This window comes from Acartia tonsa, chromosome 4 (genome assembly GCF_053477335.1).
Source record: "Acartia tonsa isolate MP-2025a chromosome 4, ASM5347733v1, whole genome shotgun sequence".
Taxonomy (NCBI): domain Eukaryota; kingdom Metazoa; phylum Arthropoda; class Copepoda; order Calanoida; family Acartiidae; genus Acartia; species Acartia tonsa.
This window is the reverse complement of record NC_137263.1, coordinates 34428439-34500527: the sequence shown is the minus strand read 5'-3', so window position 1 is coordinate 34500527 and position 72089 is coordinate 34428439. Positions and strand designations below refer to the sequence as shown.

General features: G+C 32.6%; 4 protein-coding genes and 1 long non-coding RNA gene across 5 annotated transcripts; 4 read left to right on the top strand and 1 right to left on the bottom strand.

Annotated features, from left to right (window-relative positions):
* Window positions 1-27334: 27334 nt before the first annotated feature.
* LOC145316925 (uncharacterized) lies at window positions 27335-39880 on the bottom strand. The gene is made up of 11 exons (XM_080157753.1): window positions 39120-39880; window positions 36501-36638; window positions 35823-35966; window positions 35171-35266; window positions 34198-34289; window positions 33341-33412; window positions 32560-32619; window positions 31713-31799; window positions 29911-29967; window positions 29175-29240; window positions 27335-28269 (listed from the first exon to the last, which is right to left on the bottom strand). Exons 1-7 carry the CDS (start codon window positions 39147-39149, stop codon window positions 32574-32576), a joined length of 618 nt encoding a protein of 205 aa, XP_080013879.1. The 5' UTR covers window positions 39150-39880; the 3' UTR covers window positions 27335-28269; window positions 29175-29240; window positions 29911-29967; window positions 31713-31799; window positions 32560-32573.
* A 6802-nt stretch (window positions 39881-46682) lies between these two features.
* Window positions 46683-51916, top strand: LOC145315438 (uncharacterized). Its single transcript, XM_080155419.1, has 7 exons — window positions 46683-46693; window positions 46793-46895; window positions 48905-49006; window positions 50413-50646; window positions 50920-51080; window positions 51329-51459; window positions 51774-51916. The coding sequence occupies exons 1-7, from the start codon at window positions 46683-46685 to the stop codon at window positions 51914-51916; spliced, it is 885 nt and encodes a 294-aa protein (XP_080011545.1).
* Window positions 51917-52218: 302 nt separating this feature from the next.
* LOC145318306 (uncharacterized) lies at window positions 52219-63833 on the top strand. Its single transcript, XR_013879302.1, has 4 exons — window positions 52219-52415; window positions 62785-62909; window positions 63281-63355; window positions 63731-63833. It is a non-coding gene; the product is annotated as an uncharacterized LOC145318306 (long non-coding RNA).
* Window positions 63834-63900: 67 nt separating this feature from the next.
* LOC145315437 (uncharacterized) lies at window positions 63901-67940 on the top strand. Its single transcript, XM_080155418.1, has 8 exons — window positions 63901-63908; window positions 64016-64065; window positions 64571-64607; window positions 65202-65316; window positions 65638-65806; window positions 66041-66384; window positions 66702-67274; window positions 67692-67940. The coding sequence occupies exons 1-8, from the start codon at window positions 63901-63903 to the stop codon at window positions 67917-67919; spliced, it is 1524 nt and encodes a 507-aa protein (XP_080011544.1). The 3' UTR covers window positions 67920-67940.
* Window positions 67941-68100: 160 nt separating this feature from the next.
* LOC145315436 (uncharacterized) lies at window positions 68101-69575 on the top strand. The gene is made up of 2 exons (XM_080155417.1): window positions 68101-68304; window positions 68523-69575. The coding sequence occupies exons 1-2, from the start codon at window positions 68101-68103 to the stop codon at window positions 68766-68768; spliced, it is 450 nt and encodes a 149-aa protein (XP_080011543.1). The 3' UTR covers window positions 68769-69575.
* Window positions 69576-72089: the final 2514 nt, after the last annotated feature.

Here is a 72089-nt window from a genome sequence, read left to right as displayed (position 1 = left end):
GATACATATTTCATAAATACCTATTTAATAAATTATATTACAAAATTATTTGTCTGTTGATGACAATTAGTGGTTGAAAAGTTTTGACACTCATCTTAATGAACCAACCAATAAAAAATCAATTAAATTTCCTGAAGTTCTTATGCTAACGAATATAAAAACATTATTATAAAACTTTGAAGTTTGGGGACTAGTGTAATTAACAGTCCCCTCCCTTTCTAAATAAAACTGCTGACTTTAAACATGAATACCCTGTAACTTCATAATTTAAAATCAAAGCATTACCAATAGACAGACAGAAGACTACTTGCTAATTCCAATTTAGAATGATTAAATGAACCTCACGTTATTTGCATATTAACTTTACCTTTCCGCAGTGAGGTAGGGGACATTGGGCTGTTTATAACACTAGTCCCCAAAGTTTTACAGTTGTGTGTTCAAACGTTTTAACTACTAACTTTAATCTACACAAGGGGTAATTTTGTGTATTATCATTGGGGATGTAAAACAATTTATTGACCTTTGTCTTATCCCTTTAGATCCCTGATATTTGTAATAATCTATAGAAACTATTATTTAGTTACATTAAACATCAAACATAAAGAGGTTTAGATTTAGGTTTAGCCCCCCCCCCTCTCCTCTTCATCATTTAGTGCAATAGAACTTGAAAATATTTATTATTAACTTTAATTCTAAGTCAGAATAATTATTTCCCAATATATCTATGTTTTTGTGTCTTTTATTTATTTGAATTATATATTAAGTTTTGACTTTAAAAGCGCATTTAAACGCCTTTTCTTACAAGCTTTTCGTGCACCCACGTTCAGAAAACGGGCTAAAAACCCCTACGGGGGCGCGGGGGGGTAAATGAAACCAGTACTGGCGATTAAAATATGTCTTTGGGTAATCAAATATCGTTTTTTTAGCCGGCGACACCCGGCGAAAACATGTTTCCTCATACTGTCTTCTTAAATGTTGATTAAAAAACAAACAAATAAAAACTAAAATCTTGACTTCAACTAGAATTATTTAGGACTAATTTCTTCAATTTGTGTTTTTTTCTTTTATACTGTCAAAATATATGTAATGCATGACTCATCAGAAGTTATTTTGTCTAATTACGTTAATTCTAGGAGATTTTATAATACTTTTAAAATTGTTGGTGAAACACAAAAAGTATGCCTTTTTCTGTAAGAAAATTTTTGCATTTCTTGACTTCCATGCATTAGAATGCTTACTTAAAAAGCGTATTTTTACGATTCCTTTGAAATCTGATGTACATTGGGTATGATAATACTCATAGAATGTTTAAAACTTGTTTTGGGGGTGGTGAATTGTTGCCCCTTGTTGCCCCTATGTGCAATGGGAAAAATTATTTTGATACTGATATCCCATAAAAGTTTGAAAATTGCATCAAAATAAACAAAGATATAAAAATAAACATATAAAAATAGCCAAAAACCTGAAAAAAAAATTGAAAATCGGACCATAATCACTGAAGATATGGAGAAAAATGTGAAAAATATGAAAATAGCCTAAAACCTGCTAAAAAGGCAGTCTGGCCGTCATGGTTGTTTTATTAAAACGACAAAAAATTTTATTTTTAAATCCTTAACTTAAAAAAATTGGAAAATCGGACCATATACACTGAAGATATGGAAAAAAGTGTTAAATATATAAAAATAGCCTAAAACCTGCCAAAAAGGCAGTCTGGCCATCATGGTTATTTTGTTTAAAAGACGGGAAATTTAATTTTGATATCTATAACTGAAAAATTTTGAAAATCGGACTATAAACACTGAAGATATGGAGAAAAATGTAAAATATATAAAAAACAGCCTAAAACCTGCTAAAAAGGCAGTCTGGCCGTCATGATTGTTTTCTTTAAAAGACGGGAAATTTAATTTTGATATCTATAACTGAAAAAAATTTAAAATCGGACCATAAACACTGAAGATATGGAGAAAAATGTGAAAAATATGAAAATAGCCTAAAACCTGCTAAAAAGGCAGTCTGGCTTTCATGGTTGTTCCTTTAAACGACGGGAAATTTAATTTTGATATCTGTAACTGAAAAAATTTTGAAAATCGGACCATAAACACTGAAGATATGGAGAAAAATTTGAAAAATATAAAAATAGCCTAAAACCTGCTAAAAATCGGTCCGAATGCCAATGATGTTTGATGGTCAATTGTGCTCCTTAATGATGGGAATGTTGTCAAAAAAATTCAGCATTCTATCTTTTATAGGAGCTGAGTAAATCCCATTTCCCCCATAGCGTTACGGACTGACTGGCGGACGGACTGACTGACGGACGGACAAAGTGAATTATAGAGTAGCTTCGCTACTAACAAGGTTTCTTGTTTATTTTACCCATTGAATCTATTCTTGATTTTAATAAATACCAATTAAATCTACTTGTACATATTCCCATCTACGATTTTTTGTGCTTCGCTACTTATGGATGTTGTCATCCTTTTTTAGTAGCGAAGCTACTCTATAATTCACTTTGTCCGTCCGTCCGTCAGTCAGTCAGTCAGTCAGTCAGTCAGTCCGTCAGTCCGTAACGCTATGGGGGAAATGGGATTTACTCAGCTCCTATAAAAGATAGAATGCTGAAATTTTTTGACAACATTCCCATTATTAAGGAGCACAATTGACTATAAAACATCATTTGCGGTCGGACCGATTTTTAGCAGGTTTTAGGCTATTTTTATATTTTTCACATTTTTCTCCATATCTTCAGTGTTTATAATCCGATTTTCAAAATTTTTTCAGTTATAGATATCAAAATTAAATTTCCCGTCTTGTAAAGAAGACAACCATGACGGCCAGACTGCCTTTTCAGCAGGTTTTAGGCTGTTTTTTTTTTTATATTTTTAACATTTTTCTCCATATCTTCAGTGTTTATAGTCCGATTTTCAAAAATTTTTCAGTTGTAGATATCAACATTAAATTTCCCGTCTTTAAAGGAAATAACCATGACAGCCAGACTGCCTTTTTGGCAGGTTTTAGGCTATTTATAAATATATTTAAAACTTTTTTCCATGTCTTCAGTGTATATGGTCCGATTTTCCAAATTTTTAAAGTTTTTAAGAATTTAAAAATTAAATTTTTTGTCGTTTTAAGAAAACAACCATGGCGGCCAGACTGCCTTTTATCAGGTTTTTGGCTATTTTTATATGTTTTACATATTTCCCAAGATCTTTGTTTATTTTGATCCAATTTTCAAACTTTTATGGGATATCAGTATCAAAATAATTTTTCCCATTGTTATGAGCATCTTTGATATAATTTACTTTGACCATCGTCATCATACAAAATAAAACAAGGTTTCATATTTATTTTATCCAATAAGTCTATTCTTGATTTTAGTAAAAACCTTTTAAATCTACCTGTACGTATTCCCATCTACGATTTTTTGTGCTTCGCTACTTATGGATGTTGTCATCCTTGTTTATTTATAAGAGGACAGACAGAGTAATAGAGTTACGTCGTAAACTCAAAGGGAATCTTCACAAAAAAAACATTATTAGGGAGTAAAGGGACATTCCAATTTTACATAAGTAAAATCTTTTTTTTGTTTATTTACAATCAAAAATATTCGAAACTTTCAAAAACTGTTTGGATTTATTAATTAAATTCAATGCCCTGTTAAGCAATAAGATTATAATATAATCCTGAGTATCAAATAAACAAGTCTCAGATACAAACATAAACACGATATAATTGATATTCCTCTAGGAATAAGAGATAAGACAATAGACAATAAATTGATGTACATCACAACAAATTATGATAAGCAAAATTAAAACCTTCTAAAGATGAAAATTAATGGGGGGGGGGGGAATTAAGGACACTGATATTTTGTTTCAACCAATGAAGATTTTTACAAAATTAACCAAAGTTTTTAAAATCTTGGGAACTAGTATGATTTGCAGACTAATGTCCTCTCCATCCCTGTATACTGAACAAGCCCCCCCCCCCCCAAATACAACTCCCTAACATCTTAGGTAATCAGATTAATGTAATTAAATATACATTCCCTAGTCTTATATACACATTTACACAAAGGATGTAGTTGGAGTTGGTTCAGGGGGTGAACTAACCCATAAATAAGTCAAAAATTGTAATGTTCTGACAAATTTTGATAATATATATCGACAATTTTTGCGTTTTATATAAGTAGTCATTGCTGACAAATAATTGGCATATTATTTATTTAATAAATATTAATCTGTAAAAGTTCCATATTTCATTGCATTCATGTAAGGCAAAGAAAATATTAGCTTCTTTTGTAAGGTTTGGCCTATTATTTCTCTCAACTTATGACGTTAAGTCGACTACAACATTAGAGTAAAACACTAGAGGGAGAAAGGGTTAAATAACTGTATCTCCCAATCGCATCAACCTTATGAAAACTTTCTACTGGGTCATTGAAAATCAACCTAAGGTGTCGCTTATATTAACACACCCAAGTAGCAGAAAATAATTTAGAAGTAGACGAAAAAGGTCATTTAAAAAGAAAGGAAGGTAGTTGTCTGTATATACATCTATACTATAGATATGTTACTACAGCAGCTAAATAAAAAAATAATTTACCATTTATTCCCTTTCCTCAAATAGGTTTCTAAATGTGCCCTTATGTTTACCCTTTATTTTTATTAACAAGATTGTAATATAGTATAATAAACAGATTTACAGGATAGGTAGAAATTAATAAATATACATTATTCCCAATATTCTTTCCTCAGGGGAAACAATTAGTTAGTATTCTATGGTTTAAGTCGACTAAATGACATTGAATAAAAGTGGTTAACCACTGACATATTATCGACATGCCTTTATTCAACCTTTTCCCACAAGCTTTGGAAGATAGATGCTAGGGTTGCTACCAACAGAAATACAGAAATACAGCTTGATGCTTTTTTATCCATATGTAAAAAAGTTCCTTATATTTATTCGTAAATCCTATTTTTTTTGAATAATTATGTATCTTATAATAAAAAATAGTAAGTTTTTTTGTCTGAAACTAAGATCGCGAAAATTCCTGGTCCGATTTGGTTGTACTTTTCATGTAAGCCTTTTTACCATTTTTGTATGGTTTTATAGGCTATTTTTCGTTTCTTCCCCACCCTTCCCTAGAGGCTAGAGTCGAAGCAACTAGTATTTGATTGATCAACTTACTTTATCATTATTTTAATGATTTGATAAAAACTATTAAACTCAATTAGGCCAAAGTGTTTTTGTTTATACTTCCGTTAAAACATGAATAAATAATATTCTATTTTATAATTGAATGTTTGTCCTACATATTCGCAGAACAGGTTATTTTAACAAGGATGACAACAACCATAAAAGCGAAGCACTGAAACGGTAAGACAAACGGACATTAACACTTGTATAGTGTCTGAACTGAATAATCAGAATATAAAAGTATAAGAGTCGAAGCAAAATTGTAAGTAAATTTGTTGAAAAACTGCTTGATACAGGATAATGTGTATTGACATACTTACATTTTTAGGACTTGATGATAGATAGAGTTGCTTTGCTTATAATATTGTTCTTTATTGTCCCAGGAATCAATATACTAAAAATCAGATCAAACGGATAATTAAATCACATAAAAATTTGTTGTTAAAAAAGTAGAAAAATTAACATGTTTAAAATGGACGTACGGACATTCTGGTAATGAGTATAGAGTTACTACGCTTTCTAAATCATACCTTACTACTACAGGAATCATCATGCAAAGTTTGAAATCGATAGGACAATTCTAACATGCCTAAATTAACGAATAAAAGCTATCTATCTCGGACGGACGGACGGACGTAGGGACGGACGGACCTACCCTAATTATGGGTATTGTGCTACAAACATCTCAAAATGTGAAATTGTAATAGAATTTTTTTAAAAGCGAAGCTTTTCTATAATTAGGGTCGGTCCGTCCGTACGTCCGTCCGTCCGTCCGTAACGGATAGCTTTTTTCGCTAATTTAGGCATGCTAGAATTGTCCTATTGATTTCAAACTTTGCATGGTGATTCCTGTAGTAGTTAGGTACGATTTATCGGCGCATTTTTAAAATGCGCCGCTGTGATTGGCTGAAATTTCGTGCGGGGTGGTTTAGATCACCATTGAAATGATTTAAAGATCAAGCTCAGAATGTCCGTACGTCCATTTTAAACATGTTGATTTTTTTACTTTTTAAAAGCGAAGCTTTTCTATAATTAGGGTCGGTCCGTCCGTACGTCCGTCCGTCCGAGATAGATAGCTTTTATTCATTAATTTAGGCATGTTATAATTGTCCTATCGATTTCAATGTTAATGTCGTATGGGTGAGTTGCACCTGGACTGAACAGTCAACTTGTCAACTCAAGGCCAGACTCTTGGTCCTTCACCTCATACCCGTGGTACAGTACATTACAGACAACCAACTCTCTGTGATGCACGACCTTTGTCTGAGAAGTCCTAACTGTGCATGGTAACGAGTTGCGCCTGTTTTGGGCCAAGGCATTCCCCCCACTCTAACTATTTACGTCGCGCATCTGACATAGTAGCAGTGAGAACCATTTTTAACGTCTTTAGTTATGACGCGGTGTCGGACCGAGATTCGAACCTAACACCTTCCCGACGACGAGCGGATGCGCTACGTGTTGAGCCACGGTCGCGGGTTTTCCTATCGATTTCAAACTTTGCATGATGATTCCTGTAGTAGTTGGGCACGATTTAGAAAGCGTAGCAACTCTATAATCATTACCAGAATGTCCGTACGTCCATTTTAAAAATGTTGATTTTTCTACTTTTTTAACAACAAATTTTCAAGTGTTCTAATTATCCGTTTGATCTGATTTTTGGTATATTGATTCCTGGGACAACAACGAACAATATTATAAGCGAAGCAACTCTATAATCAAGTCCAAAAATGTAAGTATGTCCATAAACATTATCCTGCTTCAAGCAGTTTTTTCAACAAATCTACTTACAATTTTGCTTCGACTCTAATACTTTTAAATTCTGATTATTCAGTTCAGATACCATACAAGTGTTAATGTCCGTTTGTCCTACCGTTTCAGTGCTTCGCTTTTATGGATGTTGTCATCCTTGTTTAACAACAAATTTTTATGTGATCTAATAATCCGATTGATCTGATTTTTGGTATACTGATTCCTGGGATCAAAGTACAATATTATAAGCAAAGCAACTCTATGATCAAGTCCTAAAAATGTAAGTATGTCCATAAACATTATTCTGTATCAAGCAGTTTTTCAACAATTTTACTTACAATTTTGCTTCGACATTTATACATTTATATTCTGATTATTCAGTTCTGACACTATACAAGTGTTAGTGTCCGTTTGTCCTACCGTTTCAGTGCTTCGCTTTTATGGATGTTGTCATCCTTGTTGATGCTGTGAGTATTGGTGCAAAAAATATGACGTAACAGAAAAAATTAGCCAATGAGAGGCCGTTATTGACCAATGGCGGCAATGGTAGTGGACTCTCATTGGCTAATTTTTTTTATTACGTCATATTTTTTGCACCAATACTCACAGCATCATCCTTGTTTTGTAAGAATTAGCCTAAATATTGTAATCTTTCAGGGAGAGCGGAAAATTTTTGATACCCTTCTGGGAGGCGGAGGACATTGAACTGTAAATTATACTGGCACACAAAATTTCATACGCACAATCTCTAATTCGTGGCCTAAAAACCTTTCATTAAATCTTGATTGGGGGGTAGTGCAAGCTTTTCGACCAACAATTCCAATTCAAAGAAAGGATTATTTGTAATAATTGGTATTGCACAATTAATGAATTTTCCCGTCCATTGTCTTATCCCTTGAGATCCCTTACAAGTCCAATTGGGTGTTATACACCCCCTAACACCTTTTTTATTGAAGTTTTATATTTCATTAAAAATAGTATGAGACCTCATTCTAAGAAAAATTAAATATATTGAAGGTGTTTTATCATTGTGTCAAGATTTTATGCTTTTCTAACAGTTTCATATTACTAAAATCAGCCGTCTTGTTTTATTTTGGATTATGAACTTCAAATATACCGATTTTGATTTCAGACGCTTATCTCTCATATTAGAGGAGTATGATGCAAATAGATTATAATTATTTAGACTGAAAGGCTGACAAACGGAAAGTTATATGTTCATATTGTAGTTTTCTCTAGAAATTTTACAATCATGTTTTTCTTGATTAAAAATAACTTTGCTATTAAAAAACAGGTTTATTTGCTTAAATGAAAGGATACTATATTAATAATTGAGTCCTATTTGTGTATCTATCATGACTCCTGTCAACTTTTAATAATACACTCACACTAAATATATCAAATCAGGGATATATAGGGATAAGACTATAGCCGGTAAATTAATGGACAGCCCCAATTATGATACATGAAATTACCCCCTCTATAGATTTCAATTAGTGGTTAAAACGTTCAACACTGAATTTGATAGACCAATCAATCAAAATTCAAAAATAGTTTCCAAAGTTGTTGAGCCAACGAATAAGAAAACGTTATTGAAAACTTTGGGGACTAGTGTTATAAACAGCTCAATCCCCCCCCCCCCCTCCCTGATATAAAATAATTTCATACACGACTGCTCAAATATTGTCCTAGATTTTTAGCAAGGTCTTACCAGGTTTTAAACTCCGGTCCTTTAATTCATCCATCAAAAATTTATTCCATACCTCCATTGAGGAATTAAAAACACATAAAAAATAAATGTAATTCGTTGGGTTTTTGATTTAGGTTATACTGTTTTAAATAAACAAATAAACATTTCTGACTGAACTAAATGTCAAGAAAAATTTTTTTTTTCATTTACAATCAATAGAAAAATTATATCATGCCAAATTGTAGACAAAAAGGAAAAACGAACACACGCTAGGCGAAAGAAATCAACACCTTTAAAATATGCAGAGAGCTCGAATAGTTATCCTAACTAGGTCATGATACATCAAGCTTAACTCCATACAGTAAATATGGTCTTTATCATTTATAGTGTTTATTAAAGGTCTGATGATTGTTTTTATAAATTGCAATTATTTTAATAATAGGTAGTCAAAAAAATAAATTTTGTCAGTTCATTCAAAAAATCATTGAAAAATTTAAAATCATAATTCTAACTTAGTACCCCTTAAAACTATTGTTAAGAAAAACTGTAAAAAAAAACCTGGGTCCCTTTTATTCAAGGCAAATAATGAGTGTTTGTGTTTATGAAAGTTTAGGGACCACAATAATTTATAGTCCCATATCCCCCACCCTTACTTGTTAAGTAATGTATTGCTTTAAAGTTCAAGCAGCTGTTAAGTAATAGTTCAATAATTATTAAATGGATTTTTCTTTTAATATCTCTATATCAAATCCTTTGCAAATATTATAAAAAGACAGAATCCATTAAAAAAAAACCTTTTGATATTTTTCTTATATTTAAACACAATTGTTAAAAACTAAGGATTTACTGTTTGGTTGACAAAAATAGAAATGATGATATAAATAAATTTCCATCGTGTATTTTTTCAGTTATCAAACACAATTTTGTCATAATATTGCCAGTTTAGACCTAGTTTGATATTTATGAACTCTTTTCCTCACCATTACAAAACTACAGGAGGTATAAAGATTCCTAAGTTTTTTTCTACTGCAACTATGGATATATTATTAGTTGGATATTACACCAGATTTTCATGTGCTCCAATAAAGAGAAACTCGCAGCGGGCTAAAATAACGATCGATACCATTACCCATCCACTCCCTTTACCCCATAACCTCCTACTGGATGAACAAATTGACCAATGATTGGGTTCAATGTTATAATCCATGTTAATACCATGTATTTTCTATATCCCTGTCTGAAACAGACATCCTATTGTATAAAGTAATAAGTTTTTTTTTGTCTGTAGCGAAGGATCTCGATAACCGCTCAACCGATATGGTTCTCCTTTACAATGAAGCTTATTATAGGTACAGGGAAGGTTTTTAACTATTCTGGGGGAGGGTATCTCCACCCTCCCAATAAAAAATGACCGCCCTTTTTTCTTTTTAAAACTCAAATTAAAAAGGGTATGACTTTTCCCCTCCTACCTAGATTCTTCTAGGGGCGTAGCCGTTAGTAGAATATATTACAGATTATATTTCATGAACTGGTTTAGACTGCAAATTTATTTTGCTCTTCTAGCCGACTCCTAACTCTACTTAAAAGATTGGCTATTTGTACCATTTTTAATTTCTTATAAATACTGAATTGTAATTTTAGGTCTACCAGTATCCAATATAACCTAACCTAATTTGACCTAAAGTAATAAGACACAAACGAAAAACTCCCCAACCTTATTTTCAATTTATCTGGTCAGGAAAAGCTTCTTCTTTAGAAAACTTATCCTTTATGTAGTTGGATATTACATTTGTATTTAATTACTGCGGCTAATCAATTTAGGGAATTATGGTTATACTCACAATTAAAACAACCAAAGCTTCTCTATAGTGCCATCCGTTTATATGTCTTCTAGTCTATCTACTTTTCAGTCTTTCTGTTTAACCATCCCTCTGTCTGTTCGTCTGTCTGTCCATTCACCTGTTTATCTGACTTTTGTCCATCCTTCTGTCTGTCTGTCCTTCTGTCTGTCCATTCTTCTTTCTTTCCGTCCTATCTGTTTATTATTCTTTTTGTCTGTATACTCTAATGTCTATCCGTCCTCATGTTCACCTTTCTATTTCTCCATTCTTCTGTCTGTTCACCTTCTGTATGCCTGTCCTCCATCCATCTGTTTGTTTATCATTCTGTTTACCCGTTCTTTTGTCTTCCTATCATTCTATCTGCCTGTCTATCTTCCTTGCTGTTCAGCATATTGTCTGTCTGCCTCCTGTCCATCCATCTGTCTGTTAGTTCTTCTTTCTGTACATTCTTATGTCTCTGTCTATCCTATGCTATCATCAAAAAGTTAGTTGTCTAGTACAATGCAAGCCTTCGCTTCGCTGAATGAAAATTTATTATTTACAACATTGTTAGGACACCTTAATAGTTGAAACATTATTTTATTCTGCGGCAAACTTTTTATCAAAATAAATTTGGTTTACTCAATTTAATGATAAATAAATAAAGAGAGAAACAAATTGACAATTTCTACCTTTTTTAAAGTGAATAATAAAATAGAATTTAATGCAAAAAGCTTGAAATTTCAATAGGTCTTTTTGAATGCTCAATACAGGTAAAGGACTATTGCAGATGATTTAATCTTTTAAAAACTCATTTTTTTGCAAGTTTATCATGTATATCATGGGTTTAGACAATGGAGATAAATTTATATACAATCAAAATTTTTATAAATTGTTAGTAAAATTACTTAAAGTCATGAGATGGTAAGATAAAACGTTGGGTAACAGTTTAATTTACACTCCAATGTCTTCTCCCTCCCTGTTTTTTGTTACTATAAAAATCGCGTTGCTTATATATATAATTAATTAATTTCAAATTAAAATTTATTTTAGATTATTTCTCACTTCATATTTCTTCTTTGTCAAACTTACCAATGTTTTTCTACCATTTTAAATTCAAGAAACTTAATGTTTTTGTGTCTTTGTTTTACTAAAACTGAATTCTAAAAGTTTTCAAAGCAAAAATAGCAATTTACTGTGTAGAAAACCATTAAGTGAAGAGGAACAAGGATGACTAAATGTATGAAAGCGAAGCTAATATATTTGCAAAATAATGATGGTTGGACACACAAACGTTTGTACTACAAGCAGCTCAGGTCTCAAAGGTTCAAAACCTCTGACTAATAGGATAATATAGGTAAGGAAAGTCGGAAAAAGGGTTCAGTAACTAAGGTAGAAGGAATAACCCTGAAGGCTAAGGCAGCCGGGAAGTTGAAGTGTCTTTGGATTAAAAGCCTGACCAAGATAGTAAGTACTAAAACAAAATAAAATGCAAAATATAAAAAATTCCTAAAAACCTTATGATATGGATACTACTAGATTTAAGCTAAACATCTTTGGAAAAAATGAGAAGATAATTAATGATAATAAGACTATATATATAAGTATAATAATCTTATCCAATAAATGAAAAAAAAATGTAAATTTATCAAAGAAAGGTAATGATTTCTGGAGAAAAAATGGAAAACATCGATAACATCATTTATAAATTGCGAAGCTCTTAAATATAAGAACATTCAAACAAATTGAACTAAGGGAACATAACAGGCGTAAATATGGTCATTATTTATCTCTCAAAATTTGAACTTGTTAAAACACAATCTCTAAAAAAAGTTTATGCACTACAGAGTAGTACCAAAAGACGGACAACGTCATTTAAAGAGAAGTTGTGCATTGGTCAGCAAATTTTCACCAAAAATCATCTATTTATCTTAAATAGCATCCGAGTAAATCCAAGAAAATAAATTTTTTTTTCCAGTGAATTTAATGACCGTCAAACTAAAACCAATAAGATTATATACTTGATGCTAAGTGGCATGTGGAATCTTCACCAAAATTTTCTTGTAAAGCAGTCGAAAAAATTAACATTTACCCCTAAACATAGCTTACATACGGATATTCCTTAAACTTTATTCCATACTATACAGCTAGCTATTTAAATTTCTGTCCGCTAATATTAGGATAAAGTATTAGGTGAAAAGACATCCAATAAATGTAGTAAACCATTTCTTCAATTTAAAGAATTTTTCTATTTGTATTTCTAAAGATTTGTTCCTTTCTAAGATTTGTTAGATTGTAACTCACTATGATACAAATTAATTAATTTCTTTTACATTAGTAATTTAGTTCTTATCTGTAATTTTTTATGTAGCAAAGCTTCTCACAATTTGACATGTCCGTTTGTAAGTTAGTCCATTTGTCTAAACTAATGTTTCCTTCAACCGTTCAAATATGTTCGTCTATTATGTACCAAAGAATAGTTATTGCTCGCATCGTATTATAAACAGCTTTCCGCGAATATAAACTGGATATAATAGGCATAATTTGTTCCGTATGGATGAAACCGGATTTTAATCGGTTTCGAATGAATACGAGAAATGCCATTAAAAGTTTCGACAGATTTGTCTGAAGCTTGAAATCCAATAGGGATCTGCTTTTGTCGGATGTGACCTTTATTTATTTCCCTCCCAACCCCCCAAAAAAAGAGGAAAAACCCAGCTGCCAATAAAAGTTTTATATATGATTATCAAATATCTATGCTCAATCCAAATTTTATATTGATAAACCTTCCAAGGAATATTTATATATATTTAGTTGCAATTTGTTTGATATCATTTACAAACAAAGGAATTCTACCATTTGCTATATTCACATCAAAACTAAACTCATGAAAAGCGATTTTACAAATGGCGACATCCAACCCAATTTTATAAAAGAAACACCTATTTGTTTTTTCCTTTAATATTTCGTTTGAATAAATTCGTATTGGTCATTGTTAGGTGTTTTCTTTTTCTTGGAAAGGGGGGGGGGGGCAATGCTTTAGAGACTAGGGCCGGTGTCTAATGATATTCATAATTAGCCAATATTCTGAACGCTTTGTTTGAGAATATTCTATATAGAAAGACATTAAATATTCCAGTTGCGTGACTTACAGTATTGCAAAGCTAAACTCTCCTTCTAGCTTTACATTTCTACAGTTTGGGCAATAACTGACTTTAAAATGAAAAAGACGTAGGATTTTTGTCTATATATGTAAGTCTGTCTGTACCTAAAGATCTTGCTAACTCAACGACAATTTGGATCTGCTCTTTAAGAGATATCATATTGATATAGGTCCAGTTTCTATATCAAAAAAATATCTCAAGTGATATGGGTCTTCTCAGTATATATCAGCTTCCAAAGGACGAATTTCACACTTCAGTATCTACGGATATAATACTTCGATTGCCCATACCTGAGTATATTCTTCAATTTTCCATTTAAACTTTCTCTATGTCATATAATTAATTCTGACACTGCCCAAACTGTTCTCAGTTTCAGCTTTCATTACATTTACTCTTCAAACTAGTAATATATTAGTTATAGAGAGGCAATATATTTTTTCTTTAAAAAATAATTACTAATAGTGAAACTGCACTATAAATCACTTTGTCTGTCTGGCTGTCAATCCGTAACGCTATGGAAGATTTTCTCGGTTGATATTTTATATACACCGCTTGATACCCCTTGTAACTCTGTTTATGCCACTCCAATATTTGATATAATCGTTTTAGATGAAGGTAAACTTATAAAGTAATATAATTAAAAATCAATGAAACTCTATTTCATGTACACTGTTTTAAAGTGTAACTAGCATGGAAGAAATTATGGTTTTGGTCACTCAGAAATATTGCTAGTTTGTTGCATATACTTTTTTTTTTCCGAAAATGCACTTTTATTAGCAAAGCTAACTATATATCATTCTTGTTCAGCGGCCTGAAAGTTTGATTAAGTGTCTTCACTCTAAAATCTTTTGCCGAGTTCACAAATATTTATTAGAGGTCGACCGATTTCTTCTGTAGGTCAACCTTAACAGGTACAACCAAGAAATACCTTTATAAAATTATTCAACCTAAAGCTTCTATGAATCTATAGGTCGACCTAAAACCTCCATATATTACATTTTCCTTTCCTACAATTTTTCTGGTAGGTTATTCGTTTTTTTCCCTAGGTTAATGTTTGTTTTTATTTTCCGTTGCCTAATTTATTTTTCTTGTGAATGTATTATTTGTTGAAAATAAGTAGTTTGCTCTTTTTAATAACACAGCAACTTTAAGTCTAGATTATATCATTTTTCTGTACTACTTTGGTACGTGATTATCCTTGCTTTTAAAATTGCTTCTCGATTATTAGTGCGTCCTCATTCAAATGAAACTAAAATCGGTGTTCAGCCGTTTTAACAAATTCAAATTTTAAAAGAAAAAGAAGAAAAACCTCCTTTTCAATAGCTTTATATAAAATTTAAAATTCAGACATAAAACATCGCAGTCAACTTTTTATTGGTTTGTCATTTAAGCTGTCTATCAGTATCCATTCTTTATTTATAGTTTATCTATCTATTTCATTTATTGTCTGTCCGTCTGTCTATTATTCTTTTTTAATAGTCTTTTTCTTTGTATTTTCTGTCTTATTTTAGACTTTTATAATGTTTATTTGTCATTTTCTTTTTTTCACTTTTTTGGTTCTTTCTATCTTCATTTTAAAATCCTATTCTCTTTAAATTCTCCTATTCCTTTTTTCAATCCAATAATCAGTCGATTTTTTCCTTTATTTTACAGATGTTACGTATATTTTACAGTTTGGCCTCGAAACTGATTAATATCCATTGTAATAGAACCAGTTCTCAGCCATTCTTAAAAATCATGTATAGCAACGTATTATAGACAGTTTTTCACGAATATTAAAATAAAAATCATAAATATAATGCCAGTTTTGTTAGCAGGATTCTTCGGCCCCTCGGAGCTGTCAAGAATGGGTTTAATAATTTTACATTTTAATGTCCACGGAAATCTCTATACAATACGATGCGATAAACAACTATTCTTAACTTTTTTATTTCTTCTGTTTAATATTGTTTGAAAGACGTGTTTGAAAATATGTAGGTTAAATATTTTGCATTTCCTATCCTTAGAATATTTTTGAATCATGACCAACAGATAAAACCCAATCTTTTTCGATCAGATTTGAAGCTTTTAAATCTTTACCAACATTTCTTTTTGAAGCTAAGAGGCATTGCAGCTTTATAATCGTTTGAAGAAGTTTTTAGTATCCAAAATGAACTAAAGAAACGAACCTAGTAATAGTGTCGGACTGATTATGACGTAAAAAAAAATTAGCCAATGAGAGTCCTCTATCAATTTTACCATTGGTCAATAATGTCCTCTCATTGGCTAATATTTTTTTTACGTCATAATCAGTCCGACACTATTACTATGTTCAAAGAAACAGGATAAGTGTCAGCTGTTTATCCGCTGAAATCCTTTAAACGGCCGGCTACACTGTTTTGCAACTTTAAGGGAAGTTTTGCTTTCGCGAAGGTCAAATAAAATTGCCCCCTCTACAAATGAATCTAAAAATCTGAATAATTGTTAAGGGGGTTTGGGGGTAAATCAGAAAAGGATTGATTTTGTCTGTTGTTCTTGATTCCAATTTTATTTATTTCAAGAACAATATCTTTTAATATTGAAAGAAAATTTGTATTTTCTATTTGGAATGCAGAAACAAATACTTGAATGTTCAGACCGTGTTGAACCTAGGGTTAATGTTAGTGCTTACTTACAATTGGAATGTTTCACATCGAACTTTTCCAAACGTCTGTTAAACTTTTGTAGTAGGATGATTTGACCTCCTAATCCCATTTTTTTTAGACAACCAACCATATATGATCTTTTTCTGAAACTATGAATGTAAATCAGGTACACTGCACCTGTTTGTGGGCCAGGGCATGGCACTTATATAAGTATTAATGTCAGGCATCTGACAATCAGCCGAATATAAAATTTTTCATATCTTTGGATTTACTAAAAGACGATGGCCGATTACGAACTCATCACCTAACCAAGAACGTGATGCCTTTTTTTGTAGTTTTAATTAAAGTGGTATAGGTAAAAAAAAATATTCTTTTCCCGATAACAACTTTTCTGCCTCCCCCTATTCTTATGTCTCTTAAATCTTAGACATAATTCAATTACTCCCCCTTTCTTAATATGTTATTTTCTTATATTACATTTTATTTCCTACATTATTTTGTGGCAAATCTACTCTTTAAGTAACAATTCTTTAGCAAGGCTATTCTATAATTAACGATATCTGTCAGTCAGTCCATAATGTGTGGGAAATTATATTTTCTTGGCTTCTATTGAAGATAAACAGCTGAATTTTTCAGTGAAGATTCCTTAACATATGCCTATTTAGTCAATACATTGTTTTGTCCATCTGCCTGTCGGTCATGCTTCAAAAGGTATGTATAAACCTTTCATATTAAAGATTTCATGATTTTATTTAGGTTTTGCTTAATCTCTCTCTTTCTTTTTTTTTTATTCTGACAGCTGAACATATGCTCTATAACTTACTTTCTCCGTTTGTCCCTTCCATGATTTTTTGTGCTTTGCTACTTATGGATGTTGTCAACCATGTTCATCTGTAACTTCATAAGTATTTACTCGGGTGCTTTATTAGAATTGACGATTGAGTTCTATGACTTTTTTTTGTTCGTCCATTCTGTACTTCGCTACTTGTGAACGTTTTTATCCTTGTTTTCTTCTGTATATAAATTTGTTAGTATAAGCAACATTACCATAAATGTGTATACTTTGTATAATAATAATGAGTAATTTTTCCTCCCTAAATATGTAGTTATACCCTCTTTTTCATACTATTTTTTTTTCATATTAGACAAAAACAAATATAGACCAAACATAAAGAATGTGTTAATCAAGGATAACAACATCTACAAGGAGTAAAACACAAATATTAAAGGATAGGTTGACGGACAAGTAAGTTAATGAGTAGTTTTCAATTGGCTTTAAATAAAAAAAGAGAAATAATATGTTATTATCTAATAATAGAAAATCACGAAACCATTTTAAAATGTATTTGTATTTGAAGCATGAGCGAGAATCCTATTAGATTTTATACTTGGTTTACTCTATAGTAAGAGGTATCTTCGCAAAAAATCTTAAATAGCAGACGAGAAAATCACGTTTCCCCACAGCCTTCCGAACGGACAGATGTAGTTAATTATAGAGTAGCTTCATTACCAAAAAAAATACAGTATTCTAGAATTAACGTCAACTCCTTCATTCATTTATAATTTTTATTTAAGGTATTATACCCATACATTCAATCTGCTGTTTCATAGATTTTTTTATACCAACAAAACCACAAAAATATTAACATTTTAGTTACATCTATTGGTAAGAAAAAATAAGAGGAAAATTTGTTGGACATTCTCTCTAATATTTGTATACTCATAATATACCTACACAGAATGGTGGTCATTAATACTGATTAGTTCTCACAACCTTTGTACCAGGGGCGTGCACTGGTGGGGTGGGTGGGGGGGGGGGGTAGCAGGGGCGTGCACTAGGGGTGTGTAGCAGTGGCGGGTAGGAGGAGATCATTTACCTACAGAGAATGGTGGTCATTAATACTGATAAGTTGTAATAACCTTTGTACCAAGGGCGTGCACTAGGTTTGTCTAGCAGGGGCGTGCATTGGGTAAGTGTAACTGGGGCGTGCACAAGAGGGTATAGGAGAGATGTAAAAGAGATATAATTTACCTACAGAGAAAAAGGTGGTTTCTAATACTGATTAGTTTAAACAAACTTTGTACCAGGGGTGTGCACTAGTGATGTGTAACTCGGGCGTGCACAAGGGGGTGTAGGAGAGATGTAATTATACATAATACAATCCATTTTATATAGGTATTAAAAAAGTTGAAGTCTTCTACAAAGGGTTAAGATCTAAGTTGAAACTTAACTGTAGTTATCCATTTGTTCGTCAGGTAGCAAAATAATAAATAAACACAGAAAAAAAACCTCTAAAAATGTTGTTATCGTTATTTCTAAAAAAATAAACATGTAATTAAAAGTTTTTTTTACATTGCTTTTTTAAATCTACATATTTATATCTTTTAAGTTAAGACACTTTCTATGCACTTTTTAAAATTTACAATTAACTTATTGACCTTTCCTATAAACATCCTAGTAAGGAAGAGAATAATATTAGAATAAATGAAAATACTGGAAATGGTGGACTAGTATAGTAAACTATTGAAGTATAGAATAAAGAGAGAACTCTAGCTTTCTTGAGGTACACTCATAGTAATGTACCAATTATGATAAAATATAACTATTGTAGAAATGCCTAATGATGATAGAAAATATTACTTCTTTCGTAAATTAAAATCATCGGTTGAAAAGTTTTGACACAACTAAATTAATTCAGCCAACAAGATTTGATAAAAGCCAGCGAATATGGGAACGAATTTACAAAATTTTGGGTGCCATTGCCAGAATAATTTTATCTGATATCCCCTCCCTTCCCGGTAAAATTGTCTACAAAAATAGTAGGATGCCTTTAAGTATGTTACGTTTTTTTCTTGATGGGTAATTTAGATTTTAATTGGTGCAAAACATGCATATTACACCTTAGGAAAGATCAACACTGACGTGTACGTGAATCTTTTAATCACTCTTTAATGGGTTCATTATAAAGCTTCTTCTAGGATATCATTCTTTTTATTTCTATTAGAGGTCAATCTAAAGGATAGTTTATATAAAAGAATATTAAAATATTAGGCTCTAATGCCCAATTCTTAAATGTTTTGATCAAATTGTTACAGACAGTTCAAAGAATATTTTTTATTTTATAACATAAATTTTAAAATAAATGTATTGTTTTTTAAATTTTTTTTTTATGATGTTTTTTCAACAGAAAAAAAAGAAAAAAAAATGATAAAAATTTTTAACCCCTGTTGAGTAAATTTATAACTAATTTTACTTTTTAGATTAGACAGTGATATTTTTGTACGGGAATTTAACCCTTTGCTTCCGATTTGTAAACATCTCTTTATTATTGATTTATTTATTTCTAATTATTATTACAGCTGTTTAACAAATTTACAAATTAGCAAATATACTCAAAATGTTTAAAGCATATAAGAGGTGTTTGTAAAACTTCAGGGCCAGTAATAGTTACAGTCCCAATGTCCTCTTACTTCAGAATTTTTTCAAATTTTAAACAATATTTTAAATAATGTTTATTCTATATTACTAATTTTAAATATCTTATACGAATGAAATGGTAGGTAAATAGATTAGTTTAAGATAGTGAACACACACACGCACTTACTTAATCAAGTAAAGGGATACTATTGTCTAATAAGAGGTACAGTATAGAGTTAATTATAGAGTGTCTTCTCACCTAAATTTCAATTTTGTTATCAGAGATAATCATTGCTAGAGTTAGTCGGCCATTGTCTTTAAAAAAAAGTTTAGTAGTTATATGATTTCACGTTTTTTGAGATTTTATCATAGCTTAGATTTTTCATTATTATCCCATTAGTACTCAAACCATGCAACTATTGTTGACTTATTGACAACTATCAATTGTAACTAAAACTATAATGATAGCTCTATAAGTAATTTATTTATTGTAAATCTTGGTAGGGGAATCGCATATATGTAGCATATAATAAACCAGGGTATAGGGAAAATGCAATAAAAGATAAATTAATCTTCTTCAAAATTTTTATGCTGTAACGGTAATTTTTAAATATGAAAAGATAAAGCACCTTATCCAATCTTTTATGCTGTTATTCTATCAATTTACAAGTTTAGTCATTATTAAAAGATTGTCCAGAGCTGGATCTTTTAATCATTTCAATGGTGCGCAAAATCGGGGTGCGCCGAATTTCAGCTAATCACAGCGCGGCATTTCGTAAAATGCTGTGCTCTCTTTGGTGGGAAGTTGGCTCACCCCGATTTGGCGCACCATTGAAATGATTTAAAGTTCCAGCTCAGGTTTCTTAATACTAATGCTGACTGTTGGTCATTCTGTCGACGTAAATATTAGGTAAACTCGATCTTGGTGATATTCACCTGAAAACGCATCTAGACGCACAAAGAGAGGGGCAGCTTAATTTATTTTCTATTGTTCCGTCCCTCCCTGATACACATACGAACTTTAATTTTGATAAACCATGAGTTAAGGGAGATTTTATTTTTGTGCCCGCAAAACAACAACAAAATATAAATTTTAAAAAGTTTTAATTCGGCTGAAGAATGTGACTAAATCTGACATAACAATGAAAAAAAGATCAAAATTGACAAAATATGTGTATTTATTACGATAAAACTGTAAAAGGAAAAATCACCTTAAAAAGATTAATTACAATTTATACAAAAGATACCATCCCATTGTAGATAATTGCAATGCCTAAATCCTCTAAAACTTTAAATTGATCCAAATTATTTCTTACATTTATTTGTTTAATAGCTTAAATTTTAAATTTTTGCTATATGGAGATTCTAGCAATTTTTCAAAATTACCGATTTTATGGCTCTTACTTCCATTCTCCCCCCCCCCCCCTCTTGTTCGCGCTAAATCAAAACAACGAAGGGGGAGGGGTTAATAGTTTATTTGAATGAAAGGGGAAAGTGATAAAAACAGTGGTTTACAGTATGTCTATTCTATACTATAATATTCCGAAGGGAACAGTGTTTTTCTAATCTATTTTTTCAAATTTCAATATTGGTAACCAAAGTGTTTACAACACGTTCTCTCATTCGTGACTTAAAAATTTTGAGGACCATTATCAAATCTTAATTGGTTAGTTTAAAGTAGAAATGTCCATATATTTTTCAGACTATGATTTTAACCTATTGATTTGGTAATTTTGTTTTACTTAATTTTGGTATTGATCCACTTCAGAGGTTCATTTTTTATGATTCTCAATAATATGTGTTCGATTCTAGTATATTTTTTTAAATGATCAAAAAATTTTGTTGTAAAAATTAGTTTCTTTGTAGGTGCTCCGAAGGGATTAAAGGAGAATTAACGTTGTGCTTGGCCAGGGGAGCCCAGAGGAGCCCCACACAACCATCCGGGGAAACTTCACTAAATCTCTGTTAAGTTTCTCCCCGGAATATCTATCTATCTATCTTCGGTACGGCGGAGGTCATAGAAAATCCGTCAAACCCCCCTTCCATACCCAACCCATCCCCTTTTTCTCAACCCCATTTACCTCCGATAGAATGGACGTGGGGAAGAAAAATGAATGATAAGGGGAGGGGGAATTTTTTGTAGTCAGGTAGAATTTTACAAAAAAGGAATTAAAGATTTTCAATATTGATGTATTGTTAATAAGACTTTTCTTATATTCTTAATAATCAATTTTAAAATTATCTATAAATTATCGAAATTAAGCATAAATTTCCATATTTTTCTATTATATAAAAGAATATAAAGAATGGAAGATAGGGGGAAGGAGACATAAAAATGGGGAGAGAGGGTGAATGGTTGAATAGTGTAAAAGAATGTAAAAGTGTAACAGTTGATTTCAAGAATAGACACAGTGAAAACGCAGTCATTTTTGTGAATTAAATATTTTATTGGAATTTAAAATTTCTAAAAATTTCGACAGACAATCTTAATTTTTTTTTAATGAATCGTTTTTTTTTCATATTGTTCATTGTCAGTAACAAAGTTACTGGTGATAAATCATACAGTGAAAAAAAGTGATTAAATAAGTTTTTATTGCTTTAATAGCGTTCTCTACATTGAAATATATTCGTAGAAACTATAATAAAGTTGGAAATGAAAATATATAATTCAGTTGGTAGGCAATAATTTTAAGGTTAGCTTCAAAAATTGAATAAAAAGGAAATCTTGGACAGCTCATTTAAGTTTCTTAGATCCATATCACCGAGGGAAACAGAATTAATGTTACGGTTTATTGATGTTTAAGATTTTTAATAGCTATTCTATGATTCGAAATGCCCGTCCTTTTGTTTATATATATTTTAATCTTATATTAAGCTTTGTTTGTCTGATCAATTAAAGTTAGACAAAGCATTTCTATAATTAGAGTCTGTACATACAGAACGGATAGCTCTTATCGTTTATTTAGTCATGGTAGAAATGTCCTATAAATTTCGACATTTGCATGATGATTCTTCTAAATGTTAGAAACAATAACAAATCTATAATCTTTACAAAAAAGTATATCTATTGAAATTATACTGATTTTTAACTTTTTGGCAACATTTTTATGACAAAATTCCTATTGATCTGATTTTTGTTACAAATAAAACAGATTCATAGTTATTCATGGTTATCTTGGCTAAACGGAATTAAGATTTTAGTTATTTATTGCTAAACCAGAAGGGGGGATGTCAACAACATTAAACATTATTAGAAAGAACTGCCTTACTCCTTTTTCACCTGCACAAGGCTTCATACTCCCCTGGTGTATCACTGTGCACGTCTTTATTATGTATTTTTAACTTTTGTATAAATTATAATGCCTAAATAGATATGTTTATTTTTACCATATTAGAAAGTGCAAAGTAGTAAGGTTTTTATCCTAGGCTATTTGAAAGGTTATCTCATAATTGCATCATTTAGATTTGGAAAATTTAATTATAATAACATCTTACTTCTAAGGTATCTTATTACATATTATTATTTTTTTTCTGGATAAGTAATTAATACATTTGCCATTTAATAACAAAAAAATGCAAGTTTGCAATCTTTTTCTAAAGTGATGCTTTTCGATATAAGAGCCGTACGTCCGTCCGTAACTGTTAGATTTTATTGTTATTTTAAAATCATTTAGGAATTGCCCTATCTTTTTCAAACTTTGTATAATAATTCCTATAACAGGAAGGTACGATAAAGAAAGCGTATCAACTCTATAATTATCACTAGAAAGTCCGTATGTTTATCATAACAAAATGAATTTTAGCTTTTTAAAGTGAAATGTTTTATAAATCATATTCCTCTCATTTACTTGATTTTTGGAATAAGGATTCCTAGGAGCAGTAAGCATAAAGTTATGTATAAAAGAAGCTCTTTTAAGTAATTTTCAAATATATTGATACGTAATTTTGATTTTTAATGTTCGTATGTCTTATGGATGTAATCAACCTTGTTTAATAAAAAATATATAACCTATTATATAAAGTAGTAAGGGTTTTTTGTCTGAAGATTAATATTTTAATGACTACTCAACCGATTGGGTTCTCCATTTTAGTATAGCTTTACATAGGTTCTGTGATGGTTTTAGGCTATTTCATTTTTAGATTTAAATCATGGGAATGGTTTTAGCTATTTTTTCTTGTTATGTATATTTACCCTAGATTTTAACTCAAGAGACAAGACTGATTGACTGTAAAAATAAACACAAAAAGATTCACCCTTTCATTATTAGTAGCGAAGCTACTCTATAATTCACTTTGTCCGTCAGTCCGTCCGTCCGTAACGCTATGGGGGAAATGGGATTTACTCAGCTCCTATAAAAGATAGAAATCTGAAATTTTTTGACAACATTCCTATCATTAAGGAGCAAAATTAACTATAAAACATCAATGGCGGTCGGACGGCTTTTTAGCAGGTTTTAGGCTATTTTTTTATTTTCCACATTTTTCCTCATATCTTTGGTGTTTATGGTCCGATTTTCAAATTTTTTTTCAGTTAGATATATCAAAATTAAATTTTCCGTCGTTTGGAGAACCAACAATGACGGTCAGACTGCCTTTTTGTAGGTTTTTGGCTATTTTTATATTTTTTACATTTTCCCCCATATCTTTGGTGTTTATGGTCCGATTTTCAAACTTTTTTTCAGTTAAAGATATCAAAATTAAATTTCCCATCGTCTGAAGAAAACAACAATGACGGTCAGAATGCCTTTTTGCAGGTTTTTGGCTATTTTTATATTTTTTACATTTTCCCCCATATCTTTGGTGTTTATGGACCGATTTTCAATTTTTTTCAGTTAAAGATATCAAAATTAAATTTCCGGTCATTTGAAGAAATCAACAATGACGGTCAGACTGCCTTTTTGCAGGTTTTTGGCTATTTTTATATTCTTTATATTTTCCCCCATATCTTTGGTGTTTATTAATCGATTTTCAAAATTTTTTCAGTTAAAGATATAAAAATTAAATTTCGCGTCGTTTGAAGAAAACAACAATGACAGTCAGTCCAATCCACGAAATTTTGTACTTCGCTACTTATGGATGTTGTCATCCTTGTTTTAAAATCATTTCAAAATAATGGGGATGGAGGGGGGGGGGGGGTAAGGTTTTATTATCCTGATTAGTAAAGTTGTCTTTGTCAAAAAATATCTGCCAAAAAGCATGATAAATGACCACCTTCAAAAAAGATCAAAATCACCAGCCTGTAAAATTGAGGTTAAAATTACTGAATATAAAATTTATTTAAATTCCTAAACTGATTTAAAGTGTTGGATGTTATGCATACAAAATAATATCAAATCTTTTTAAACTCATTATTCAGAAGCCCTACAATAGAATATTTGGAATATTTTAAACTTTTTAAAAACAGATTTAATAATTTTATATTGTATTTTTTCAGTTTAGAATTAAGTTGATATTTTATTTACTAGGGTATATTTCATGTAATTTTGCAATTTTGCCTCCAATCTTTGCTCAATTAAAATGAAGATGAGTATTGAGAATGAATAAGCATGGAAAATACAAAGTTATTGTAAAAAAAGTAATACAGTTTTTGGTTAATTTTGACTGGCGGAAAGGTTAGATCAAACACATTTTTGTGATTTTAAGAAAAAATTGTTAATAAAATAAGCTAATACTTGATTAACATAAATCATAAAAAAAGCTGTTTTATTCTTATTTTCTTTGAAATGTAAAACTCTTTTAAGAACAGCAGTTTATTTTCTAAATAATGCCAAAAATATTGATTTTCTAATACCTAAATCTGTAATTTTGGTAGGCCTTTTAATTACTGAGGGCTTAGCTATAACTGAGCCCTGCGGGGTGCCTTTATAATACAGATTTGATTAATAATACCCTTTTACAACATAATTATTTAAAATATGTTCACATTATTGATTTACTCAAAAATTCAAATTAAATATTAGAAATATAAAAATGTAAATAAAAAATTCATCTGGCATTTTTACTAAACTTAATATCATATTAAATTTTAGTTCTCTACCTTTTTTCGAACGATAAAATATCCCTCAAGTGCCTCTAGAGGCCTTTAGAGCCTTTAGAGCTAGATCTAGGGAGAGGTTAAGAAATCAATTATAGAACTAATCTTAAAAATTAATATAATCTTAAGAACCGCAGTTTTTTTAACACAAGCAAACCTGTTGAACAAAGTGGTAGCATAGAAGAAGGCAATTACCAATCATGACAATTATCATTACTTGCTATATAATCGATAAAACAATATAATTGTATGTCAACATGATTACTCCTTTTAAAAAAGATTTCTAATGATGTTGCTTTTCTGAATGATTGCATAAAAATAATATAAATAATATTGTAAATATTACAATAAAGGAGTGGATATCGGGCTGAAATACCCCAAATTTTTAAAACACATTCTTTTATTCTTTGACATAATGAATTAATTTAATCTTGATTGGGTAGTACAAACTAGCAGTGTTCAATCTTTTCCACCATTGATTTTATTGATCATAATTAGGGTTGTACATCAATTAATCGTTCCTTGTCTCCTCCCTTAAGATCCCTGAAGTTTAGTAAACAAGTAAAGGTGTAATCAATAATGTAAAAGTTTTAATGTAATAATGATAGCACAACTTTTGAATCAACCATTACACTACAACAACAAACTTTATTAAGCATTATAAAACAAATGAAAATAAAAATATAAAAATTTTCCTGCAGCGATTGTATAATAATTATTTTTAATTCCTTAGAAAAAAATATTCAGATATAAATTAAAAATTTTGAATTTTTAAAAGTTAATTAAATAGAAATTTAATTTCAGAATAAATAATACATCTAATCTAATGTAAAGATAATATTTGCTATCTAGATTTAGTTTAAAGGTCAGAAAAGCCAGTGAGAGACTAACATATGAATTTCTGAGGTCATTGGGAGACTTTATGATTTTCAAAGGTGTTAAAGAAATGCTTTAAAATTTACTACTTGGGTTAGAAGGATGCAAAATCATGTAAATTGTTTTATTTAGCTATTAATAATTAAAAGTAATATAAGACTAAGACAAATAGTTGAGCTATGTAAGATACAAGGTTTCTGTCTGAAGCTTAAGATTTCAATTTTCCATTCTATGAAAGCTCCACATAGGTCTCTGGATGATTAAGACAATTTATTTTTTAGGTAAATCTTTGGATGGTTTTAGGCTATTTTCTGCTTTTCCTATCACTTCGAATTAGGATCTTCTAGATGCTAGGTGTGCAGCCGCTAGTCCTATTATATAAAGTAGTAGTTTTTTTTGTCTGAAGCTTAAGATTTTAAGAAATACTAAACTGATTGAGTTCTCCATTTAAGGGAAATTAGCAAAGGTCCCCGGGTAGTTACAGGTTATTTTTTCCTTTGATTAAAGTAGCTAAAGATGTTTTCAAGCTATGTTTTTGCTTTCAGTACCATTCGAATACAGAGCACCTAGATATTAGCGCGCAGCCGCTAGTAAGGTTAGCAAAGTTCAAGTTAAGCAAAAATATAGAAAGTTAAGTTTAATTGATTTTCTCGTATTCATTCGAATCCGGTGGATAGGAACCGGTTCTCATCCATACGAAAAAACTATGTCTAGCATCGTATTATATCCAGCTTTCTACGAATATAGAAATGTACAATCTGTGGTAATCAACACCCAAGTTTATGTATCCCTATCCCTGTTCACATTCCTATACTTCTCTGGCTGAGTCAGACCTCCACTTGTAACCGCCACCATACTCCATCCTGCTGTGTTGAGGGCTAGTTGATTGTTGCAGGCCAAAGAGTGAATACGCTTCCTCCCGTCTGCATTCGGTTAGATACAAGCCTATAAGTCTAGGCTGGCGGTATCTATATTTCCCACGTGTTCAAGTACGTCGTTTCTTACCTAACTAAGAAACAGGACGTCCAAGCCTTTAATAGATATCATATTAAATATATCCTATAATAATAATCCCATTAATCTGCCTATTTCTAACCAGTTTTAATTGTTTAATAAATGTGTATTTTTTAGAAATACTTTGTTAGATTATTGATTATTAAATTGTATCGGAGCTACTCTATACTCGTATTCCAGTCTGTCTGTACATCCCCTCATACGTCATTTTGGCGCAGTCTTGTCTACCACTCATTTTTTGAGGGGGGAAGGTTTAGATAATTAGCGTACAGACAAAATTAAATTGTAAAGTAGCTTCGATTGCAAAGTGAAATTAATATTTTCCTGATAACTAAGTTTATTCACGGAAACGGTTTACAGTAACAATTTGTTACAGAATATTTATAATAATTATTTCGTGGCAAACTGCCAAATAAAGATAAAAAGGAACCCGCCTTTTATTTTCACACTAGTATTTAATTTCACACATTTCCATATTTTCTCCTTAAAACAGGAAGAAAGGGATATTCCCAAGTTCTTAAAAAGTTTCGTGGTAGACAAATCAGTGTTAACGAACACTACACTCCAGCACCATGACCGATAAGAAAGGTGATACTGATAAAACCAAACCGCCGCCTCCGCCGGCTCCGGCCGTCTCTGGTACCTCGCAGCAGCAGCAGCAGCAGCAGGCTGACCCGCTTTCCCCTGAAAAAATCAAAGATCTCATATCGGAAGCGTTAAATGATGAGTTAAACGAATATTCGTCACATTATAGAGATTTAATAAAACAAGAATCCGAGATTATGCAGCTCGAATTAGAAACAAAATGGGCAGGGTTTAAGGACACAGAATCACATCGCAGATTATTAGCCGACACCGACATTTTAGATCTAAAACGCAGAGTATCAAAACTCCCAGCGGACGGAAATCTTGGCCCATTGTTTGCGGAAAAAACGTTAAACGAAAGTCTTAACATGACTCATTTTAACACCATAGGTGATGATTCAATTAATGCCACTTTTTATGACCGTATATCGGTCCAGCAAAAGATAAACGTGGTTGAATGGGTCGCCAAGGATAGGATGACAGCCCCAGGTTGTATGGCCTATTCAATTGTAGGCTTTATAGGTCCGGCGGATAATGACAATTGGATGAATGTAAGAGAAACTTCTCTAACGGAATATGAAAAAACCTTGCTAGAAAGGATTCCCTTTATCCCTGATAGGATTAAGTCGTTAGAACCCCTCCGTAGACCTACAAGGTCTGCACCCAATGTAGCAACAAGACCCTCTACAAGAAATACGCCCAACACAGGCACAGCCGCAACGGCAACAACTAGCGCCGCCGACGATGACTTTATTAAAGAATGCTTTATTAAGGGACAAAAATGGGATTCCGATTTTGCGAGGGATGCCCCTAGGTGGGACGGTAGGGCTGACTTTGATAACTTCTTTTCTAATATGTGGAGGGTTGCAAAGACATACAGAATCTGTGACCCAATTCTTTTTAAGGATATTTTATACCAGCGAATTTATGACTCTAGAGGGGAACGATTAGGAGACTTAATTACGCCTGAAAGAAATCAGGCCTTATCTGCTTTAAGTTATTACCTGATGATTAGGAGGCTGGTCACTCCTTTCTCGGATCCAGAAGTAGCCTCTCAGTACTTCTACAACCTAAAACAGGAGACTAATCAACCCCTTGACACCTATTTTGAAAACAAACTTAGGGTGTTCAAACTCATGAATCCTGGCCTCATACCTAAAAAGAAGTGGAAGGAATTCTATCTTAACGTTAGCAAAAATCTGCTGTATACCAACCTTGCCATGGACATGGCCAATTATGTTGAGAGTATGCAATTTTTGGACGATTATAACGCTTACTTGAATAAACTTATTAATCTTGGACAAAGATACGTTAACTGGGATGGGTCTGGCCATATTAGCAAGGAAAATCTTTCGGCTTGCTATTCTCAAGCCATGGAAATGTTCCTACCTAAAAATTCTGCGGAAACGAAAAAACAACCCATAATCAGCATTATCGAAGATAATATCCCCACTAACACGGCAATGTATAAGGAAAACTTAACCGAAGAACCTGACGAGGTTCCTTCTTGGGTAGATCATGAAGACGATCCTATTGCTTGGGATCAAATCGAGGGCGTTATAGGAGCCTTTAATGGGAAGAGTAAAAATATTAAATGCTGGCATTGTAATATCCCTGGCCATGTAGTGCAAAATTGCAACAAAAAGAAAGCTGGGGAGCCCCCAAATCCGGAGTCCCGCTTTGGTAAAACACGGAGTAAATTCACGCCTAGAAAAGCTCCAAGTAATAGTAATAAAATACCTGAGCAGTATGCGCGTAAAACTATCAACCAAATGGATCAGGAAGCCAGCGAAGAATCTGAAATAGATAAATATGTACAAGCGATTGTTAAAAATCACGTCCACTAAATGTAAAAGTGGATTTATGCGATATTAATTGTCCCTATCCCAGAAAATAAAAATTTGCTGAATGAGTTTCATATTTTGATATGAAAGATAAACAAAATATCCCATGCCAAGCTAAGCTTGCAAATTCCTTAATATCAAATATCCCTTGCCAAGCAATGCTTTGGCGCGAAAAAATAAAACAAATTATTGTTGTTAAGTCTGACTAAGCAACACAAAATAAACTCCTCCCCCTCCTTTCCCTATCCAAATGTAGCTGATACAGGAAATTGGGGGAAATAGGGAAGTAACCTGAGGAGCATTTCACATGCACTTAATATTTCCATTTTTAAAAAATCTAATAGTCTTTATCAAGAAGCTAATAAGTGAATACCTATTTTCTATTTAGTAGTATTTATTTTTAATATCGCATGACCTATCTAAAATGTAAATATCGTATATTTTGAATGTATATATAGTAGAATCTAAAACATTCTAGTTCAATTTTTAACCGCTAGGGGAACTTAAGCGAATTATCTGTATATAAACATATTTTTTTGAGTTGAACCCTCAGTATCAATTTTATCTGAGAGTTGCTCACTCTTAGCCTCTGATTTTTGTAGCTGAAATATCTCAGCAATTATGTATAATAACTTATCCATATGGATAAATATTATTGCATTTTGTACAGTGACAATAATAGAACTATATTTAATTTATTATGTATCCGAAAGATGTCGCCTAGAATGCTACCGCGGTCCGTATAAGTAAATGATAAGATTAAGAAGGGGGGGGGTCTATGGAAAATCTGTATAAATACAAGCAAATTTCCAAATCTAATTCAGTTGTCCTTCAGTTCTTTGTTGTTATCATTTACTCATTTTTGAGCTGCAATCAAGCAGCATTTAAAAATTAAAATCTTTAATCGCTTAAGATGCGATTAATAAAATCTTAAAACATTTTGATTAAATTATTTTCCGCTAGGATTACTAGCAGAATGAAATAAAGTTAGTTCTATTAGCTTCCGCTAGGATTACCAGTGGAATAAAAAGTCTATATAAAAGTGAATGCACATTATTAATCGAGGCCAGTTACTATCAAAGCAGTTACTACAAACCACATCCTATTTTTTTAAGCTGATTTCAGCATTAATTATACTCTAGTAAATATATAAACTTGTTCTACCCCATAGGTGGAAAAATTAAGTATAAATACTAACAATATCAGAATAATAAACCAGTCATCATTGACCCTCTTTATTATATTAGCCATATCTAATAATTTTTAAGCTATAATTTAGCGCTAACCTTAAATTATTTGTATCGTGAATCAGATACTAACTAATGACACTATATTTTGTATAAATACAGACATAAGTCAAAAAATAAGTCAGTCTGTTTTTAATGTCTTGTTAGTTGCAAGCTGAACACTTATTTTTAAGCTACTTTGTAGCCCTTCAATCTTTTAAAACTTTTTAGTTCAGTCTTATTCCGATAGGTTTCTATCATATATCCAAGTATATAAATAAGGACCCGTATTAAAGTTAAGTAGTTTCTTTAGAACTATCAACATTCTCATGCTTATTGAGAAATTTCTGGAGCTGAAAAGCGCTTAATAAAAAACTTAATGAAACCCAGAAAGTTATATAAAATTATTCTAACAATTAACCATATTGTTAAAACATTTCATTATTTGAGAAATTTCGACAGACAACTATACCTGGAACACAGGAAGTCTCTGTGTGAGGATTACCATCGTCTAACCGCTGAGGTGGGGATCTTGGAAAATATGCATCTTAGGCTTCGACTAAAAATATAATTTATTTTATAATGCCTATCTGTGCAAAACTAAAAGTTCTTAATCCCGTGGGGGGGGAATTCCTGCAACACGCTTTAGTGGACACAGGAAACAACTTTAGGTCCCTTATTTCTAAAGAAATCTTAGATGATAACAAAATCACATTCACCCCCGCCAATCTTAGCGCTCTGTCTGTAGATTTAAAACCAGTAAATATCATAGGACACGTGAGTTTAAAATTCAGCTTTGATGGGTCAGATAAAATATTCGAAGAAACGTTTTATATCCCTGAAACGACGTCTAAAATTATAAATCTAGGATATGAATTTCTCAAAGTTAATCGAATTAATTTGTTACTAGATAAGTTCTCCTTTGAGCTCCCCACTGGCGAGCAAATCCCCATAGAAAATTCAACAATTAATATAGTTGAAGAAAGTAAAAACATACCCTTAATTCCTACAAATAATGTTCATACGGAACAAAACTCCCTTATCCCGGGAATAAATTGGAGTAACCAGGGGGGGACTGGGACATTAAAACAAAATAAAACATGCGTAAAATTAGCAAGGAAAACAACATTCTTGCCGGGGGGGAATACAACAATGATAACAATTCCTATTCATCAGAAAAATAGGAAGCTGTATATATCCCCAAATAATTCTAAAATGACAAGCCAGAACGGCTTAATGCTTATGGAGGGTATTTATAATGTAAATGAAAAGAGAGAATGTTGGGTAAATTTTGTCAATTTAGCAGGAAAAAATATTACCTTATTGGATAACGTTAAAGTTGGATATTGCTTTGAATTCGAATCAGATTCCCCAAATTCCTGCAATAAAAGTATTTATCAAATAAATGAATTGTCAGGAACTACACTTCTTAAAAGAATTAAATTCATTAAAGAAAAATTAGACTTAGAAAATAGTGATCTTATCAAAAATAACCCAGGGATGAAGGAAAAGGTAGTAAAATTATGCCTTGATCATTTTGATATATTTTCGGTTGACGATGCCGATATCGGTAACTGCGATCTCTTACAGTATAAAATAGACTTGATCCCCGGGGCTAAACCTATTAAGGCTAGAAACATTCAATTAAACCCATTATACGAAGCCAAATTAAAAGAACAAATTGAAAATTGGCTAAGGGGGGGCGTCATTGAGGAGGGCTACAGCGAGTGGTCCTCCCCAATCTTTGCGGTAAAGAAAAAACCAACGGCTGGGGGGGAAGGCAAGCTTAGGTTCGTTATCGATTTTCGTGCGCTTAATAGTGTAACACGAAAAATTAATTGGCCCCTTCCCCTGATTTCTAGTAATTTAGAAAAATTAGGCACTGGTAATGTATTTACCACCCTCGACTTGACTAGCGCATTCCATGCGCTAGCCATTTCGAAGGAAAGTAAACACTTGACAGCGTTCACAGCCCTTAACAGGCAGTATCTTTTCAAGAAACTGCCGTTCGGACTGTGTAACGCGCCAAGTGTTTTCTGCCACTTGATGGACAGAGTCCTAACCCTTATCCCTGGCTTATATGAATTTATAATATCTTACCTTGATGATCTTATTATATTCTCAAAGAATGTTGAGGAACATCTGAAACATCTCAGAAAACTCTTCGGAGTCCTAAAAATAGCAAAACTTAAGTTAAATCTAGCCAAATGTAAATTCTTCACATCCGAATGTACATATTTAGGTCATATAGTCAGTTCCCAAGGACTTAAAATGAACCCCGAATATTTAGAACAAATTAAAAATTGGAGCAGGCCCAGGACAGGCAAGGAACTCCAGCGTTTCCTGGGCTTCTCCAATTATTATAGGGCCTATTTCCCATCCTATGCAAAAAATTCTTGTACCCTAGACGAACACAGAAACGATAAATTTATCGAATGGACCAATTCCCTATCAAAAGATTGGGAAAATTTCATAAATATGTTCTCAAATTCTATAAGTAAAGGCTATCCCCAGTGGGATAATCCTAACCCCTTTATAGTAGACGTAGATTTTTCTACGAGTTATTTCGCTGGAATTCTCAGCCAAAACCAGGGGGGGGAAGAAAGAATTATTGGAATATGTTCCAAAAAATGTAACGGGGCAGAGAAAAATTATCCAAGTTATAAAGGCGAATTAGCATGTCTAGTATTTGTTCTTAAAACCTTTCTTCATTATTTAAGATTCAGAAACTTTATTGTGCGTACAGATTCGATTTCCTTAGTTCATTACAAAAAATGGCAAAAAGGAACAATAAATGGTGTAACTTTGAGATGGATTTTCTTCATCCAAAGTTTTGACTTTACAGTAATTCATCGAAAGGGTAGGGACCATTGCAATGCCGACAATCTATCTAGAGGGCAATTTTTATGCAAAGAACATAAGGAAACCGATTGTGAAAAATGTACTAGCTCATTTACCTTGGATCCTTATGAACAGGATTGCCCATACCAAGACCAGATTTTTGAGTTACATTCGGCTTCGGAAGTCGGTGTGAACAATGTTTGGCAATCTGAAACACAAAAAGATCAAGTATTATCTGAAATTCGTAGGTGGATATTCGAAAAAAAGAAGTTGTCGAGCTTTGAAAAAGCTGAACTAACCGGCCGGAAAGAGGTCCTTTTTAAATTAATAGAACATTTATACGTTATGGAAGGACTTCTAATATTTAGACAACCTCTTAGCAATGGAACATTCATTGAAAGACCCGTCGTACCCATTGGATTATATAATAAAGTTTTTGAATTGGCACATAATAATAGTATAGGTCACAAGGGGGTTAACGAAACAACACGCAAGATAAATGAAAGATTCTTCCTTATAGGAATTAATAAGTTTGTCGAATCACGCATCAAAAATTGTATTACCTGCCTAAGAAAAATAGGGCAGGTACCTAAACACAAGCAACCTATCACCCATTCAGCCATTAGTCACGAGATTTTTGGCCAGGTGTCCGTAGACCTTATCGGTCCTTTAACCCCTAACTATTTTCAAGGACAACATGTCCGTTACATATTTATCCTGGTTGACCTATTCTCTAGGTACATTATCGCTCACCCCATCAAGGACGCCACCGTGGAAAGCACGGTGAAGGTCATCCTTGAACAGGTGGTACCCATCTACGGCTTATTTCGGTCATTGAGAAGTGACAGGGGTACAAATTTTACTGGGGAAGTTTTCAAAAAAGTTATGGAGGAACTAGGCATCGAAACTAAACTTATTCCCCCAAGAAACCCTAATAGTAACCCATGCGAAAGGCATAATCAAAGCATTTATGCAGGTCTAAGATCCGATGACCGATTCGAAAGTAAAGACTGGGCAAGAAAATTAGCTTTGACCACTTTTGTAATTAACTCTAGTACGTCTAGAAGAACGGGGTATACGCCATATTACCTTATGTTCGGCAGACAACCAACTCTCAATCTCGATTTCTTTTCTCCAATCTTGCAGAAAAGGCAGGACATTGACTGCAGGTCTTACTTGAACTACCTAAAAAATTTGGAAGAAATTATTGCACAGGTTTCCAAAAAATCTAAGATCTATTTAGAGTTTCAAAATAAATCTAGGAAGGCTTCATCTCCCCTTTTCGTTAACGACGTGGTCTTTGCATTTTTTAACCTAGTCAAGATAGGGGTCAGTAAAAAATTGCAATCTTTCTATGGGGGTCCTTTTATTGTAACAAAAAAATTCTCAGAGGCCCTTTTTGAGCTCAGTCCCTTTGGATCAAATCCAATAAAAACTAACCAAGTTGTTAGTAGAGATAAAATACGGAAAATAGATTCTAAAATAGAATTATTGGGGGAAACACTTTCCTTTAACGTCTTCCCTATTGAGGAAATCGTCCCGTCTGAAGAAATAACCTTAACAATAGATAATACCGGGCAAACCGAAATAAACGATAATAAAGGTATGGAAAATGACGATTTTACCTACCTAGATAACGATGGTGACGATTTTATAGAAAGAAACCCTGAAACTAGTCAGGATTTACCCCAGGGGGAGGTGGATTGTGATGGGGGAGGGGATATAATGGAAAAAAACTCACCATTTGAGTCACAGCCCAAAGACCAAGAACCCCCTGGCGCAGATCGGTCATCCGGTCCTCAAATTCACGTCGAAAATAGTTTCTTGGAAGAAACCGTCCCGTCCGAGGCTTCTTTCTTCGCACAAAGACCCAAACAATCCAGCCCTGAAAAGGTTATTAACGTTAACAAACAAAGCATAGTACCCAAGTATATATTAGAAGAAGAAAGAAAAACTAGGTCACAAGGGGGGGATAACCGCATACATGTCCAAATCGGACTGCATAACCCAATTAAAAGGAAGAAATAAAATGTATATAAATGTATTATATAAAACCAAGGTGGCAAATGTATATAGCTTAATCTACGTATGTATAATAACGAAAATAAACAAAAAAAATATATGTTAAAACTAACTAATTAACATATTTCAGAGAAAAACAAGAAGCATAAAAATAAAATGCAGCATCATTTGGCAAAGGCACCAGGAGCTCGAGGTAAATTTATTTTGGGATTCTTGGGGCTTTTTATTATTTTGGCAAAATCAAATGCGTCCGAAATAATACAAATAGATGCGACTCAATGTGTAGCAAACGAAAATCCGCGTTTGAAAATCTCTGAATGCGCTGCGTTTCTTAATATTACTAATATTGAACAAAAACAATTTCACCTGCTGCAAAAGGTTGAAAGAAAAATTATACCTGGAATTCGTTGCCACCTCCGAACCAGTACTCATTACTGGTATTGTGGCAGATATAGCCACATACATCTCGCTGCTCCAGCACTTGTAGAGATACCGAACCTCGTAACTTATGAAGACTGTTACACCATGTCCAAAACTAAAATATTTAACTTTGAAGGGAAATCAGTCTCAGTGTATGAACACCAGATGTCATACACGCGTTTCCTGGTAAACGGGACACTTACTTACCCCAACAACATCCTTAACGGCATCGACCCCGCCTGCGAGGGGAACGGCGTAAACATTAACGGCATTTTTATCCCTGGGACATTTGAGGAAAAACAAATAGGGGTCCAGGCTGAGCCTGTTGAATTATTACAAACAAAAGCGGGCTGTTACCTGGGCAGTCACTGGGTGGGAAACAATTGTTTAGATCACAATCTGAGAATAGGCTACGATAGAATTATCTCAGATGATAAAACTGATAGCGCACAAAAATTCACTTCTCCTTGGCGAACGGTAGACATCTTTAATATTTCATTGTTTACATTTGAAGGAGAACAGGGTGCCCAAAAATATCTAGTGATCGATCCCCAAATTACTCTAGCACTAGAACTTAAAGATAAAAAACATTTTGAAAGTCTAATTCCCGAATTATTTTATTACAAAACTAATATTGATAACTTAATGGTATGGTTCACAAATTCTATAAAACCATATTTCCCACTCTTAAATGCTAAAGAAAAAGATGACATGTTACCACTAGAGATTTTCTATTCCTACCAACAATATAACAAATTAATTGTCCCCGAAACTCGCTGTTTACAGAACCATTTTCTGTCTAAAAGCAGTATTCAGACTCATCGTAAAAAACTAGTTAGGGCGCTCGGTGAGCTGGATTTAGTAATACAGTGCGATAGTCTTAAAATTAATGTTTCTTTGGGAGAAAATTTACCCTGTTTTGTGGATCATTTTTCGGTTTCAATCAATAATAAGACTATGGGAATATCACCATTTTCACGCAGATTGGTTAATACCACCCATTTAACCCCGACTAAATGTGCCGAAAATCCAATTTTCTTACATTTGTACCAAGGAAAATTCCTTGGTAACCAAGGGCAGGGTATGCAAATACTAAATGTAAATCAATATCTTATGGATAAACCGATTAGCTTATTTCTATATCATTCTTGGCAAAGCCTAGAAAAAACTAATTTCTCAGAAAGTGCCGAGGAATTATACCTCAGCCAACTTGCCGCAGACTCCAATAATTTTGAAGTAAAAATAACTGACTCCTGGTTTATTCAAACGTATCATAAGGTGGTTGATTTTCTATCCAGTACTTGGTATCATATAGTACTTGTAGTAGCAGCCATCCTTACAGGAATAGGGTCGTTATTATGCGTCGCTTTTATCATTTACATATTAGCCTGCACCAAAATTCACGCGTACAAAGAAGGAGGTACGAGTGAAACACACGAATTGCGGGATTTTACAAATAATGGGGAAAACTAATCCCCTCAAAAACGGACGACCTGTATCAAGCATATATACCTATAAAATTGTCGTCCCTAAAGGTCGTCTTTGTAAAAATATTTCCTTATTCGGTATAAGGAATTAATGACCCTTAATTTTAAGTTTATTATTTCTGTTTTAGGATATCCCAGGCGGAATTTTTCAAGGGGTTTTCACCACTCCCATGGGGCCGGTCACTCTTCATACCGTCGAGAATATGAAGAGGCACCCTTTTACAATGAAGAGGACTATTACTATGACAGCAATCATGGCTATCCCCAGGGCGGCCCTGAGGAAGCCTACTATGAACCTGATGAAAACAGGTATCAGCCGCGTGTAAAACCGCCGCGCAACCCTGAAAACCTCAGTGAACTGCAATGTGTCTCAAAATCAATCCACGTTTACCGCACCGCGAGAAAAGATGTTCCAAAGGAACTCCTAGACTTGCAAGAAAAATTGCGGCAGGCTAAAAACTTAGAAGCCAACGAATATTCCGATAAAGCCAGGCCTAGAACCAGGCCTCTAATGGAACAAAATAGGGGAGGGGAACCGCAAAAAAATCGGGTGGAATCGCCACCAAAACGTAGTGCCTCACCTGAATTGGAGGTAGTCGCCGTAAAATCTGCCCCAAAAGCGGTAGAAAAACGTCCGCCAACACCAACAGGCAGCGGCGGCCCAGTAGCCAAAAAGGCTAAGGTGGAAATTCAACCGCCTCCATTACCCCCTAAAAAGAAAGAGACATTAGCAGAAAGCAAAAGTGAGCCTAAGGCTTTTTGGGTGACCGCTGAGGAATGGAAAAAAGTCCTATCCTCCACTGTAAAAGAAGCAATGGAGGAAGCTCTTCTCCCCTTCCAGAGAAGTCTGGAAACTAAAATTGCTAGCAATGCTTCATTTGTTGAGAAAGCATATATACAACATGGCAAGCGCCTTATTGAAATTTCCGCAGAATTACTGCGGAACCGCAAAACTTTGCGCGACAAAATTCGCACCGTCTCTGAGGACTCGACCGTTGAGTTAAAATCACGAATGACCACGGTTATTGAGGCCACTAGTCGACTGTTGGACCAAAACTCTGACAGGGTAATTAAATATATTAATACTCGTTGTAATGTAATGAATGTACCTGGGCAGAATGTGGCAACCATAGAGGCATCTCTTCCCGCTGGGGACGTACCCCGGCCAGATGATGATGGAGTTGAGCTGATCTCCCATTATGGCGGTTCTGAGTGCTCTGATGAGTACAGGCCCACCGATAGAGAAGGCAATCCAGAGGTCCTGGATCCTGCAGAGGAAAACAGTGACACAGAGCTCGATGCTCAAATCAGTGAGCTCTTTCCATCTGGAATTGATCTGCCTGTTAATCCGCAGGCTGGCGCTGCCTCTGAAGATCCAGTAGCCACGGCTCCCTGTGAGGGCATGTTAGCCCTCCAGAATGCTGTTGCTCCAGAGCCTCCAGCAGCTCCAGAAAATCCTACTCCCGCTGAACCCAATCCTGTGGATATCGTAGAGAGGGCTATGGCCGCAATCGAAGAACCTGCGAGTACCACATCAACCCGCAGAAGCCGGCGTGCAGGTCAACTGTGAGGGAATATTTCATATTCCCTCAGAGGGGGCAAGTGTGGTAATCAACACCCAAGTTTATGTATCCCTATCCCTGTTCACATTCCTATACTTCTCTGGCTGAGTCAGACCTCCACTTGTAACCGCCACCATACTCCATCCTGCTGTGTTGAGGGCTAGTTGATTGTTGCAGGCCAAAGAGTGAATACGCTTCCTCCCGTCTGCATTCGGTTAGATACAAGCCTATAAGTCTAGGCTGGCGGTATCTATATTTCCCACGTGTTCAAGTACGTCGTTTCTTACCTAACTAAGAAACAGGACGTCCAAGCCTTTAATAGATATCATATTAAATATATCCTATAATAATAATCCCATTAATCTGCCTATTTCTAACCAGTTTTAATTGTTTAATAAATGTGTATTTTTTAGAAATACTTTGTTAGATTATTGATTATTAAATTGTATCGGAGCTACTCTATACTCGTATTCCAGTCTGTCTGTACATCCCCTCATACGTCAAATCATAAGATTAAAACTAGTTTTAATCTCATAATTGTACATTCTATATCCGCGGAAAGCCGTTTATAATACGATGCGAGAAATAACTATTCTCGTATTCATTCGAATCCAGTGGACAGAAACCGGTTCTCATGAATACGAAAAAACTATGTCTAGCATCGTATTATATCCAGTTTTCTACGAATATAGAAATGTACAATCATAAGATTAAAACCAGTTTTTTTTAGCCGGTGCCTCCGGCACCTCGGGGCTAAAAAACTAGTTTTAATCTTATAATTGTACATTCTATATCCGCGGAAAGCCGTTTATAATACGATACGAGAAATAACTATTATCAACCAGAATTATATATAATTATATATTCAAAAACTGTATTGTTATCAATTAAAAAGTTTTATTCCTATGAAAAATAAAAACACAAATGAAGCGTGATTTAACTTTAATAGAAATAAAACAAGGTGATACAAAATTTTCAATTTTTTCCCAAGTAGACTTTTTTCCAGTATGGTTGCGAACCCGAATAATATCCACTGGATTATAACCGGTTCTCTCTTTCTGAAAAATCATCTACCGCATCGTATAACATACAATTTTCAACGAAATTTTTAAAAACAAATTAGTTTGGTTTTTCGACCCTAGGTCCTAACAAAACTGGTTTTGATATTATGATTTTAATATCCATAGAAAGCTGTCTATAATACATTGATAAATAACTATTCCTATATATACTATTCTTTTGGTTTTATCTTTCTTCTTTCCTCACTCTCTCTTAATGGTTGACCTATATTTTGCCTATAATTTCAAACAGTTTTGCTTTTTTTATGGACGTCATCTTCCTTGCGAAATATTTTTGTGATTTTTGTATCACCACAGTAAACTAAAGAATATAAAAATTTTGACCTGGACACACTTTTGTATTTATGCTTACTACATGAAATATGCTAAATATTCTTATAAAGTCATGCAAGAAAAACTTTTTAATTACGAAAATACTCCATTCAAAATGACCGTATGTCCGTAAGGCCCTTTAAAATATTCCAAAACCCTTATATTGCAGCCAAGATATTCACATTTCTCAATAAAAAAAAAAATAGTTTCCATGATAAACGAACGGACAGACAAAGTGAGTTACAAATACATATTTTTCAGAGAAATCGTTTAAAAGAATATAATAAAGAATCAGAGTAAGTTCAGTTGTAAAACATGCATTTTAAGAGAGCAGTTCGCTTCTGAAAATACTGGAAAATTTTAATAAGGCAAATTGGGGGATGATCAATTAGAGACTAGAGGCTAAGCTTCTAATAATAATATAAAATTATCAGATAAATACAAGGATGACAACATCCTTCATTAATAAAGTTTAAAGTATTAAACAAAGATATCTTCTTTTTATCAGAACAGCGGAGAAAATCACTTTTTCCATTGTACGGTTAGACCAAACAGACAGACGGACAGAAAGTGTGGAATGTTTAAGAGTAGCTGTAACTAAAAACGAGTTGTTCCACCAATGATATTCTGATTGACTTACCAATTATAAACAATAATTATAAGAATATCAGATAACCAAATGCCAACTAACAAATTCTACAATAATAACAAATGAAAAATAAAATTAGCATAACACATGCTTCTCAGGAATATTGGGATAGGTCAATGAAATATAATTTATTATTTCCTAAATTTCAAAAGTAAAAAAATGAGAATTTGAACATACTTTTCATAACTTTGAGTGTAAGGAAATAAAATTTAAGGTATTTTTAAACTCCCATTTACCTATGCCTATATTCCTGGATGCTTGTAAATCACCAACTCTTAGTCTTCAAAGGATAAGGAAAAGGCAAAAAACTTTTTAAAAAAAGTTAATTATGATCCGTTGGTTTGACTGTGATTTTTACTAATTTATCCCAACTTTCTGTATTATGAATAAAAAATTAAGAAAAGCAATAAATGCAAAACCTATCTACTGCTTTGTGTGTGAGTGTTTATTATCAAAATCCTGCGAAGAGTGCAAAGATTATATAACAGTATGATATCATCAATTAAGCTAAATATCTAAAACTTGGAAATTAATGCCCCAACCAACTACACAGAGTTAAAACTTGTAAATGAGTATTTTACCTATTCCTAAACCCGTGTGCTCGTTACATAAGGACACATTATACATCAAACTTTATTATTATTATTATTTGCTCAGCTAATCTATAACTCATTTTTCATTGTAATGTAGATTATTCAACAGAAGGGGAATAAACATATGATAACAAAATGGATTTATTACTACTTGGATCTTACAAGGGCTGGAATAACGATTCCCCCTTCCTCCCCCTTTACCCCATCTCCTCCTCTCCTACTGGATAAACGAACTGACCAATAAATGACAGGGGAAATAGCCACCTAAATTTATGCCAATTTTTCCCCTGTCATAATATTCACGTATATTCTATATGCATTAATAACAATTACAGTGCAGACATTTAATGATAGTAAAGAAAAACTTTAAATTATATTTAAAATAAATATAATCCTAAAAAATAAAATCGTAGTGATAATTTTAAAAGTTATAATGTTCATAATGCCTATTATGGACATAAATGTCCTTATTTTCTGTTAAGTTTTGCATTGATATTTGTAATACTCCCCAATTATATTGCAACACATATATAAATTCTAACACCTAACTCATAATAAATTGTCGTATAAAGCAACAAATACTAATATGTAGCAAAAATTATAAACAAAGCTTTTATTGCAAATATTTATGTATATTTCTTTATTAGACACTATCTATAAGAAGGCTGTAGCTATGGAGGAATGCTTTGAAGAAGACGCTTTTTTTCAAGTTTTTTTGGTGCTTATATTTTTCTTTTTTGGTTGATTCACAGGTAGGGAGTGAACGATTGAAGATAATCTGATCTTCATATCCTACTTTTTACTTTAATTGCGATGCCAAAAATAAGGATTAGTTTATATCCCATTGAACAACTGGATTTGCTGTTTTTCAAAGCTATTTTTTTGCTTTTATGTTTGATTTGTTATAATGTTTGTTTGATCAACCATGAGAGCTTTTCTATGTTTATAATTAGTAATTGACAGGGTGTGGTCACATTATAGCAAGTTTATTTCTAGATATATAATTAGTAATTGACAGGGTGTGGTCACATTATAGCAAATTTATTTCTAAAATTATAATTAGTAATTGACAGGGTGTGGTCACATTATAGCAAGTTTATTTCTAGAATTATAATTAGTAATTGACAGGGTGTGGTCACATTATAGCAAGTTTATTTCTAGAATTATAATTAGTAATTGACAGGATGTTGTCAGATTATAGCAAGTTTATTTCTAATATTATAATTAATAACTGACAGGGTGTGGTCACATTATAGCAAGTTTATTTCTAGAATTATAATTAGTAATTGACAGGGTGTGGTCACATTAGAGCAAGTTAATTTGTATGTACATATTTACAAAATTTGTCAAACCTACCGACGTTGGTAATGTTTAAAGTAACTCTTCTCCTAATTACCAATCTTTCTGTGTAATACCTTTGAAAGCTACTTTAGTTAATAAGAAGGTAATATGAGAATTATTGATTATAACAAAAGTAGATTATTAAATGCCAATTACCAAAGGATTATTTTTACTACTAGTTGCTTTCCCCTAGCCATTGGGGAGATTTAGGTTAAAAAAGATTTTTAAAATCACGATTTATAATTTTTTTGTATTAATTTTATCTTGCAATACTTGTTATGATCATTTTTTCCGATTTAGTAGCCTCGCTTTCATGAGTGTAGTCATCCCTGTTGATATATTCTCCCCTACTTCAAGTTTAAATTAATGAAAATAACTTTTAGAGAATCTTTTCAAGTAAGAAAACATACTTTGGCTTCAATACTTGAAATTTGGTATCAGGTCAAGAAAGCGTCCAATCATTTTTTAAACCCTAGATGCCAAAAGATAAGGTAAGCGAATGAAATATGTTTTTTTTTCTGTCGTGTTTTGTCGCTGCACATTCCTGTAAAAACTTTGTCAATGCATTATATCAAAGTTAGTATGTAGTCATAAAGTCCTTGAAGCAGGTATATCGATATCAGAAGTGACCGCTTTTTATTTGTTCCAAATAGTCGACATGGACTAATATGATTCAATGTCAAAATAATTTAACCCTGTAAACCAGGAAGGAAGGTAGGAGTGGATCCAAAAATTTTATCAACGCGTTATCTCATTCGTTGGCTTAAAAACTCTTTTGGACTTCTAGCATTGTCCCAGGGGTAGCTATTCTAACAATCAATTCTAAAATAATCACGAAACCTTTTAAAGTAAGGTGGAAGTATATTTTGTTTTTTAATTTAAAAAGTAATTAAAAGGGGTGTTTGAGAAGGGGAGGAAAAGGGGAAGGGGGTTGTGGTAAAATTTTTCTTTAGAATTCAAATCACATTTCCTTTTCCCTGGCAGTGTCCCAACTTCATTACCAATAAATTTAACCAACCGAAGAGAAATTGGCGTGCAAAAGATTTACCAAGGGGGTGTTTTTCTGAAGGAGGTGAAAAAGGGCGAAGACAAGGCTTTCCAGATTTAATTTTAAGGGAGGTGTTATGAAATGGTATTTCGCAGCTTGAAGACATGATCCAACATTTCTTTTAAAAACTTTAAAACTTGTAGAATGATCAATACTTGAAAGAGTCAAATGAGGGAAAATTCATTAAAAGTTTAAAGTCCTCATTAATAATGAATCTTTTTATTAACATTTTATGTGTTCATGTTAAAATCTATTATAGTATAGCCCTTGAAATCAGTTTCAATATACCAGGAGTATTTAATTGTGTTCATATAATATAACTTTTTAAGCCTTTTGAAAGAAGTATCATAATTTTTAAGTTTATTTTAGTACATATACTGCATTTACAAATCTCTTTAATCTCTAATAGTATCCGAGATAGTGTGTTGAGGAGGGGGGGGGGGGGGGTTGGTCCGGGGTGGCTGGCATTATTAGTGGATCAACAACTCTATAACTAGGGTTTTTCTGTATGTAGATTTGATTGCCCGTCCGTCAGATTTTAGGGATTTATTAACAAATCATAAGAATCTATTTTCTGTGTGTGTTTTCTTATTTGTTCTTTTTTTATAAAGAATATTAATAGGTTGATATAGCTGCGCTTCTTAAGAATATTATTGTTCCGGTTTAGGGTATAAATACAACTTTAATAGTCAACACTGTATAATATTTACTTATGATATTAATAATAGAATAGCGAATTGATTATTAAATGGGTCCAACCATGGAATTATGCTTTTATGTGCTTTGTTTAATGGATATTTTGGGTTGTTAATGATTTAATAGTTAGAGAGTGCTTGAATAATTTGCAAAATCAGGTCATTCCCTTCAGTGGAAGCAAAATTAATGGATAGGACAATAGACGATAAATCAATGCACGTACACCCCAGTTATGATCAATAAAATTAAATCTTGTGTAGATTAAAATTATTGGCGAATTGGACACTGTTACGATTTACAATGGATATAGGATATATGTAGATATATTGACAGGGGAAAATTTGTCGTCAATTTAGATTGATAATATAGACCTCATTTAATGATCAGTTCATTCATCCAGTATGAGAGTAGGGGGTTGGGGTAAGGGGGTGGATGAGGGGTATCGTATTTTTAGCCAGTTGGGAGCATCGCTATATCAGGGTGTTTATTCGATGTTTAACCCCGATGTGTTAGAACTAACAAAACGAGCTTATAAACTTCAGGGAACAGTTTCTTTTATGGTCCATTATCCCTTATCCGACTCTCTCAATTTTAGCATTGACAAAAATAAATAAAAAATAATTTAATTTTAATTGCAGATTAAGATGTAAAACTGAGATAAAATGTTGAATGAAAAATGAAGTTAAATTCTTTACATGTTATCATCCTTCTAAACTTCATAAATCCAGGTAAATTTGATCAATCTAATTTTATTTGTATTTGAATTTTTAAAATTTTGGTAATAATTAGATGGCATTACAAACGTGTAAAGTAAAAATATGGATGTTTTCGTAGCTTTTTTTTTTGGGGGGGGGGGAGGGGTTGGAGTGCGAGAGTGTTGTCGAACCTCTTGGGGCTCTATCCCTGCGCACTCTTATAACCCTTACTTAATCCAAAACAAGAAACAAACATAATGAAGGAAAGTATTATGGGAAAGAATTATATTTGATTATGAATATGACTTATTCATATGATCAAATTGATATATTAAGGTTACGAGAGCTGGGTTAGATTGGATAAAGAAAACTATGTGGCCCTAGAATCAGATCTTAATCTTAGGAAATGTTTTAACTAATTTAAATCTATATTTTTACTTTAATAAAAACAATGATGGTAATATATTTATGTAGCTTAGCAAAATTAAGTACTTAAAAAATACTAATTCAAATACTTATTCAAAAATCTTGCTTTGTTAGCTAAATAAAAATTTACCATATCTCAAATTAATATATTAGTTTAATAAACGTTTTGCTAAAGTCAAATTGTCATTAATTCATTAAGATAAAATATATGTTATTTGAAAAAAAAGGGATTGTACAATAACTATAGCTTCTCACATGGTATCTAGGGACTATGTATTCAAGGTTGACACAAAAGACTGAAAATGGCATTAAACCATCCTAATACCAATTTAAAAAATAAAATTTCTTTTTATAATAAGGTTAAACATTATATAAAAACAGTTACAAAATTGACAATTATGATCCAACAAGATTCAATGACATCCATGCCTTGTTACACGCGGGAAACTCATTGTTGTATGCTACTAGAGTAGCTCATGGACAGGTAAATATTCTTGTTACACGCGGGAAACTCATTGTTGTATGCTACTAGAGTAGCTCATGGACAGGTAAATATTCTTGTTACATGAGTGAGACTCATTGTTGTATGCTACTAGAGTAGCTCATGGACAGGTAAATATTCTTGTTACATGAGTGAGACTCATTGTTGTATGCTACTAGAGTAGCTCATGGACAGGTAAATATTCTTGTTACATGAGTGAGACTCATTGTTGTATGCTACTAGAGTAGCTCATGGACAGGTAAATATTCTTGTTACATGAGTGAGACTCATTGTTGTATGCTACTAGAGTTGCTCATGGACAGGTAAATATTCTTGTTACACGCGGGAAACTCATTGTTGTATGCTACTAGAGTAGCTCATGGACAGGTAAATATTCTTGTTACACGCGGGAAACTCATTGTTGTATGCTACTAGAGTAGCTCATGGACAGGTAAATATTCTTGTTACATGAGTGAGACTCATTGTTGTATGCTACTAGAGTAGCTCATGGACAGGTAAATATTCTTGTTACATGAGTGAGACTCATTGTTGTATGCTACTAGAGTAGCTCATGGACAGGTAAATATTCTTGTTACATGAGTGAGACTCATTGTTGTATGCTACTAGAGTAGCTCATGGACAGGTAAATATTCTTGTTACATGAGTGAGACTCATTGTTGTATGCTACTAGAGTTGCTCATGGACAGGTAAATATTCTTGTTACACGCAGGAAACTCATTGTTGTATGCTACTAGAGTTGCTCATGGACAGGTAAATATATAGTACATGAGTGAGACTCATTGTTGTATGCTACTAGAGTTGCTCATGGACAGGTAAATATATAGTACATGAGTGAGACTCATTGTTGTATGCTACTAGAGTTGCTCATGGACAGGTAAATATTCTTGTTACACGCGGGAAACTCATTGTTGTATGCTACTAGAGTTGCTCATGGACAGGTAAATATTCTTGTTACATGAGTGAGACTCATTGTTGTATGCTACTAGAGTTGCTCATGGACAGGTAAATATTCTTGGTACACGCGGCAAACTCATTGTTGTATGCTACTAGAGTTGCTCATGGACAGGTAAATATTCTTGTTACACGCAGGAAACTCATTGTTGTATGCTACTAGAGTTGCTCATGGACAGGTAAATATTCTTGGTACACGCGGGAAACTCATTGTTGTATGCTACTAGAGTTGCTCATGGTCAGGTAAATATTCTTGTTACCCGCAGGAAACTCCTTATTGTATGCTACTAGAGTTACTCATGGACAGGTAAATATTTTTGTTACTTGCGGGAAACTCATTGTTGTATGCTACTAGAGTTACTCATGGACAGGTAAATATTTTTGTTACATAAGTGAGACTCATTGTTGTATGCTACTAGAGTTGCTCATGGGCAGGTAAATATTCTTGTTACACGCGAGAAACTCATTGTTGTATGCTAATAGAGTTGCTCATGAACAGGTAAATATTCTTGTTGCACAAGAGAAACTGATTAGCTACGCTTCTATTAATCATAATCGGCATTGATAGAAAATATTCAGGTAAAATAACAAATATAAACTGCATTTTCCATTACTTTTCAATTTTAAAAATGTTTAGAAAACCCAATCGACAATTTGATTATATCTCTAAGTTGAATGTCAATACAATAAAATTCAATTCTTAAAGAAATATATAAATGCATTTTACTGTTAATCTTTTTATTATAAAAAAACGATATTTTTAAAAGTAACATGAAATGTATTTGGCAAGAAAAAACACCACCTTGTTGTTTATAGTGGAAATAACTCAGTAGCTTTTAGCTACATAAATAAAAAGAATGACCTATAGTTCAGCTTTTTACCAAAAAATATGAAGAAGGCATATAGGTGGTGCTAAACCTGCCCAAGACCAATGAGAAGTTACACTGTAAAAGAGAACCGTATTAGAACAGCGGTTAGCAAGATCCTTCGGTTGACAGACACACACACACACACACATTGATCCTTTTAATTTATTATAGGGAATTATCCGAGTTCCTTGTGGAGTTATAGTCTATGGAGGAAACCACTCAGCAGCTATCAGCTACACTAATGGAACTACCATTGCTGAGGTTGAATTCAAGGTAAACATTTTATTATAATAATATAGGCTACTCTCCTAGAGGCTTCTAGACACAGAGGGGAGGAAGTTTGCCCCCCACTTTCGGTTTTAGTTTTAAAATAGAAAATTTAAAAAGTATTTGGGGGAGGGGGTGAGGTCATTTATTTCTAGTTGCTGTTTCACTTAGAAGGTTGGAGGTATTCAATTCACCTGGCTCCAAAAAAGTTATAAAGTTTCCACGGACCTAAAAAAAGCTTTTTTGTAAAAAGAGCCAAAGGGGTCCAATCGTAAAAGAGTTCTTTTGGTGAAGACAGATAGACAAACAGAAATCCTGTTACTTTTATATAAGGATGTATCTTTATGAAAGAAATATTTAACCCAATTTATTTTGTATGTTGTGTATGTTCTGTATGACATTTTCCTATTCAAATAAAATGAAACAAAGGTTATGTTATAAAAGTTCCCCTTTGGTTTCCTGGATTTATTTAGCTTTCTTTGTTTTACTTTAAGCAATTATCATTTCTTACAATCTATCTATCAATCATATTTATCCATATATCTATTTGTAAATTCATCTAACTTACAATCTCTCTAACTCCCAATCTATCTTTTAGTTAACAGTTTATTTGACTAACAATCTATCTAACTGATTATTTATCTATATGACAATCTTTCTTAATTACAATCTATCTAACTAACAATCTATCTAACTGATGATCTATCCAACTGACTATCTATCTAACTAACAATCTATCTAACTTATAATCTATCTAACTGAAATCTATCTAATTAATAATCTATTTGTCTTATAATCTATCTGACTCACAAATTCATCAATGTATTTTTTTGTAATGTATGTATATATCTACCTATCTTTGTTATATTTTAGATTGAATTGGTTTGTCCTATTTTAAGTCCTCGAGTCTCATGCAAACATTTCACTAAATTATTTATTTTTACAAAAGTTGAATCTTTTTAAAGTAGCTGCTTTTCACGTGTATCTAACCGGTTGTTTGTCCATTAAGATCTTAATATCCCCTGATCCGAGATGGTTTTAGGCTATTATTTTTCAAAATAGGTTATACGTTTTTTTGTGTCCATTCGATTTCCTTCCAATACAGAGCAGCTAGACACCAATGTTAACAAAAGTATTAAATTTTCTTGTTTATTGCCAACTTTAACTTAACCAATAAACAATGAGCAAGCTGAATATGTATATTTTTAACTATTAGCTTTGCTCCAGTTTGCGTGTATAAAAGTTACACAAACTATGCAATACACACACACACACACACACACACACACACACACACACTTATATATATAGACACAATCATACATACATACATACACACACATAAATGCTTAAGCAAACACGATAAAAATAAGAAGTCTTAAAACATTAGAATGATCAAAAAATTATTTCAGGTGCTCTGGCCGCTGGTTCGAATAACCGGACCTTCCCAGGTAGAGACATTCACGGCCGATGTCACATTTACCATCGGATTCACCAGGGCGGTGTGTCCACCTGTGGCCGCCAGCCAGACGAAAGGCCTGCTGCAGGGCGGCAAGCCTGGCCTGCCGTCTATCTGGTTCCGGCTGGAGAAGTGCCTGGATATTCAGTTGGAGAATGGTAGCATCATCACGGATTGTCATCACCAGGTAGGCATATTTATATTTTTGGTTATTATAAAACGTATTCATGAATATATTTGGGGGGAAAATATTCGTAAAGATTTCGTGGTTTTAGAGAAAGCGCTTCGAAGCAATTATATTATTTTAGATTTATTTACCAATTCCTGATAAAAAGTTACTACCTTTCATTAATATTTTACCAATCAACTCAACTCATACTGTGGTTAATAATTTAAAAGTTGATTTTAAAAAATGAAAAAAATCCTCATGAATTTGAATAAGTATCAATTTTTGTTAAAGGTGACAAAGCTGCACTTCCTGTACAAGCTGGAGAGATTCTACTACCTGCCCTCCAGCCTGGTACAGATACCCTGCAAGTTCTGGGACTGGCCGGGCACTTACACTGTCGCTGTCACGGCCGACCTCCAGGGGTATGGCAGATCCACGTCTGTTGCCACAAAGTAAGCTCATTTTTTCTATTAATAATGTTTGTTAATGTTTCTATCTGACTGCCCGTTAAGATCTCATCATTAATTAAATTGTGAATATTTTTTATTTTTTGGCCGTTTTAAGGATTTTACTGCAGTGGAAAAAGGAGCCCCGATGATATTGGCCGTGAAGGGTTAGGGCTCCATCTTATTTTCAATTTATCTCCAAAAAAAACCAGGAATAATTATAAAAAATTTAGTAGTATTACATAAATGTTAAGGTCCTCAGTATTGGCCAAGCAGGATGGGTTGTCTGTAACTTGGAGCCTGGAGTACAGGATTCTGGAGCCAGCCACAGGACATGGACTGGATCATCAGTATTGTTCATCAAATTCTAATCCATCTACTGCAGGCATTGTTGTCACACATTTTATTAAATTTAATTAACTTTTCTACAAAAAGAAGAACCACTTTGTTCAATAGGTACAATATAAGAATTAGATTAGACCAACGAAGAAGTCAGTTAAAGAAATAAGAAAGTTATGGGTTTGGGGGGGGGGGGAAGATAAAGGAAGGTTGACATTTAAATATAGAAAAGAAAATAGATGTTTCAATAGACCTGCTGATACAAGCGGTTTGTAGAGTAGCTTTAAAATGCAAAATAATTTTCAATATATAAAAAATTGTCTTGAAAAATACTAAAATGTTGATCTGATATTACTGTAGGCGGTGTAGTGGTAGAAATAGATTATCCTCAGTGTATTGGAGACTCAGATAAAATTAGAATATACAAACTTATCAAACCTGATTCAGTTACCAGAGAAGGAATTTTACATATTTTCAGAAATAACCTAAACAAAAATCTTTAAAAAACTGGCATAAACTTAATAGCAAGAAGCTATGATGTACTTGCCCTCGTAGTACCAAGAATCCATCATATCTTTTTAAAATAAGGTATCAAAAGGCCAAAAAAAACATGTTAAAAATAGATGTAAATTTGTATTTTGACAATGACTATAAAGTTTCTAAGCCGCCGAGATTCTTAGTTATTGTTGGGTATTTTCATAGAAAGTTAAAAATCAATAGGATGATTTTAACAGGCAAAAATCAAGACTGGAGCCATTTTGGAAAATTTGTAAAAATATATGTAATATTATGAATATATAGAAAAATATCTGGGCGAGGCCAGAGTAGTGACTGGAGACAAAGCCGTTGTGTTCCCGTGCACCGTGTACACACACTCACAAACAGCTGACAACAAGAATGAGTATGATACAAAGAGCTTGTATTGTTATAAATACATATCAACTGGAAGTGGAGGCCAGGTGGCAACTGTTATCAATACCTGTAAACCAGACAAGAATTCAGGTAGCTTGCAAAAATGGATATGATATATACATGGATATTATGACAGGGGAAAAATTTAGCTTGCTAACATGGACATCACTTATTGGTCAATCCGGTCATTAAATAAAAGGGGAGGGAATATGGTAAAGGGGGTGGATGGTGGATATCGTTATTTTAGACAGCTACAAATTTCACTTTTTTTAGAGTACATAATAATCTGGTGCAAGATCCAAATAATGATAAATTCATTCTTTCAAAAGACAATTTCAGAGCACCAAATTCTATAAAAGTCAAATTCAACCTGCTTGTGTGCATAAAAAAATTAAAAAGATTGATTATCTGTTTAGGAAAAGGTTTAGAATAGACATCCAAAAGTTATAAAATGATGGTTTCACTATGGCTTACATTCGGCTATTGCGTGGCTGCCGAGCCCGGATTAATTCTGACCAAATGAAAAGCAAATGTTGGTATCAATATTTTGTCTGATCTTTACAGTTAAATCAATATTCAATAAAATACATTTCACAGACTGAGCGTTCAAACATTATTCTATCTTTAAACAGATTCAATTTAGTTTCTTTATTCATAAATAAACTTTTCCATAGGGCTATTTTCTTTTTTATGCCAAAAATTAAGAAAATTTAAAAAGAGATTTATCGATATTTGACAGTTGATTTTTAGCCAAAGAAAACAAACTTTCCTCTAACTTTTCAACCATTCAAATATAAAAGTTACCTTTATATAACGTGTTTTCTTCTTTGTTGATAACTATCCCAGCAATATTTGGACACTAATATACAGAAAAAAGATCATAAATTTAGGACACATTAAAATCAGATCAAATAATAGGAATCATAATATAGGATAGCTACATAAAAAGTCCCAATAAAGGCATAAAGATAATAAAGAAATAAAAAAAAAATATTTTAGTACTTCCACCTATCTATTTCTGACTGTTTCTGTGGTCGTTTATTCACTATAAAGAATAGCTCGGTAAATAGCATGGATATTTGTTGGAAATGTAAAAGTTAAAATGAGTCATCTTTAAAAACGCCTCTCTGAATTAAGATATTTCCGAAAATTATTTCTCCTTTTGAAACTATTTATTGTAAATGTAAAAAAATTGCGGGGGGGGGGGAATCAACATCTGCCTATAGAGATATGTACTAGAGCTATGCGTACAAGATACTAGTGTTTACAATGGCTGTTTATTACACTGGTCCCCAGAGTTTTATATTAACTTTCCCTTATTCGTTGGCTTGACAACTTTGGGGGCTTTTAATAAATTTAGTTTGGTTTGTTCTTTTAGTTTAGTGTCCAAACAGAATTACAGAATGGGCAATTTTGAGATTATGTTTGGGGATGTACAGCAATACATCGGCCAATGTCTTATACCTTTAGATCCCTGAGATTATCAAATCTTAACTTAGGAACCAACCTTGATGTTGAAAGCACCATAAACCAAGGGATATAAAGGGATAAGACAATGGCCGATAAATTGATGTACATCCCCAATGATGATACAAAAAGTTACCTCTTTTGTAGATTACAATTAGTGGTTAAAACGTTTGGACAATTATCTAAATTAACCAACCAATAATAAATCAATAAAAGTCTCCAAGGTTGTTAAGCCAACGAATAAAAAACGTTATTGTAAGACTTTTGGGGTTAGTTTAATAAACAGCCCCATGTCCCCTCCCTCCCTGTTATAAACCTAATTCAACACACAGGTTTAATCTTTCAACAAACTAAATTTAAATTTTGTGTTTGTCTTGACACAAAATAAGATTAGTTCTCAACTTTTCTTCTACTTTATTTCTATAGCAGGAAATGTATACATAAACACACACATACACACACTTTATATCTACACAGAATTCAATTAAATCGTAGCAGACCTCCAGTATACAAGTCAGGGCTTGGAAAGACTACAATGATTGTTTAAACATTTCCAAAATTACTAATTTAGATCTTAGTACACATATACTTATATAACTATGACCTATATCTGGAAAATTTTTGATCTTGATTCCTTAAATAATGTCCAATTTTGGGGGAGGAGTTTAGGAGCTGTAATAGCAAAAATCAATCAACGCTGTTTCTTTGTACAACCCAATTCAATAATAACCCCTGAAATATTTAGCCTAATCCTTATTTTTACCTTTATGTGAATCTATATAGTCTTTATGAGCCCTAACTGTTTAGTTGTACATTTATATGATTAAATACATACTGTTACTAGCACACATAAAATATTTATCAAAACACAAAATATGAGCAAATATTTACAAAAAATGAGAACAATTTACCTCAATTTGTTACAAATAATAATACAAACAAGGTTAACAACATCTAGCAAACGGGAAGCACAGAATAAACAAGGATGACAACATCCATAAGTAGCGAAGCACAAAAAATCGTTGATGGGAATACGTACAGGTAGATTTAAAAGGTTTTTACTAAAATCAAGAATAGATTTATTGGATAAAATAAACATGAAACCTTGTTTTATTTTGCATGATGACGATGGTCAAAGTAAATTATATTAAAGATGCTCATAACAATAGTAAAAATTATTATGATACTGATATCCCATAAAAGTTTGAAAATTGCATCAAAATAAACAAAGATATGGGGAAATAAGTAAAACATATAAAAATAGCCAAAAACCTGATAAACCGCAGTCTGGCCGTCATGGTAGTTTTAATAAAACGACAAAAAATTTAATTTTTAAATCCTTAACTTAAAAATTTGGAAAATCGGACCATATACACTGAAGATATGGAAAAAAGTGTTAAATATATAAAAATAGCCTAAAACCTGCCAAGAAGGCAGTCTGGCCGTCATGGTTATTTTGTTTAAAAGACGGGAAATTTAATTTTGATATCTATAACTGAAAAATTTTGAAAATCGGACTATAAACACTGAAGATATGGAGAAAAATGTTAAATATATAAAAAACAGCCTAAAACCTGCTAAAAAGGCAGTCTGGCCGTCATGATTGTTTTCTTTAAAAGACGGGAAATTTAATTTTGTTATCTATAACTGAAAAAATTTTGAAAATCGGACCATAAACACTGAAGATATGGAGAAAAATGTGAAAAAAATAAAAATAGCCTAAAACCTGCTAAAAAGGCAGTCTGGCCTTTATGGTTGTTCCTTTAAACGACGGGAAATTTAATTTTGATATCTGTAACTGAAAAAATTTTGAAAATCGGACCATAAACACTGAAGATATGGAGAAAAATGTGAAAAATATAAAAATAGCCTAAAACCTGCTAAAAATCGGTCAGAACGCCAATGATGTTTTATAGTCAATTGTGCTCCTTCATGATGGGAATGTTGTCAAAAAATTTCAGCATTCTATCAATTATAGGAGCTGAGTAAATCCCATTTCCCCCATAGCGTTACGGACTGACTGACTGACGGACGGACTGACTGACGGACTGACTGACGGACGGACAAAGTGAATTATAGAGTAGCTTCGCTACTAAAAAAGAAACTTTATTTAGGGACAGTAAAAGAGAAGAGTGGACATAGTGTATTTAGAATAAATACTCATTTATGAGAGAACTATACACAAAAGAAAATATAAGTTGGTCTTTTATTACTTTCGATGAAAAAAATATTTCCTTACAGAAAACACAGTTTCCCATTAGTTGGCACAAATAAACCAAACATATTTCAGAATTCAAATGTCATATATAAATCAGGGAACTAAAGGGATAAGACAATGGCTGATAAATCCATGTACATCCCCAAAGATGATACACAAAAATTACCCCAAAAAGTGTTTGGACACTCAACTTAATAATCCAACCAATCAAAATCAATGAAAACCCCCAAAGTTGTTTAAAACGTTGTTTAAAACTTTTGGGGACTGGTGTAGTAAAAAGCCCAATGTCCTCTTCCTTCCTATACATATAGAAATCCTATTCACATCACAGTTTTATGGATAGACGGACGGACAAAGTGAGTTATAGAGTAAAGATTATGGAATCACACAAATTTCATAAATGTATCTAAAATAACAGCCGAAAAAGTGTTTGAAAATGTGAATTTTAAAGTAGCTTTGCTACTAATATGTACATGAATACCACCATAACTAGAACATTATCTATATTGTTTTTAGATACGTAGCATATCATTAATAAAAATTGTAGTAGATAATGCCTTGGCTCATAAACAGGCACAACCAACAAAAATACTACAGACAAATGTTGTGAAATTAAAGTGCTTGCTGTCTAATTTACCTTGTGTTTTGTATGTAGGGTAAAAGATTACAAAAAATCAAATGAAATTTGTTAACATTCACAAATTTACAAATTTTCTAATATATTTCTAGTCATAAATATAAAATCTTATGGAATACAATTTTTAAAATTTAAATATTTTGACAAATTTTGCTGAACCAGGAAGAAATATTATCACAAAGAGCAATCATAGGATAAAGAGAAATAATTTTAAAGATACCATACTTATTTAAAATGCAAAATTTTAGATTATCCTTACGAAATGTCTTAAAATAATTTTAGGTATAAATGACCAAATTTGAACCCCTAGACCCTATTAAGAACTTTCCAAGCTTCACTAAGACGCCCTATTCAATTAGTTTGTATCAGATTTATAAGAGAAGAAACGGACATTCTATCAATTATTATTAAGACATTTTAGAGTTCACAATTTTCAAAACCTAAGGAACCATAATTGAGCCTGCTTAATTTTCAATTATTTGTAAAACTACTCCTTGTCCGAGCTGATGTGTTAATGTTTGATTCCTTGATTGCGCCACAAAATCAGATTTACCAAAATTGCTTATTCAATTTTCAATACACACTTTAATATTCCCTTCCAAAATAACTTTTCAGTTTTCCGGGGCGCTGTCGCTTTCTCCCCTCCCACCCCACCCTCCTCCATTCTATCAAACTCTTTTAAAACTTTTGTATGTATCTTCATCATTGCCCTTCCCCCCTAGCCTTATTATTATTTTTTTTTTAAAGAATTAGAAGATATTTTTAAAAATTGTATTCTCAAAATTTATCTTTTCTATAATAAGGGGGAAAGTTCAATGTTAATTAATATATACGCATTTTTAAATCCATATTTTAACCAGCTGCCAAAAACAAAATTTAGAATTAAAATTGATGGGTTGATTAATCGTACATTGTCTTATTCCTTATACCTACTTTTGTTCTTCCTTTCTTTCAATTTCCCCCCACAAACATTTAAAAGAGTAAACGCAAAGAGGAATGGGGAATAAATACCCCACCCCACCCTTTCCTATACCTGTCTGTCTGTCTGTTTGTCTGGTCTGTTTGGTTGGTAGGCAGGGGCTCTCATGGGGGAAATTATGTTATTTTACAATGCACATAGGGGCAACAAGGGGCATCAATTCACCACCCCCAAATCAAGTTTTAAACATTCTATGAGTATTATCATACCCAATGTACATCAGATTTCAAAGGAATCGTAAAAATACGCTTTTCAAGTAAGCATTCTAATGCATGGAAGTCAAGAAATGCAAAAATTTTCTTACAGAAAAAGGCATACTTTTTGTGTTTCACCAACAATTTTAAAAGTATTATAAAATCTCTTAGAATTAACGTAATTAGACAAAATAACTTTTGATGAGTCATGCATTACATATATTATATATGGGTTTTTATATATGGGTTTTTTCAAGTTTGATATTGCTGCGCTAATTTCTTAAATAATTCTTCCTGTCAATATTGTAAGAACCTGAAATTAGAATCTTAAAAAGGGATATATAATTTATTAATTACTTGCATGTTGCACCATATTTTCTCCAACTAAAATGAAATGGTCTTTCCAGCATGCTAATATAACAATATCCCCTCCCCTCATACTGGACGTAAGAACTGACCAATAAATGAGGACTAAATTAGCAACCTAAATTGACAACAAAATTTACCCAGTTATAATATCCACGTATATTATGTCTATTATTTTAGAGTGTTTAGATAAATTGGAAACACTATAAAAGCTATTCATTATGTAATTTACTATTAAATTTAAGCATTTGCTCTTTAATTGTCCATATTCGCAATTTATCACAGTAGATTTTTTGTGCTTCGTTACTTATGAATTGCATCATCCTTATTGTTTTCCTTAGAGGTTGGGATAGATAGATAGTTGGATGATGGATAGATGGATAGATAGATAGATAGATGGATTGATAGATGGATAAATAGATGGATAGATAGATTGATATATAAATGAATAGATAGATGGATAGATAGATAGATGGATTTTGCAATTTACCACACTAGATAGATGGATAGATATCTGATTGTGACAGACTTTATTTATTCAGACTTTGGACTAATGATAATAATGAATATTTGTAAGTTCTAGCACTAAATGGTGGGGAGGGGCTAAGCCTAAATCAACACCTCTTTATGTTCGAAGTTTTAATGTAACTAAATAATCGTTTCTAAGGATTATTACCATTATCAATGATCTAAAGGGATAAGACAAAGGTCAATATAATTGATGTACATTCCCAATTATAAAACACAAAATTACTGCTTGTGTAGATAAAAATTAGTAGTCAAAACATTTTAACACACAACTGTAAATCTTTGGCGACTAGTGTTATAAACAGCCAAATGTCCCAAAGGTTAAGTTAATATCCAAATAACGTGGTGTTCTTATAATTAATAGAAATTGGAATTAGCAAGTAGTGTTATGTGTCTGTCTATTGGTAATGCTTTGTTTTTAAATTATGTAATTACTTGGTCTTCATTTTAAAATCTGCAGTTTTATTTAGGAAGGGAGGGGACATTGGGCTGTTTATTACACTAGTCCCCAAAGTTTTAAAATAAAATTTTTATATTTTTTGGCCTAAAAACTTTAGGAAGTTTTTATTAATTTTTTTTGCTTGGTTCATTAAGTAGAGTGTTGAAATATTTTAATCACTAATTGTCATCTACATAAATCAATTTCGTAATATAATATGATGTATCAATATTATGTAGGTATATACAATATACAATGATACATAAATTAATCGGTCATTGTTTTGTCCCTTAGATCCCTGTTTGTTAATTAACCCTTAACAGTTGGGCCCCTTGTCGCACATTTATCGGTCGGGGGGAGGGGGTTCTTTTTGCAGGTTCCCTGATTGATAATAAATTTCCCACTATAAGTGATTCAAAGTCAATTTTCACTTACTTCGCTCTTTTATTCAACAACCTTTGTTTTTAGGTCCTTTTTTACTTAAAAATTTCAAATAGCTGTTATTTTCTTTTTTTTTGAAGCTACAAATACAATTTTTTCAGAAAATGTTTATCTTTGTGTAAATTTTATATTATAAATCTCAAAACATAAATTTTGGCGGCCGCAGCTGTACTTGGCAGCTGCCAGCCGCCGCAGTCGGCGGGTGGCGGGAAAACGGCGGCGGATCTTTAGGAAATTTTAATACCTTATGTAGACATACAAGAAAAGCTTAAATTTAAAATTTGAAGTCTCTAAGTCAAAAATTGCGGTCACAGGAGGCTTTTAAAGATTTCTAGAGACCTGGAGGATCAGGACCTTCAAGATCATACCTGGAACCTAAAATTGACTTGAATACCTATATTTTACATAAGGGTTTACTACTAGATGATATTTTAGTAAGATAAAAGGCTTTGTTTATGTCAGAAAAAATGTTTTGCTTTTTATCTGGATGAACCTGTCAGGTTTGCTGGTATGCAGTGCCCGCCAGGCTGGAGATATTTAAAAAATTCCAACTCTCAGTTATGTGGCATAGCCATAGTTAAGAAGTCACTCATTTATAGCCCTCTATCTTTTACACACAGAAAATATGATAGAAAAAACGGAGGGGAGGAGGGGGGGTAAATGACCCCCTCCCCCTAACCGTTAAGGTTTAATATACGCAAACAGTAAACAAGAATCATAATTTCATTATAAATATAGATATTAGTTTTTAAAAATTGATGTCAATCATGCCTACATTTATAATGGATTTATCATCACTGAACAAACTTGTAGCTGACTAAAATAAGGATTTCCCATCCACCCCCTTTACACCATCCCCTCCCCTTCTACCGAAATGAATTACCAGGACTAACAACCCCTAATTTGACACTTTGAACACTAAAATCGGACTACAATTGACATAGATACACTTTAAAGGGCCCAAAAAGCTAGTGATAGAGTAGCTGCGCTACTGAAAAATTTTCGTATTACTCTGATAAGTTGAGAAATGCATTCCCTGACCTCAAACATTCTAATTTGACATTTTGAACACGAAATTCGGGCTCTAAATAATTAAATCCCCTTTTTGGCTGATATGCCCCAATGTGCAATGGGTGGAAAAACATATTTTGTCTGAAGAAAAATTGCGGGGTCGGTAGCCGCAGAAAAACTCAACAATTTGTAGCCTCAATCAATAACCTTTTTTTAACAATTTGCTGCATTTTTTAAAAGCGAAGCTTTTCTATAATTAGGGTCGGTCCGTCCGTACGTCCGTCCGTCCGTCCGTCCGTCCGTCCGAGATAGATAGCTTTTATTCGTTAATTTAGGCATGTTAGAATTGTCCTATCGATTTCAAACTTTGCATGATGATTCCTGTAGTAGTTAGGTACGATTTAGAAAGCATAGCAACTCTATAATCATTACCAGAATGTCCGTACGTCCATTTTAAACATGTTGATTTTTCTACTTTTTTAAAAGCAAATTTTTATGTGAACTAATTATCCGTTTGATCTGATTTTTGGTATATTGATTCCTGTGACAACAAAGAACAATATTATAAGCAAAGCAACTCTATAATCAAGTCCTAAAAATGTAAGTATGTCCATAAACATTATCCTGTATCAAGCAGTTTTTCAACAAATTTACATACAATTTTGCGTCGACTCTTATACTTTTATATTCTGATTATTCAGTTCAGACACTATACAAGTCTTAATGTCCGTTTGTCCTACCGTTTCAGTGCTTCGCTTTTATGGATGTTGTCATCCTTGTTCTAACTGTACGCAGCAAGATTAAATCGTCCATATAAAACTAAAGTTTTTCTAGATCCTGCAGTTGGTATCTTGTTTAACAATGCATAGATGGTCGCCTTTTACTTTGCAATGCTGGATGCCTTAAAAATTGCAATGGCCGTTCCCTGGAATAATTTGATTGTATTTGCTTCTGGATTTACAACAAACAATTGAGATTATAAAAATAGAGAAATTTTTCAATTAAAAATTATATCTGCTATTTACATGATTCAAACTTTAAAGAAAATAACCCATTGCTCAAATTAACAAGTTAGATAGATTAGCACTTTAGAAATCCATTAATATTATATGTTAACTTAAATTTTTATTCATTTTCAGTAAATAAGTTGAGAATACTTAAAAAAATAAATATATAAAAGAAAAAATAAATAAGAAGTTCAAATAAAATTATAATTTTTTTGTTAATGCGTATTTTATTGTAATTCCAATGAAGTATATTTCTTGTACTCAACAAGAAATATATGACCCTGTTTTTCTTTCATTTCAGCAAAGATGCAATAAAAACTTGGTATAATTACTTATTCAATACATGAAAACGACTAAATAAATAAATATACATATAAAATTATTATTATTCTTTTGTAAATAAATATTATAATGTTATAATAATTGTTATTGTGTATTTATGGGAACAAAAAAGGGAATTAATGTTTTTAAATATATAAAAAGATTACTCATACAAAATAAGTTAGGTTCATAAACTTAAAAAAAAATTTGATTGGCAAAGAATTACACCAAAAATAGGGTTATTTTGTGAATATTTTTTTAGCACCTTCAGAGGGGCCATGCATGATCTGCAGGGCCTGAAAAAAGTATGAATATTGCTTAATCGATGTTATGTCAGACTAAGGACTTCCCAGCTTAAATTTTTTTTCAACGGGTAGTTTCAAAGTTTTTTTTTGAGGGGGTGTAATGCAGGAATAAGGTATAACCAACAAGCAAAATAAATCTAAAATAATATTGGGGGGGCAAATGGAGAGGTCGTCAATTTTACGATGTGTTGCCCCCCAACGACAGCTGAAAAACACGTATAGGTTTCGTGATTTTCTTCCGAATTAATTTTGTTATTGGTATGAGCTGGGTGTAATGTCTTAGACCACTTGTTGATATGATAACAGTCAATTGACCACTTTCTTTTAGTGTCATACAGATGAAAAAAACCATGGAAAATCCATATAAATTAAATGCTACCAACATTATAAGTTAAATACAGGGATATTAAGGGATAAGACAAAGATTCAGTTTTTATTTTTGGCTAAGGAGTGCATTTTCACCATTCCTTGATTGTAACTTAAAACTTATTAACTTTATTTGAAAAGAATATTCAAAAAAATTTTAAATGACCTTTTCTTTTTAAGGTGAATGGGGAGAGTGGAGTACATGGTCTGCCTGTTCCCATACCTGTGGTACAGGTGTACAGTCCAGGTACAGAATATGTACTTCAATCAACAACAATCAACCTCAACGCCTCCTTAATTGTCAGGTAATCAAAGCATTAAGTTCTTTAAATGTAAAGCTTACCTAAAATTACAACAAAAAATCTGTAGTAAATTTTTTTAAAATAAGACTTTCTTGGCTGATAGTACGATTAAAAGTCTGAACTTTCTTGACAAGATTCTAATGGGCAAAGGGTCATTACTTCAGAAGTTCAGTTTAGCTGCAAATTTATTAATTGTCTATTTTAATTTTATGCCCCATAAGTATTCAAAAACAATTGTTTCTAATGATTTGTTTTTTTTTCTAGGAACTGAATAAAATCACATTTTAACGCTAATACATTTTTCAATTAAATACTTACAATTTATTTCAACGTAACATAACTGACATAATTTTAATATTGTAAATAAATTTCAGGGATCCCGAGTAAACACTGAAATTTGTCAGGTTGTTCCATGTCCAGAATATCATATTGCCTTGCCTGAAACACAGGTATAATAATATCAAAATTTGAAATGCCAGGAAAATCCCATGAAAGTTTTAAAATAAAGAAATTTAGCCACCTGAATGGTGGATTGACATCCATTTTGTCATTAAAAGATCCTTGAATGTTGTTGCAAAACTGTTTCAATTATGCAAAAAGTGAATTTTGAATTATAAAAGTTATAAAGCATGTATTGACAGCAGGAAAATGTTGTATATACCTTTGGAAAGCTTTGCAATTCGATCTTTTTTTTATAAATATTAATACCTTTCATATGCCGTTGCTGTTTTTTTAACAAAAGTATTTTTTACTAGAAACATCATTAATATCAAATTCTTATTGGCAGAAACACTGGATAAAAGTAATATCTAAAATATTTGAAGGAAACGACAACAGAGAAGTCCCGTCCGAATGTACCTTGTTCTTGTGGGTGCACATACATTCTACACACGGAAACTGATTCTTTTTCAGCTACCAGGAAAATACTTAAATATTAGATGTTCGACAAAGTTTTGTTTCTTTTAGATTAAGTTAAAAAAAAAATTTTCCCCATATGCTTTGGTAATTAAAATAGAGTCAGTGAGATTTTTTCATCCCTTAGAAAGCAAAAGGGCTTTAAACTTTTAGAATAGCACAAAACTTTTATTTAATTTAAGTATTTGACTTAGGCTAAAACCACCGAGCGGTCATCTTACTAGAAATATTCATGTAGTATCAGGTAAAATAATATAATTGATTTATATAATTTGGATGTTGCACCAGATTCTCATGTACTCTGATAAAATAATGCTTGCAACTGGCAAAAATAACGTTCTAACCCATACACCCCATCCTCTCCCCTCAAACTGGATGAAAGAACTGACTAAATGAAGTTCATATTAGGAAGCTAAATTGACGACAAATTTCCTCCTGTCAATATATCTACGAATATTCTATATCCATTAATAATATTGATACAGTCATAGGCTTCAATTTAAGTAAAAAAAAAGATAGGTCTTCAGTAGATAAATTATTTTTTTCTTGATTTAAACGTATAGAATTAAATGTCACGGATATTTTCTTTAAATTGCACATGAAGTTTGATATAATTATATTAATATTGCCCGTAGAATGTAGGGACTTTGATTCGAAGAATTTAGTAATATTAAAACTGCTAAAAATAACGGGCTAATCTATAGATGCTCTGGTTTTGATTCAACATATCAGTTTTGCATATCTTTTAGGAATTTGTGAAGGAAAATCTATCGCATGGACTTTGAGGTAATTATTTTTTATCAATACTCAGAATGCTTAATATCATTATTAGAGCAAAAAATGATTTGGCAGGCTTTACGTGTTTCATATGTTGTTAAAGTGTTCTTTCTTGTTTATAAATTAAATCCTTTCCAAACTTTAATTTCTAGTTTAAAACAAATGCAAAAAGAAATTATTACACTAGAACTCTACTAAAATATTTTATGCTGGCGGATACGACACAAGGGGCTCTAGATGGAAGGGGGAGGGGAAAGACGACCCGCCACTTAAATTTAAGGACGATATTTTCTCATTGGGTTTTAATGTTATTCTATAAACAGGCAATTTTTCGTATGAAGTGTGAAAGTACCTTTCCCCATATAGTTTTAAACCTTCTCTTGCCCTATTAGAAAGCTATAAAAACATAGTATGTTACCACTTGTTTTTGAAGCTTTTTTTCCAAAAGAATTTCAAAGCATCCAAACGGGTTTAATTTCTAGGCTTAATCGCAACCGACGCAAGGCTGCCAAGCTCTGATTTTAACAGATTTTTTCCTAAAGTGTTAGGTTATGAAACTGTAATTTCTAAAAGTGTCCACCGTTAAAATAAAAGTTTCTTCAGGATTCCCTCTGAGCACGTGTTGCACCTGAACCTGACCTCCCTCCTCCTGTCCTGCCCCCAGCTAAATCTTAATATCAGGGATGGGTCAACTAACGAGGATACAATTATTTATCAGGTAATTGAAACAATAGTCTTTAATGTAGTTTGATTACTATGTGTAGGATCTGTTCATAACCATATATGTAGTGACCGTCGGACTACGGACACATCTTGATTATAAATTACCTGTGCTAAAAAATATCATAATTGTTATATTAGGGAGTGGAAAAACTATTTTACCCATACATTACATATTTTATGTATGTATTATTGTATGTGTGTAATATGTATTAGATAAAAATGACAATTTTTAAAAAATCCTTCAGATGACCCAACATATCTCCCTTGTTTTTATATGCCTACTGTTATGTTTTCTAAAAATGATTAATCATTTCAGGTAAATGGACCTGACAAACCATCCAGTAGCCGTCATAACCTATTGCCAGATCTGCCCCTAAGTACCAGATCCAACCTGGCAAAGATAGAGCTGTCTGTGGGGGAGGGATCTAAGCAGGCAGACCTGAAGACTTGCTATGTCGAGTTTCATATGCAGGTCATCATTACAAGTAAGATTTTGAAATTAATTATCTATGTATATTATAAAGTTCGACTGTCTTTCTATCTGTCCAACTTATATGTCTATTTGTCTGTCTCTGTATATGTCTGTATTTCTTTTTGTATGTCTTGCTGTATCTATGTCTGTCTGATTGTCTTTAGATATGTCTTTCATTATAAAACAGAATTATATGAAGATCCAAGGTGAGAATTTAAATTAATATGTAAATGACTATTAACAATAGGAAGCAGTGGTGACATGACCAAGGCATTTGATATCCTGTTGGGCTACATCAAACCATTAATGAACATCATCACACCCATCGTTGTCATCACCCTCCTTCTGATCCTCGTGTTCTTCTGCACCCTCGTCATGTTGGCGGATTACGCCGTCAAGCAGGCCAAGTACACGCACTGGAAGAAGAGGGTCAGCCAGCCGTCGCCAGATAACTCGCCGGATCACTGCAGAACAGCGGCCCCAGCCGCCAGCCAACATTATTACTACCACTCGCTGTCGACCATTTCTGAATATATTCCGTTGGTGAATGAAGGACCGGATGAGTATATTGAAGCCAATGAAAAGAAACAGGTGAGGAGTTACGCTTTAGAATAAAGGGAAGAACAATATCCAGTAAAAAAAGATTTATGGTGGGTTGAGATATTTACAAAATCTTAACAGTAGAGGTAATTTTTTTGGATGGGGAGGGGAGGGAGGGGGAGGATGATCACACCTGTCGCCCCCCTTTATTGTACCTTCTTGAAAATGATTTTTTAAACAAATAATATTTTTTGATTTTAAATTTGTTCTTTAGAATTTTAAAAATAATTTGAATAGCTTTTAGCTGGCTTTTAGTTTTTTGTCACAAAAAGCGTTCCAGGAATGATATAACTTTTCTTGCTCTACAGATACAGATTCCGAGTACAAGAAAGCTGATCTCACTGCCAGAGACTCATCAGAGGAGAAAGAGGAGACGGAGAAGATTGTTGAGAAGATCTGAAACTTTGTCAGACTGGTGTCTTCACAAACAAACAGATAAATCAAAGGTTTTGCAAAGATCTAATTCCTACAAGGATCTTAGTCAGAATGGAAGGTTGAAACTTGATAAAACTATTGATGTAAAAGTTATAAAAAATAATAAAATATTCACCAGTAAGTGTTCAATGTACAGCAATGATAGTCCTAGAGACAATGATCAAACATTGTCCACCGCAAGTTTAAAAGCCTTCACCGCCAACAATTTAAGAACACCTCGCGGACGATTACATTCCGCCTCCATCCAGTCCTCGTCGGGCGGTTCAGATTTGACACTTAATGGCGGCCGTTCATCCACGATTTCCGGCATGTCGGCCACCCGGTCGACGGCTTCCGGCCTGTCGGCTGGGACGGACCAAGAGATGGAGTATGATTTGTATGATTGTGACTTGGATAATGTGATGGCGGCTCCAGGATCCATGTTTGCGCCAGCCTTCTGGGATCAGGTACAAAATTGTAGAAGCTCTTTATAGTGCACTTAAAAAAAGGACAAATGACCAATGAGAAGCCAATACACATACTAAATTACCATTGGAAGGCCAGTATAAAAGTAATTTTTATAGACGCTATAAAAAGCTTTAAAATCGTAGAATATGAAAACAAATCATAAATATGCATTAAAAATTAAACATATTTTTCATCATTAATTGTGTCTTTAATAGAAGCATAATTAGTGTTTAGAATCGAGTATGGATAAAATTTAAAATAATGCCAGAAAATGTGTAATAAAGATATTGAATGCCTAAAATTCTTGTAGTCATTATAACCCACATATCATTTTTTAAAATGTTCTAAAAGATCCTATTGTAAATTATGATGAATGGCTAGAATAAATTCAAAATTTTGATATTTGTTTATTTAAGGATCAGACACCAACAGTTGACTTGGAACTTACAGAACTATTTCCCTCCACAACTAATAATCACAGCAATGATGATCATATTCTAAATGATACATCAAATAATGATGAAGTAGACAGTAGTATGATTGAAGATTATGACCACAGCACTAGCAACAGCAACACAGAACAGCTTGAGGAACAGCTGATTGCAGATCAACAGATGCGCAGATATGGCGCGAGACAGGGATAGATACTTAAATATTTGGATTTTTCAAGTGTTAACACAGCTTAAATCTTTAGCTTTCATAACATTAAGACATACCCTTTCCCTCCCCTGAGATGGTTGAAAGTTTTTATAATATCATGTAAGGTCACTTCGTAAAAGTTAAACTTTATCAGAAGTGCAATTATTCGTTTTAAGTATCCAACTGATGTACATTCAGGGAGGTACACTGGTAACCAGCATCACCTCAGATCTCACCTCCAGCATCACATCAGCTGTTTCTGTAAGCACCCTAGTTGGTGAGGAGGCGTCCTTGTTGCCAGGAGAGGAGTCAGCTACTCTATCTGGCGCATCGACACCTGTCCCGTCCTCCTCTAACGGCTCAGCTACGTTATCCCCAGATCAACATAAGGTAACTTATAATATTTATAAAAAGCTACTCTACACATTTAACAATCTTACTTAGTCCAATAAGATGGTGATAGAAAACTCTAAAATTAATGATAAGAGCTATGCGTAAGGACGGACATACTCTATAAAACAGAAAAGCTTAATTAAAAAAAACTGTTTAATCTATATAAACTAATCTTGTTGTCTAAAAAACTTTAACTAATTTTTTTAAAATTCTAGATGCTTGTAAAAGATTCCGCCACCTCTCGTCTGGACACATCCTGTTACTACAGCGACGAGGAGGATCATAATGAACTTGATCCACTGAATCCAGAACCATTTAATGAACATGATTCCCTGGATTCCTCGGCCTATAGTGAACATGATCCATTGAATTCGTGCTATGTAGTGAAATCTCAGAATGAAAAGTGTAAACTGATGTTAAATTTGACTCATATTGATGCCATTGATTTTGCTGATGAATAAACTTATATTTTTTTTTAAGAAAGATGATCAAATTTATACACAGAGGAGCTATTTGAATAAATAAAATAGTGAACAGCAGCTTTCTCACAAAGACAGCTTTCCGCGGCTATTAAAATGAAAAGATTAAAACCAGTTTTGTTAGACTTGAGGGGCCGAAGGCCAAGGCTCATAAAACTGGTATTGATTTTGTGATTTTTTTTTCGTGGGAAATTTTCTGTTATACGATGCTATTCAATATGGCTCAGAACCAGTTTTAATGCAGCGGATATTAATCGGTTTCGAAGCCATACTGGAAAATGTTTCATTTTTCATACATAACGGTCTTTCACAAAAATGAAAGTTCCAATAATATTAAAACCCATCTGTATCTCATTAAAATAATTTTTATTATTATTACAAAAATACGAATGTTAAGTTTTTTGTTTTTAAATTGATAATGAATATTTTAAAATCTAATTAAATATAAAAACCAGTGCTCGACAGCCGCGAATAAGCCTCAAATTCAAATCAGCTTTAGTGCAAAATAAGCGAAAAAAATGGGTTGTCTGTTTAGGTACAGGTTTAGCCATCCAGCGGAATTTAAAAGTTATAATATGACGATTTCACTGAGGCTTACACGCGGCTGCCGAGCCCTGTTGACAAGTATTTCAAATGTATATTTTCAAGCAATTTTACCGTCTAGTCAGAAACCAATTACTAGTAAAACTATTAAAATGATTGAAAATACCAATATTTGTGGATAATTGCGAAAAATATAAAGAAATGTTGATTTTATGTTTGTCAGAATCCATAGTGTTATTTTTATATTATTTATAAAACCGTGGGAGGAGGGAGGGGGGGATGTACAGATATTGAACTAAAATGTTTTCATGAAACTTTTAAAATTGATTTTAAAATACATACATTTATGTTCTTTTGACTAAAGAAAGGCGTTTGATAGCTGCCCGGACGCTTTTTTTATGAATAGTCAGTTTTTGTATCATTTATGAAGAAGATTTTTTTGTAATAATTTTTTTAATTATTAAAACTAATATACTAATAGCTGCCTAGAAATATTATGCTTAAAATGATAATTCAAAATGTTTGTTAATAAATAAATTATAAGCAGTTGGAAGCAATAAACTAAATTTTACTACGTATAAACAATATCTAAAAATGGTTATTACTTATGGTAAAAGTAAAATAGACAAAATTATTTGATTAATTAGGGGTGAGTTATATGTTTCTACGTTGTAAATTTTGGTATCTCGCTCCTAACTGATAGATGTTCCATGTTATACTGAATGATATTTATATAAAAATTGAAATTTTAATAAAATATGTAGATGTTTATATTTTTTCTTCATGTTCAAACTACTCTATAAAAGTACTAGTTGCTAGTACTAGTTGGGAGAGTTTAGGAAAAAAAGCATAAAACCACCCCGATACAATTTATGAATCTTTCCTTGAAAAGTACAACCTATACGGAGAGGCAATTTGCGAGATCTTAATCTTTAGACAAAAAAAACATGAATACCTTATAATATAGGATATATATAAAGTCCGTATTAACTATTCAGCGAAAAACTTTAAATCTATAGATTTAGTGGCTGATGTATCCTAAAATAGTAGCTGCGACTGCAAGGTTAACCTCTAATGACATGTTTATTGTTTAGGGCTGACTTCTGCAAGCCCACAGCTTAATTTTGTAAGCTCTGTTTTAAACTAAATTCAGCTTTGTTGCTATAGGACGTGATCATTCTTGTTGAATGATATCATGTTTCACTGCAGTCAAATGCATAATACTTTCCAAACAAATAATGATACACAATTTACCTGGCTAAACTTGGAGACATTTTGCTGACATACAACATTTATGCTTTATATTGACGATAAAACTTTATTAAAAACTGGTAATATCTAAACATTATTAAAAACGGCTCCCTGTCGAAAAATTGTGTGGCTATTACATCCCAACTGATAAGATACAAGAAGTTTAGCTTTTCTTCTTTAAAAACCTACACTGTAATGTCATTATAGGAAATTTTGATACATTTATTTTGATACAATAACAGCACCTAAGTTCAACAGGTTTATTTGACTAATGCACCAAAACAAGGAAATTTAAATTCCAAAGTAACTTTTCAAATAGTCGGAATTACCTTCAATTACAATATTAAGACGTTTATATGTATAATACATTCTTGGGGGATGGGACAAAGAAAAAATGTTATTTCTTGTTATTATGCTTTTTTTTAATTTGGATTTTGAGTCTGCATTCCAGTATGGTTGAAATGTAGAGTTTTCCAATGGCGAAATTTATCCACCACCCTCGCAAAATTGCTAGAATGGAGACAACCCCCAACACACAACCCACTAAGAGACATGAAGGGTGTCTAGTTAAAGAAGGCACACTCCCTAAAATATGAGCGGGATGAAAAAAATATTTGCGCACTTTGCGCGTCAATTCAACAGTCAGAGGACGCTTTATTTTACTCGATCTGGGATTAAAATTTAAAATTCACGCAAAAAAACCTGTGCACGCAGGACTCAAACTTAATATACACTGAATAATCAAAAATATTTCTCAACATATTTTATCAAATAAAAAGAAAAACTTTAATCCCATTTCGCACTTTGTCTTTGTTGTGTTGAAAAGAATCTCAAATTGTGACAGTTTGTTAACAAATCCCCCACCCCCCAAATCAACCGTCGAACCTAGAAGAATTGATTTATCATTGCTTGGATCTAATAAAGTGATCATTGTAGCAGGCTAAATAACGATCCTCACCCCCTTTAACCCATCCATACCTCTCCTAGTGAATAAACAAACTGAAAAAAATGACATGGGAACAGCAGCCTAAAATGACGATAATTTTCCTTATGTCATAATATCAACGTATATTAAGATACTACGAAAGTTCTACATAAATAGTTATTATTATATCAACCTAGTGGCTTGGCCTCTTGCATTTGATTTTATAATTAAGGTTTATATGGGGGTGGTGTTGCCGCTGGATGACCTACTGAAAATTTTAAAGATTTTGTCGTAAATTCCCCAAGCACAGGTTACAATATGGAACATAAAATATTTATTGATTTTAGTCTGATACTTAAAATAGGGGAATCCCTGGCCTTAAAAATGTTTTTTTTTCATGAGTTTTTTTTCTAAAGATGCATATATAAAACAAGGATGACAACATCCATAAAAGCGAAGCACTGAAGCGGTAGGACAAACGGACATTATCACTTGTATAGTGTCAGAACTGAATAATCATAATATAAATGTATAAGAGTAAAAGCAAAATTGTAAGTAAATTTGTTGAAAAACTGCTTGATTCC

Excerpts from the sequence above, each read along its gene's own strand:
- LOC145315437 (XM_080155418.1), top strand. Across the intron at positions 64,608-65,201 it reads TCTATCGCATGGACTTTGAG|GATTCCCTCTGAGCACGTGT; the intron begins GTAATTATTTTT and ends AAGTTTCTTCAG. Across the intron at positions 66,385-66,701 it reads AAGCCAATGAAAAGAAACAG|ATACAGATTCCGAGTACAAG; the intron begins GTGAGGAGTTAC and ends CTTGCTCTACAG.
- LOC145315438 (XM_080155419.1), top strand. Across the intron at positions 50,647-50,919 it reads TCACGGATTGTCATCACCAG|GTGACAAAGCTGCACTTCCT; the intron begins GTAGGCATATTT and ends TTTTTGTTAAAG. Across the intron at positions 51,460-51,773 it reads TTCTAATCCATCTACTGCAG|GCGGTGTAGTGGTAGAAATA; the intron begins GCATTGTTGTCA and ends ATATTACTGTAG.
- LOC145316925 (XM_080157753.1), bottom strand. The coding sequence starts at position 39,149 with ATGCCTCTATGGTTGCCACATTCTGCCCAG. Across the intron at positions 35,267-35,822 it reads TTTGGGCTGTGACTCAAATG|GTAGTTCAAGTAAGACCTGC; the intron begins GTGAGTTTTTTT and ends CAAATTTTTTAG. Across the intron at positions 33,413-34,197 it reads CCTGTTCATAAGGATCCAAG|GACTCCGAAGAGTTTTCTGA; the intron begins GTAAATGAGCTA and ends TGCTATTTTTAG.
- LOC145315436 (XM_080155417.1), top strand. The coding sequence starts at position 68,101 with ATGTACATTCAGGGAGGTACACTGGTAACCAGCATCACCTCAGATCTC. Across the intron at positions 68,305-68,522 it reads TATCCCCAGATCAACATAAG|ATGCTTGTAAAAGATTCCGC; the intron begins GTAACTTATAAT and ends TTAAAATTCTAG.